General features: G+C 45.8%; 1 long non-coding RNA gene across 22 annotated transcripts; it reads left to right on the forward strand.

Annotated features, from left to right (window-relative positions):
• The first annotated feature begins 11,448 nt into the window (after positions 1 to 11,448).
• LOC116664044 lies at positions 11,449 to 54,011 on the forward strand. 22 transcript variants are annotated; one of them, XR_004320329.1, is made up of 12 exons: positions 11,449 to 11,771; positions 14,538 to 14,670; positions 34,635 to 35,031; positions 37,475 to 37,557; positions 39,280 to 39,404; positions 39,808 to 39,977; positions 40,513 to 40,617; positions 40,699 to 40,897; positions 43,621 to 43,755; positions 46,044 to 46,257; positions 47,796 to 48,204; positions 50,826 to 54,011. It is a non-coding gene; the product is annotated as an uncharacterized LOC116664044 (long non-coding RNA). The 22 variants fall into 22 exon arrangements; XR_004320320.1 differs by lacking the exon at positions 40,513 to 40,617 and having other exon boundaries at positions 50,826 to 51,094; positions 51,615 to 54,011; XR_004320339.1 differs by lacking the exon at positions 40,513 to 40,617 and having other exon boundaries at positions 50,826 to 51,094; positions 52,086 to 54,011.
• The last annotated feature ends 17,857 nt before the right edge of the window (positions 54,012 to 71,868 follow it).

Raw genomic sequence — 71,868 nt, forward strand, 5'->3', positions numbered from 1 at the left:
GTGACTTGCTGTTTCTTCATCTCTTCCAGGCTGTTCCATCAACAGTCAGGCCAACACTCAGTCACCTTCTCATGTACCCTAACCTTGTTCTGAAAAGTCTCTTTGTGTGATAAAAGAAAATGAAAACATCCTGATTAAATTGGTTTAGTAATGTCTAGCATGATGGACCAAAGGATGCACAGTTTGTCTGTAAGGGTTTAAGATCTGTGAGATGATTGGCCTTCCCACCATGTATTACTTGAATGTGTTGTTTCTTATGTCAGAAATTGAATTTTTTTTATCTATCTCAGGAGATTGTGAATGTTAGAGAGACTCTTTCCTGCTAGTCACGACATAGTCGAACTGGACATTTCTGGCTGTTTTACAATTCACACATCTAGTGGCCTTAAGAGCAGGACTGACCGCTGGGTTTGAGTGTGAGGGGGGCAGCAGGTGTCCATCAGAGTGGGTGGAGTTCTGATGTGCTTAAGCACAAGCGCTAACTTAGACCTGGTGCCTGGCCTGAGGGACAGGCTGGAGGTGGGGGCAGGGCGCCCTCTGCGCCTCACCCCTAGCGGTCAGTTCTCCCGGGCTGCGAGCTCGGATTAATAGATGTACTGGTGTGACAGGGAACAGATCCAAGTGTCCATCAGGGAAATTCTATTGTTTACTCTCCCACTGAGAATCCACCAGCCAGTGCCCTCTGTGCCTGGATGGCTGGTCACATGAGACTGGATCCTGGCTCCATCTCGTTCACGTGGACTGGGGCATCCGGGTTGGTAGAGGGTGGCTCTCTGTGTCCCACTTGCCATCTGGGAAGTGGGCCCTTTGGGGCTCTTCCTCGAGGTCCCACATCCACCTGGCCCAAAGCTGAGCACTCCCAGCTCACACTGTCCAGTTCTGCCCGCTTCCCCCACCTTCTCCCGCGGATGCTAGCACTGCCTGCCCAGGCTTTGGGGAATCGACTAGGCCAGTATCTGAAATGTTATTAACACGCTTGGCTGAGCTCAGAAAAATCAATGCCTGAGGACAGAATCAGAAGATATGACCTGGAGTCGGCCCAGACACAGCTGGGGCACCCGGGCCTGTGTCACTCCCCAGGCCGGGTGGACCCCGAATCACATAAAGAGAAGGGGGCCTCTGCTCTCCTTCAGAGCATCCTGAAATACTTCGTTCTGGGCCCCACACCCGGAGGAGCCGAGGGATCCCACCCAGGGAAACAGTCAGGAGCTACTGTCCTTTCTGAAAGAGGGAGCTGGGGTGGGAGGGACACACACTGTGGCTCTACAGACTGAAAGGTCAGCCGCCTTAGCAGCAGGACTTGGCCTGAGGATGCTGTTCCAGGAAATGGGACTTTTTCTGGGGATCAGGACTGCATCCTGGCGATGTGGGGTGCAAGCAGGGGCTGGGAGCAGCTGCTCAGTGATGCTGTGGGGTCCCTGCTTTAGGGAGGTGTTTGCACTTAGTGACCCCAGTTATCCATGGCCTCCCCTCCAAAACCTCCACACTAACACCACACCGGGGCTGTTTTCCAGGCATCAACGTTGGCCCCGTGGTGGCCGGAGTGATTGGAGCTCGCAGGCCCCAGTACGACATTTGGGGAAACACAGTCAATGTGGCCAGTCAGATGGACAGCACCGGTGTCCAGGGCAGGATCCAGGTCAGTGCATTCAGAGTCCCCAAGGCACAGGTGCCCATTCCTGCAGGCGGGAGACTGAGGCAGGAGAGGCAAGGGTCAGGCGCGGGCCAGCCACCCAGCTCTGCAGCCTGCATCCTCCCTTCCTCGTTTGCCTCTTCTGGGTGGGGACACGAAGCTGCATGAAGGTACGCTGATGGGGGCTCATTGTTTCTGCGGCCTTGGGGATTGGTCCCTGTGTGGCCATGCGGAGAGTCAGGGTGGTGAGTGACCGGGACAGTTGGGGACAGTGAGTGACCACTCCTAGAAGGAAAGGGGCTTCTTCGCCATTCGAAGGGCAGAGGGCTGTGGGGCCACCTGACCTGGGATGAGACCCTGGTGCTATGACCCCAGCTGGGAGCCATCTGAAGGTTTCGAGGACAGTGGCCCCTGCTCTTCATGGGTAGGTGGGAGTGTGGATCCACTCTCTGAATTTCCTTTAGAACAAGCAAGTGTGAGTCAGCTCAAGCCTGGATACTGCAGGCCTCTGGGAGCCTCAGAGGGAAGGAGCCTGTCCCCTGGGTGTGGCTGTGGCTGTTCTCTGGGGACCCCGGGGGACAGGGCAGAGAGTGCAGCACTTGACAAGCAGGGCTGCTGCCTTCCTGCTGTGGCCTGGCCTTGGGGCAGTGACAGAGAACTGTGCGCCCAATGGCTGTCACCACGTTGCAGCCAGTTAGCGCTGGTCTTTTTGCTGTATCACAGAGTTGCACTTGGTCCTCTGCAAACCCTGTGAGATGTGCATTCATTCCGGGTTTTGACAAAGACACTGGGGTGCAGCCCCCTGCAGGATGTGGTTCCAATGAGAAGGTTGCGAGCCTGGGGCTCTCCCACCTTGTGCCTGTACGATTCCGGTGGCCCCGCCTGGCATTTGCTGGGCACTAACTCTTGGTCAGGTACCTTGGTGGGTCCCTTGGATCCATCAGCTTGAACGACCAGCAGACCAAAATCCTTATGGCGCTCTCTTGCTGCTCAGAACATAGGTGGGATCTCCGTGCAGCATCTGTGGTTCTTTTTCTTAAGCTTCCCTTAAGGTGGTGAAACACACATAACATAAAATTGACCATCTTGGGCAGTTTTAAGTGCCCGGCTCGGTAGTGCTAAGGGCATGCATGTTGTTGTATGGCTGTCGATCCCAGGTCACCGTGTTCCTTTCCTAACAGGATCTTTCACCCCTGTTCCTTGCAGCCTTCCCTAAGAGCTGGTCATGTCCCAGGGGAGACCTGGCGGGAGCCCCACCCACTCTCCAGCCTGGCCACGTCCAGAGCCAATGTCACGTTTCTAAGTTTCAGGAGTCAGATTGAGTCGGCCACTCCTCTGCTCAGAACCGCCCCTGTTCCCTCAGCCTCTTTTGAGGGCTGTTTGCCATCACATGGCCTCCCTCACACCATCCAGCCTCCCCCAGCTGCTGCCTGGCGATGTCCGCGTCTGGGCTCCCACAGGGCAGTGCTGTGTCTTGGCTCCGTGGTCCCTCTGCATGGACCTCCCGGGAGGGCCTGCATCAAGCAAGATTTTTGCAGACCAGGCCCCTCGCCTTCCTCCATTTGGTTTGAGTGTCAGCACCCATGCACCTGGGACAGGGCAGGACAAGAGCGGGGCTCTGCTGACATTTGTCAGCCTGGGTGAGACCAGCAGTCCCTGCTCCCGGCCTGGCCACATGACCGCCCTCTTCGCTGAAGGCGCTTTCGGCCCATCGGGCTCCTGCCTGCTGTTTTAAGGGAGAAACACTTATGCTCCCCTGTTGTGTGGTTCTTTTAGGGGTTCCTGGTCATAGTACAGGAGAGAGCCCCTTCCCTGTGCTGGCCCACATTAAACCTTTGCTTCTTCCCTTGAAAAAGGGAGTGAGAGACTGGGATTTTAATGTTAAAGGTTTGTAAAGAGGCATCTTACTTTTTCCTGAAAATAATGTCAATTATACATCGCCTGCCGGAATTCTCATTCCTCAGCCCTCTGGTGGAAGCTTCTTTCTTCTGTGTCAAAAATCCAAAAAAGGAGACTCCCTCCCACCCGTGTCTCCTCTCTCAGGAGAGGCAGGCGAGGGTTCTGTGCAGACTGAAGTCCCAGGGACATCTCGGGGCCCCACTTTCCAAGGAGTAAGGCAGCCAAGGGAAGGCTGACCACGACGATGCCCAGATTCCACCTCGGCCGTCCGCTTGGGGACCAAGCAGATGCTTCCCTGGAAATGCCTCCAGGGGGCCCAGCATGTGTTCTCACACAGAGTGAGCTTGATATGGCTGTGGGGTGGGTCCTCCCCTGCCGGCCAGGCCTCATAGGGAACTCTAGGGAGCGTTCCCAGCTTGACTCTGCCTTGACGCAGGGACCCTCACGCAGATGGCTAAGAATCGGACATTCTGAGGGATGCCTTTGTGGCCTCTTGAGGCCCTTGTGTCTCTGAGCTCCTGACCTAGGCACTCGCCAGGACCCACCCTGGTAACAGCACGCACTGTCCTGATTCACAGCCTGGGACTTCCTGGCTGGAATCTCAAGGCTGAGGGGCATACGGGGACAGCTTGCAGCCCGAGCTCCCAGGCGGCCCGGAAGGACCCCCTGGCCCGTCCCCACCTGCTGTCAGACCTCGGCTTTACTGTGTGTGGCAGTGGGTCATCCTCACCTCCAGCATTTCTTTGCACAATGTTTTGGATTCTTTATTACCTTTCTTCATAAAACAAGTGAAAACAGTGAAAGAAAAAGCTCAGGGTCAGGATCAGACTCAGAGGTTTTGTCGGCTTGTCAGTGTGTATCGGGGCTCAAGCAGGACAGCGGGGTCTCCGGAGCACAAGTCTCTGAACAGATGGATGTGGGTTCGGTTGTGAAAGGAAAGAGCAAAACGGAGCCTTTGATCACGATCCATTTTTCCACCTTGAATCTTAAGAGGCCACATCTGAGTGGTGACCTCGGTGACCTCGGTGTCTCCCCCGGGAACCAGCCAGCCATGGTTCCATGGCTGAGTTCCATGAAGGACTTTAGGGTGCACTGAGCGTGCCCTGCGGGGGACCTGAGTGAGGCTCTCACCGTCGTGTGGCTTTAGACCGGGGCCTTTGGGGCCACCCGCCAGCCAGCGCCCTGGGGAGTTTAAGCACTCCCCCTTTTTCTTGACCATCTGAGTCTCCGTGACTGTGATAGCCACCGTCAGGCTGACCAAGTTACTCTTCTTGTCAGCGGACAGCATCCTTCTCATTTACCAGGTGTGGGATGGACCACCTGACCAGCTCCCAAGGCTAAGAGATGGAGCCCATCCGGCAAGGGTCCAGGCCTCAGGCGTCCACCTCCTCTTCTCTGTCTGGGTGGGTGGATGGCGGCATCTGGTTCCTCCCCAGGGGACTTTCTGCAGACGCCAGGCAGCCCCCAGCCCCTCCGTGCCAGCACCAGCCAGGGCCTCGCTGAGGAGCAGCTGCAGAAATTGGCAGAGGTCGTTAATTAAGGGCACTGGTAGCACCCTGGGCCGCCTCCTATAGGTCAAGCAGACACAGTTGCATCCCCTCCTGTCAACACTGGATCAGCCAGTTTTGTTTGTTTCTCCCCAGGGGCTTTTAGAGCTGTCGACGGATTTCACTGTCCAGGGAGCTGGGCAGGTTCTGATTTTCTGTGGTCATGTGTGATTTCTGTGCTTCCCTGGATAAACACTTTTGTGCAGGCCTTGGTTGCCCGCCCGCCTTCCTTCCTTCCTTCCTTCCTTCCTTCCTTCCTTCTTTCATTCAACAAGCACTTATGAATACGGAGCCCTGGTAAGACGTGGTGAGACAGACCAGACCCCTTGTGTGGGGCACTCATTGTCCAGAGAGGGAATTAGATGCTGTGCATGCCAGAAGCAGGCCGATGGTTAGTGAGTGCGAGAGCCACGCGGGAGAAAGGCCAGGTTCCAGCCCATCGGGCAGGGGAGAGAGCAGTCCTCTGCCCAGCTCTGCCAGGGACTGACCGTGGGAACCTGAGACCCTGGGCCCTGGATGGGCTGAGTCATTTTAACTAAAGATCCCAGAGATGACATGGGGTGGGGGAGGCTGGGGGGGTTTCAGAGCAGCACCCAGGGGGATCAGGAGGGAGGTGGTCTCCTTCTTCAGTGTAAGGTGAGGAGGAACCAAGTTACTTGTCCTCTTCTGCTTAAAGAACCTTATTAGAAAGCGCTTTCTCCTCTATCATCTTTTTTTCTTTTTTCTAACTTTGTGAGGCAGGAATTCTAGCTAACATTGTGCGGGAACCCAAGAATTGAGGGAGTTAAGTCATGTCCCGTTGTCACTAGGGGAATGTGCCTACTGCCCTGTCTGTGCTGGTGGCCCCACTTTTGGGCCCACAGAAGCCCCAGGAGCCTGGGCACCCCACCTGGGTCCTGAGGGCTCTGTGCCAGCCACAGGGATACCAGCCTGGTGCTGGCCCCTTCCTGCCAGTCCCCGACCCTCGAAGTTGTCCGAGGTTACTGCAGGTGCTGAGAGCCCTGCAGAGAGCCGGGCCTGCTCCTGTCTGTCCACAGCTGGAGCTCGATGTCTGCACATCTGGCTGGAGCATGGGGTGACCACGGAACTCACACCCTGTCCCCTTCCAGCCCACCCATCATCCATGGGGAACACTATCCTCGCCTGCTTGTCTGGGGCTGGTTAGGCCCCTCTTGAGTCCCCTGCTCTCTTTGTGGGATAACGCCCTTCTCACAGAGTGAGCAGAGTCACCACAGGAGGAGCAGAGAACCCGGCTCCCAGGCCGGGCTAGGGAGGCCAGGGGCTGGGTCATCAGGGTGGGCCGTGCAGGTGGAGGAGGGACCCCTCTGTGGGCTCCCCACTGACCAAGAGTGATGCCCGCATGTCTCTGCTGCAGGTGACTGAGGAAGTTCACCGGCTGCTGCGGCGGGGCGCGTACCACTTCGTGTGCCAAGGCAAAGCCAGCGTCAAGGGCAAGGGCGAGATGCTGACATACTTCCTGGAAGGCAGGACCGACGGAAACGGCTCCCAAACCAGGTCCATGAACTCAGAGCAGAAAATGTGTCTTTATGGAAGAGGTGGCTTCCAGAGCAGACTGGCCATGGCCCACCCCCCAGTGCCCCCTGCGGCCAGCCTCTCAGTCAGAGCCGGGATGGGGGCTCTGCAGGGCTCGGGGTTCACCCCCTGTTCCCCAGGTCAGCACTTGCCCCCTGGAGCAGTTGGGAAGGAGGCTTAGTGGAGCCCAGACAGGCTACTGGGGACACAGGGCACAAATGCTCAGGGCTTCAGGGGCCTCAGGCTCCTGCAGGGACCAGCCCGGGCAGCAGAGCAGGGCCAGGGGCCAGCGGCCAGGCTGGAGAAGAGTCACTGTCCAGGCACGGCCCCAAGCAGCTGGGCAGCGACTCCAGTGAGGGGACAGCCCTGGCCGCACGGACGCCAAGGCTTTCCTGGCGGCTGCCTGTTCCATCCTCTCCTCGGTGCCAGAGGGAGGTTGGCCGGGTCAGTACTGGGCATCGGGACCTTCAGAACATCCACCAGGGCTGCAGGCTGCGGGGAGAGCCCTGGAGGTCAGACTGGCAGGTTGACAGGGGGACCCACCTTGAGTGTGCCCCGAGATGGGTCAGCATCAGCCCAGCTGTGTCCCTGGGGGCAGCTCCAGCCCTGGGAAGCGGCCTGCAGAGCCCAGAGTGGGAGTCAGGGCTATCTCAGCTGGGCCAGAGCTGGACAGACCTAGACGGACAGCTTGGGGAGAATTGAGAAGCCCTGTACCACTGCACGGAGGGTGGTGCCCTCTGGCTTTCTTCAAGGTTGGTTTTTCACTAAGAGCCAGACTTGGGTCTCCTGGAATTCTTGGGGGCCCTGCAGCCACATCTCTGTACGGTGACCAGCACACTTCCTGTTCCGCCTGTGCGTTCTCCACCTGCCCCTCCTGAGCGCATCAGCTCCCGTCAAATCCGGACATTCCCTTTTCTGCCCACGTCACTGTGTTTGTTCAAAGGAGAGAAGGTGGTCGGTGTCATTTCTTACCTCTCTGCAGTGGCGTCTTGGGTTTCTGTTCGCTGAACAACAGCGCAGGACTTTGTTGATTTTGAAAACAAGTGAACCTCACGACCATGGGAAATCTTCCTGGATGGAAGGCATTTCTCTGGCAGAACCAGGCCCTGGACATGGTATTTTGGAGTTCGCTGATGGTTGTAAATACAGAGGTCCCTGCTCTAATTTACAGGGAAAGTGACTGCAAGTAATTCTGTGTGAGTCTGGGAATCTCCTACCTGCGCTTCGCTGCAGTCACCATGGAGATGAAGAATGAGGCTGTGCTAGGATGTGCTGTTGGGGGCAGGGGTCTGGGGGGGCAAATGGGAAGGCACTGGCCAGAAATAGCTGGACATGGGGACCTCAGCTCTCGACTGCAGGAAGAGAGGACAGCTTGAAACCAGACTGAAGGCTCTGGACAGGCAAGTCAGTGGGGGAATGGCCGTCCAGAGACCCTCAGCTCTGAGCGACAGGGAGGGGTCTGTGGCTTGCAGGGGAGCCCTGCTCGGTAGAGCCAGTGGGCCTGGGGGTCCCACATCTCACTCCTCCTCAAGGGCCGACTTTTCAGTATTGGAACAGGAGTTCACTCTGCACGGAGCCCCATGGGGGTGGCTAGCAGTGTCCCCTGGGCTGCCCCCATCGTGGGCATGTGACTTTTTGCTGTGTAGAGGCAGCCAGCAGGGTCAGCCACCCTGCCGTGTGTGGGCAGGCGAGTGACAGAGGGTTCTTTTCTCAGATGTTCCCTGGATGGGTGGCCGGATTTCCCTACCCTCCTTACAGACAGGGCCCAGTTCCTTCAGGGAAAACCAAGCCGTCTCTGGAGCCCAGTGAGCGCTGGCCCGTGGAGGTGTGCGCACTTGCACCTGCCGGCACCTCATGGCCGAGCCTCCACCTCAGGCAGGGTGAGGGGACAGCCCAGTGGCTCACAACCCTATGAATATGCTCTGTCACATGGCAAAGGGGACTGTGCAAAGGGAACCAGGGCTCAGGCCACAAGCTGGGGAGGGGATCCTGGGCCATCTGGGTTGGCTTGGTGTGTCCACGTGGCCCCTTAGAAGTGGACAAGGCAGGCGGGGCGGTCAGGAAGATTCAAAGCATGAGGTTGCTGTTTAAAGCTGAGGGGCCACAGGCAGTCTAAGGTTAGGGCGCCCCAGACATCAGCCAGTGAGGAAGCGATCGGCACTCCCACATCCCACTCCCACGGGCGCTGAATTTGCGTCGACATGAGTGAGATGGACCCTGAGCCTCTGGGCGAGAGCCCAGCCTGGCCGTGTCGGGACCTCAGGTCCGCAGAGCCGTGGGACCCCCTATGAGTGTTGGCAAAGCCATGGAACTGTGTGGCCAGCTGTCACCGCGGCCGCGGGAAGCCACCGGGGCCTCGGCTGTGCTGAGACAGTGAGGTTCCCCTTTGTGAGCAGCACCTCCTCCATCATCAGCAGTTCCAAACCCTACCTGCTTCCTGCGGGCACAGGGGCCCCGTTCAGCCATAACGTTCCTTGGGGTTTGATCAACAACTTCCTTTTTATTTGTGATTACACTGTATGATACTGCCTCAGTTATTTTTAACCTTGTACAATACTCGTGTACAAATGTTAGCGCCTTCTAAGTAGGAGTCTCTCTAAATTATTTAAGATGCTCTGTAAATAGTGCATCGCTTACAGGTGCTGCCTGTTTCCTTCTGACCAAAACGAAGACAGGCACGACCGCCTGTGTGCACAGCCCACCGTAGCCGGTGTGTGAGGTTCCCAACGCATCACACCCTGCTTGCCGAGGCTGCTGCCCTTTGGAACGACCCCTTCCGTGTGTCCCCTCGAGACCCTTGCATGCCTCTTGTGCTCCAGCCTCAGTAGAGTAGAGGACAGCCTCGAACTTCTAAATGCTTCCATGGACCCTGACCCTGGGCCGGTCCACTCCGGGGCCTGTGTCCTGCAGGGTGGACCCCCAGACCCAGCCACCCTGAGCCTGCCATGTTTATCTGACTCCAAAGCCACCAGGGCTTCCAATATCTTCTGTCACTAGAAGCAATAACTAATTCTAAACTGTAGAGACAGGTCTGGACCAAAGCAGATTAGGTGATTCAGAGACAAGCCACACGTACAAGTTTCCCCAGATTGCAGGGTACCGTGGGGGCTGACACCCCCAAACCCTGGCTGATGGGTGGGCTCTGGGCTCAGGCAGGATCGGGCCAGCCTTCAGAGACGCGATGCTCTGTCTGCAGCTGATAGAAATCCTGCACCATCGTCCCAGGAATGTATTACAGTGTCTACATATGTAGAAGGGAAAAAGGAACCTCTACTTGTCTGGTTAAGAGACCCAGGCTCACGGAGACTCAGAAAACACCCAGGACCCTCTGGTTGGGGGAAGTGGTGAGGAGTCCTGAGCCAGCTGGTGCCACTGGAGCCAAAGCACAGGGCTATGAACATCAGGTTTTGAACTTCACCTGGGGCCTGTTTTGTCACTCTATAGCACGGCTCTTCATTTCCCATCTGAAGCAGGGAGTCAGATGGGTACCCCCTGCATCTGGCTCTGGGCCACTGGTTCCCTTGGCCTCCTGGCTTTCTCCAGAAGGGCTGAGACCCAGGACAGAGGCCTCAGCTGACAAGTGGGTGTGGAAGGGACCAGAAAATGGACAGAGTGTCAGGTGTCCGGGCAGCAGAACAAGGGAATCCCCCTGGTGTCCCTGGGACGGTGCACTGGGTCTGGTGTCCCAGCCAGCGGGGCCTCTGAGCACAGGTCGCTGGCGGGGAAGAAAAGTGGGCAGGGGGATCCAGATGAGGGGAGCTGTGTAGCAACTTGGGGCAAGGATGCAGATGCCAAAGCTGGGCCTGTCCGACAGGGAGCTCAGGAGGGACTCAGCTGCTGCTTTGGGAGGTGGCAGGAGGTGAGGGGATGGGGTACCCCGACCCTGGCTCCTGAAGCACCCCTCCCCTCCCTTCCTACTTGGGTACCACAGAGCGCCCCTCACTCCATCCTGTCTTGGCCTACCTGTGCCCCACATACACCCCGATGCTTCCCTCCCCATTGCCCGACCTCGAGCCTCCCTGCCTGCCTTCGACCATCCCCAGCACCCCCATCCTGCCGTGACCTACCTGCACCTGGGGCTCCATCCTGCTTCCCTCCTGGGGACTGGCCTTCTTGGACATGTGCATCCCCTGGCAAGCTCTGGAGCCCTGAAGTACCTGAAGTAACCGTAAGTTAAGGAAAAGAATAAAGTTCAATGATAAAGAAAATTTCTATAATTTTATTCATTGAATAATGTTTTTTACGTTTAGATATAAAATATGCATATCTGTGAATGCATGAATGTATTTTGGGTTTTTATGTAATAAAATTACATATTAACATTTTATTTCTTTAAAAAACTTAAGCATTGTGGCAAAATGTTAGCATTTAAAAATCTTTCTTTTAAGAAATCAAATAATATACAAATGCTTTAAGTTTCTTTTTCACCTTTCCTTTATCCCATTCCCTTCCTCCCATCCAAAGAGGTAACTGTTACCTGAAGTCAGCGTTGTTCTACTTTCCCAGCTGTTTCTTTTTCGCCAGTCCCGCGGCCTGGCGAGGGTGGGGCTCCGGCGAAAGGATGAGGGGAGGGTTCCCCTCCCGATCTCAGAAAACTCCCAAAACAGCAGCGGCCTGCCCAGCTGCCGCTGCCTCAGGCGGCCGCGAACCATTCAAAGGGCCCGCGAACCATTCAAAGCGCCCGCGCTGAGGTACCCGGCGCTCGCGATTGGCTGAGCCGGACTAGCGCCCCTGGGCGGGGCCGACCCCCACGCAGCGGCCGCGGGTCCCGCCCCCACGCAGCGGCCGCGGGTCCCGCCCCGCTGGTGCGCATGCGCGCAGTCCACAGGAAAAGAGTCTGCGCACACTCCGTCAGGCCTCCGACCCGCGCGGCGGCTCGCTCCTCTGTCCGCGGAGGCTTGTCGGCTCGGTGAGACAGCAAGAGCTGCGGCCGGCAGGAGGCTGTGCGGACCCAAGGCGGCTGCGGTGTCGCCGGCCTGTGGAAAATGCCACGAGGCGGCGCTTCGGTTCGTTGCTGAAGTGACGGCCGTTCCCCGCCCCCCCCACCCCTGAACCCCCTGCGACCGCCGGGGAACAGCCCGCCCACGCAGGGAGTACCGCACCGAGACGCTTCGGCGGGAACGAGGCCGACGGCCGGCTGTGCCGGTTGCGCCCCTGAGGTGAGTGCGGGCGGCGGCGGCGGCGGGGCGCGGGGCGCGGGGCGCGGGAAGGACGGGGGTTGCGGCGGCTGCCGCCCCGGGTCCCCGCGGGGGAGGGAGGCCGCGCGGGCCTCTGCGGGGCGGGGAGGGCCGGCGCCGGCAGTCTGGGCGCCGGGGGCCACGGCTGTGGGCGCGGTGAGCACCCCGGAGCCCTTGTCGCTCCCCACCCTGAGCACCCCGGAGCCCTTGTCGCTCCCCACCCCTCCCGCGGCCCCAAAGTTGTGCCCCCGCCGCTTGGGCGCTCCGGCGACGGGCGCGGAAGCCTCCGTGGCGCTCGGGCCGCCGCCGAGCCCGCCCCGCGCCCGGACTCTCGGAGTCGCCCGCGCCCTGCGGGGCCGGAGCGGGCTGGTGCCCGTGCCTCCCGCCGTTCCCCCCGGTGATCTGACTCCTTTATAATTTGGAAAAACTCCCATTCTCACAAGGTGGGTTCTTTTTTCCATTGTAGGAAATTATAACTCTCCTTTGACAATTTTGTTTTCTAGTAGTTTCTTTGACGTGACAAAGGGATTTTATGTTTTGGAAAGGCTAAGCCAACCAAATGCATAGTGACATTTAGGTCCAAGGCCAAAAAAATCAGTTTCTTCCTAGCACCGATTATGCTGTGGACATGAAAAGCGTAAAAGTAGCAAAGAGAGGCACCCTTCGTTACAGATCTTTAGGGTGCTTAGTGGCTCGTTTGGCTAGCATAGGAGTTACAGAGAGACAGGAAAGACATCGCCTAATGTGTTCTGAAAGGTGGCTTTTTGTACAACTGTATACTCTGTCCTTCAGATTCTTTGAGGTTGCTTTTATGGAATGTAAAATTGAGTGTGTAAATACGTGTATTTATGTGTAATGTATATTTTGTAGCCTATAAATATGTGTATGTTGAATGGAATATATTCCATTCAGTATATCACAGTAACTAATGACCATGGAGAGAATTAGTTTTCTCAAATAAAGATAGCCTATGAGTAGCTTTCTTTCTGGAATAAATAAAATAAGCTTTTCATCCTCAGTATCTTTGCTTTACCTTTGAAAATACTTCACCTTATTTACACCACTAAGTGCAGGTTGATTGAAGATGACACAGATCTTACCAGCAGTGATAAAGACAGATACCAGGAAGTCTAACTGCCTTGTATTCATTCTAGGTTAGACAGTTTGGTCCTTTTACAGCTTATCAGTTCCAACCGTCTTTTCTAAAAAGTAGTAAGTTGACTTTCTCAATGATGTGCTTGAGTATCCTGAGGGTGAAACGAACATTTCTTAGCCATTTTCCCATGGCAAGAATGTCCTGTAGGCGTTGCATTGGACAAATTAGGGGAATTTCAGCTTTTCTGTATCTGCTGTTCTATCTCCTTCTCAAATTTGAGGGACTTTTGCATGTCTTGGCTCAACAACTGACAGGTGCGTTGTCCAGCCATGTTTTTTGTGAAGGCTCTTAAAAAAGAAATCTTCCTGAAAAAAAAAAAAAAAAAAACCCTAAAGATCCATGGAAACTCACTGAAGGTTTTTGAGCAGGTGAGTGAAAGAGTAAACTCCATGACTTAAGATAAATTGAGAGCAGTGTTTACTACTATGTGTTCCCAGGACCATTCATCAACAGAGCTTCTTCAAAAGAATCTCCCAGGTCAAATCAACGGGGAAAGTACTGGGTTTCTTTACTGTGATTCTTTAAGACATTAGTATATTAATGGGCATTTTGATGTCCAAAAGGAAAATAGCATTTCTCAAACCTATTTGACCATGGAACCCTTTCTAGGAAAATAAGGCATGGATCACGAATTCCATATACTTGGGCCAGTCTGTCTACAAACTGATATATGTAAGATGGGTACTGGTGTATAATTTTAAATAACTTACGTGATTTACAGCCTAATTCTTTGTTCCCAAATTGGTAGCAGTGCAAGGTCTCTCTCCATTTTCCCCATGAGTGTGTCTGTGTTTTGCAGTCTTCTACTGCCAAGGAGTTCGATGGTGGTGGAACGTGGAATGACGCTTCCCTGGCCCTCTGTGTCATCTGCGTACACTGGGCACCTGCTGAGCTGTGCTAGTTGCTGTGTGGTCCTGGGGAGCCGGCCTGCACAGCTGTTGCTGAGAGCTGTCTCATCAGATCCAGTGACTTTATTCCTTCCCTACTATACTCAGAGTGATGGAATCATTTCACTGATCTGTTCCCTGCTGAGGCGCAAGAAGTTCTGTGTGACTCTACCAGGCTGGGTCTTAGAGATGCGATTTAGCAGTTCTGTGAGGGCTTCCTGATTCCTCTTGTTTTCTATGCAGGAAACGGTGCACATGTCCTATACATCTCATTGTTTTGGGCTTTCCCCATGAGATTTCCCCCTAAATCTTTATGCCGTGGATTGTTTTTGTTTCCTACAAAACTGAATGTTTAAAACTCATAGGCAACAAACAGCTCTGTTATTCCTCATATTCTTCTGTAGCTTCTGTTCTCTGAGGAAATGATGTGTCTCTTAAGACAGCTTAAGACGGAGAAAGATAGAGGCAAGAAATATGTGGGGGTAAAAAATCAATGATTATTTCAAAGATACTCCCTACCAAACTTCTTAATATCCTATGGAAAATGCTGATCTAAAGAACAGAGGGTTAACAACTCATGAAGAAGAGTAGGTGTGTGATAGGAATGCTGTCTCAAGTTTTGAGTATCATGTGTGTTTGATGACAGTCATAGCCCTCAGTAAGTAAGTGATGAGTAACTCATTGTCTTTGTGGTCCTTTGTGCAGTCCTCCCGTACATGGACTCATGAAAAGCGTCTTGCTGTTGGGAAGTCTTCCTCCCTCCTATGAAGAAGGCCGGGCTCGCTTGCTGAAGAGATGGGGATCCACCTAGAGCCAGCGCCAAGCAACAGACACGTGCGTGAGTCAGCCCCAGCTGCGCCGCCCGCTGGCTGCAGGCGCAGAAGTGACCTTAGTTGAGACCGCAGACTGCCCCGATGCGCCTCCACCAAGGGGTTAACATGGGCCATAAGCAAATAAAGTGGTTCTCTAACACATTTTTAATAACTCCTGGTAAACATGCAGAGTAGAGGAGGAAGAAAGGTGAAACAATATGTGCGGAATAAAGATAGAAGAGAGGAAGGGTGAAATGTGATTAGGGCCATTTCTGTTCTTCAGGGACCTCCAAAATCATGGCCAGGCATGTGCGCAGACCCGTGGTAGATGGGCACTTGGCCTCATACCGTCCTTGTGGATTTTTGAGAATGACTGCCACTGTCGTTCTCATTGATTCGCGGGGTTGTCCTGTTGTCACTGATGAATTCAAAAACAGTTATCTTAGTAAAGCACATTCTCAGGTACTAGACTCAACTAAATTCCTGATTAGATAGATTTTCGTAAAGATTTCCTGAAAGCAGTGAGATAAATGTCTTAAAACCAAAAAATGTCAAAACTGCAAAGGGATTGGGAGAGGCTTATAGCTCAGTGGTTCAGTGCGTGCTTACTGCCCGTGAGGTCCTGGGTTCAAGCCCAAGTACCTCCGTTAACGTAAAAAACAAACAAACATACAAACAAACCAACCTACTTACCTGCCCCACCAAATTCAGAGTCTCATGACCCGTGTCCCCAGGTTCTGAATCTAATCTCATCCTTATGAAATGCACTGCTGCCAATTAGCTGATGACCTAGGCTCAGACAGCCCTAGCTCAGAGTTCTCAGAGGAACTTCTGCTGGCTGCAGTAACTGGTTTTTTACATATTTAGTTTACATCCATGATTAATTTTGACAGTAGTCCTAAAATTTAGATGTTGTTCTTATTCTCATTTTAGAGATGAGGGAACTGAAAGCAAGCTAAAATAGCTGGCCAGAGGTAACACAGCTGGTGCACCGGGGCCCAGGAGCTGGCAGTCTGGAAAGGTGGTTTCACATCAAACCAAGTCCTGTTTCTCCTCCCTGATGCAGGTTCTTTTCAACCTGTTTCAAAGGCACTGGAAACCTGTGGTACCTTAGGTACCATTAAGCAGGAAAACAGGGGATGGGGAACAAAAGGCAGTGCTCTGGGCCCCTCACTCTAGTTTCAGCCTGAGCACATCTCACATATATGAGTCCCACTTAAAGTTTTGTTTGAAACAATTTCCAAACACTGTATTATACCCTAACGTCTCCTAATGCTGTACTAGCAACTTCCTGCAGTCAGAGCTGCCTTGTCCTTTCTTTGGTCTCAGGACAGTATGAAAGCTGCCCTGACGTGGAGCAGGTGGAGATCACTGCTCTTGGGATGTGATTTGGGCTCCAGAACTGCACTGTCCGAGCATCTCCCATGAGCCCTGGCAGCCCTGCTGCCTTTCCCACCAAAGCCAGTTACATGGTTCCCACACCCTGCAGCCCCCTCCCTGTCAGTAGTGATGTCACCTTCATCAGGAGTGGCCGCGCGCTTCCCAGAGGGAAGGGGTGTCTTCTCCCCGGAGCTGGAGGTGGTTCTCAAGGAGAGAAACCTGAAACACATGAGGGCGCAGTGGGGTGTTCTTTTCCGAATGGCACAGTTAGAAATCATTTCATATGTAAGTCTTGGATCTAAAACCTGTAAGAGAATTCTGAGAAAAATTCAGAGTTGATTAAAAAAATGAGTCTACAAATCAGTTTTCTCTAAGAAATAGTGATACTTTCATGAGTACTTTGGGTACAGATTTTAAAATTCTTTTTCATCAGTGGGTTAAAATTATAATTTGTGACCTTGTTCAATAGCTAATGTTTTTGTAACGATGGTTACGTGTTTAAAACTAGGACAATTTTCAAGTGATCTATGAAGGATTCTTGAGATGAATCTATATTCTCTTACTAAATTTCATTTGTTTGTTTTTGTTTCATTTTCTTCAGTTTTATTGAGATAAATTGACATACAGCATTTACGAAAATTCATAAAGCATCCAATAGACAAAAACCTGAGAAATTTACTTCTTAAGTGAGGAAATATGTGAAAGTTCAGAAGCGGAGATTTCTGTGATTTTTCTTGTGAAGGAAGGAAGCAGCTGGAGAGGAGACGTGTCTGCACTGCCTCATCTCATGCTGGCTGTCGGGTTGAGCTTGGGGCAGAGCTGTGATCTGATTAGGCCTGTTGTGTCTCTGTTTGGATGTTCTGGAATCTTTTCCTAGCCCCCCTCACCCTGCAGCGGGGGTGACATAGGAGCCGAGTGTCCTTGTGAGGGACCACAGCTGGCAGAGGAAGGCCAGTGTATGTAGAGCCGTGGGTGCTCATCTTGCCCGAGCCACCGCAATGTGCCAGCAGTGACCAGAGGAGCTGGGTGGTGGTGTCATTCTGTGATGATGAAATGATGGGACCTCCGCCGCAGTTCACACTCCCTCAGTGATTAGGCTGAGAGTTGAGCCTCGGCTGTCAGACCCCCAAAGCTCAGGTTCTGTTCTGTCCCATCAACCTACTCTTAGCTCTCTGTGGTTCAGTCTCCTGGATGGGAAAGGAGAAATGCCTCTACTGCTCTCAGTTTCCCACTTAACGACCCACCACCTCCCCTCACCCCACCAGGTCAGTGACTCTGCCACACCAGGGGAGCGTGTTTAAGATGTGCACTTGAAAAACCTGGACCATCATGGCTAGTACCTCAGGTTTCAGGTTCAAAGTGGGGACCGTGCCCCACAAGGCATGACGATGAGAGGTCTCATTACCTGTTTTGTGAAGTCCTCTTCTGATTGTGAGCTGGTGGCATTAGGTGGGCCAAGAAGGCTTGGGGCTAGACAGCGTGATAAGTTATAAGCCGTCATCTGATTGAATGAGGAGTGTTGCTCAGTGTTGTGGAGCACTCGAAAAAGGTGTCTCAGGAGGTCAACATTGGCTCTTGGCAGCTGGTCCCAAAGCGTACAGACAGGAAAATGCACTTTTAAGCAAAGCACGTCGTTTTGCTTAGAAAATGGAAATACAGAGACAGAGAACAGAGTACGTGATTGTAAACCACGCACACAGTCCTCTCTCGCAGAGTTCTAAGCATGAATGCACACAGAAATGTTTCATTGATTTCAATTTCTGGACCAGATACTGACTTCTGTGGTTAAGTATTTGAAAAATTAAGATTATAACACTGGCAGATTCGTTCTCTGGCATCTCTGTTTTGACCAGTGGATTTCATCTGCAGCAGTTCCGTGTCTTCAGCAGGTGTTAACTGGTCTGGAGTCCATATTAATAAGATTAGGATAAAAACAGGAATTGAGTAACAGCAGGAGTGCATGCATCTGTTTTCCAGGTGGCTTCTGTGGGTAGCAGATGCAGCCCTTTGACACTGGTCATTGCTTTAGTAGACAAAGCTGTGAACTATGAGCTGATATTTTCCTAAGAGGATGTTGGTTGTGTTTTCGGGGTGTGACCGTCATTACCTCCGGGTTGCAGTTATTTTTCCCTCCGCATTCCGTTTATCAAGGACTGGCTGTAAAAATACTTCCTTCGATGTTCTGAAAAAAATCCTTCCGTAGATTAAAAAAAAAGATATATGTTATTATTATAAATACATACTGGAGAAGTAACAGAGAAAACATTAAGTTGAAAAATTCCGTTCAGGCCTCGCTTCCTTCGCAACTGCCAGTCTGTGACCCAGGCAGAGCTGGGCTTTGATTCTACAGACTTGCACACCCTTCTGGAAGGAGGGGCTTGGACTCTCTCCGTCTAAAACTAGAAGCATCACAGTAGAGTCTGGATGGCAGTGACGATGATGAGAAAGCCCCCACCACCAGCTGGGCCTTGCTCTCTGTGTCCGTGTTAGCACTAGTCCCGGCTGACAGGGTCTGGTGGCCACCCATCCCGAATCTTGCGAGTGCCTGAGAAGCAGTGCGCACACCCATGTTACTTGTTTACTTCAGACAGTGCTTGCTCTTAATTCAAGGGAGAAAGGTTCTCACACTCTTGCACACGTATTACGAGAGAACTGGGCTTTTTGACGTGAGGTGTGCATGCTTCGTGGGGAAAGACTACTCGTAATAGCTTCAGTCTTCTTTTTTAAACTGTATGAAAGTTCAGTTTGCAGCCTTTTAGGCAGCAGGTGCTAAAAACATACAAAAATCCCCGGTGGGTACCTACATGTTACCCCTTACAGCTCCTTGAATGGAACATATTTTTCCAAATAGGATACTTAAAATTTAGATGTATTGGAACTTCAGGCCTCTGAGTGTCAGGGCTAGAGGTACGCAAATGTAAGCTTCCTAAGTGGGGGCCTGGAAAATGTGTCACTTTAGAGGGCCGATGAATAATTTTTAAAGTATAGTCAGAGACAATAGGTCAATTTCTGGTGTACAAGCCTTTCTATCACAGAAATGGGCCTATTAAAATTTAAGAAGTAGTAATTTTTTTCCCCTGGTGGGTAAGGTGGTAATTGCGTTTATTTATGTATTTACTGATGGAGATTCTGAGGAATGAACCCAGGACCTCGTGCATGCTAAGCATTCACTCTACTGCTGAGCTATACTCTCCCCACCCCTGAAGTTGTCATGTTTTGTGCCAGACTGGGGACAGTTTTGCATCACCTTGCACCAGCCCCGCCCACCACGCCCCAGAGGAGCCTCGGACACTGGGGTGTATATCCGTGCGCTGCTCGGGATCCCTGTCTGGTGGCTGTGAGCATGATGACGTGAGCGCAGACCGCCCCACCCCCAGTGGGGTGAGGAGTGAGGGGGTCAGCTCGGGTTAGGGGTGCAGTGAGGGGGGGGCTCCCCCGGGGAGTCAGGTTGAGGAGTGAGGGGCTGCCCAGAGTGGAAGTCACCTGGCTGAAGTGTGAGGGGGCCATCCCGGGGTAAGGGGCGCTCGGAATAGGGGAACCCGGTTGAGGGATGGGGGCTCATCCTGGGGTGAGGGGTGAGGGGACCATCTCAGGATGATGGGTGGACCCAGGGTGAAGCATGAGGGGTCAGCTTGTTTGCAGGGGCTGTAAGTTAGAAGCTAGTGGGGTGGAGTGTGGGGTGGGGACCTCAATATGAGGAGGAGCCTTGTCCTGGGGATCATGTCAGGGATGAGGCCTGGCTGGGGGGTGTGGGGGCCGTGACAGGGCTGGAGGTGTTGTGTGGCGGCCAGCAGGGGGGATTGGAACTGTGGGGTGTGGCCTGGCCCAGGGCCAGTGGTGGTTCTGATTGGGTGCTGGGGTGGAGGGGACCCTGTCGGTGTCTGGGTTGGGGGGGCATTTGGGGTGGGAACTTGGCTGGCCAGTCCTGGGCCACGGGGTGGAGCAGCCCCACCGCCCCACGGCCTGGCCTCGCATGGCCGGGCTCGGCCCCACTGGCCACGTCCCGTAGTGCGGGAGCCCCAGCCCGATTGTCACTGCTACTGGCAGAGGGCGGGGGAGGGGCGTGGACGAGGACGCGCACGCGCGAGGGCGCGGGAGCCCGCCCAGAGCCTGTGGGAGCTGGGCCGGAGCCGGGTGCTCCTGGACCAGCTTCCCGAGGAGGAACACGGCCCGGGGTCTGGGCCGCCAGGTGCCTTCGCCTCGGCTGCTGTCGCCTGGCAGGTAAGGGGGCGCTGGTGGGGGCGCGCAGGTCGGGGAGCCGGTGGTTGAGGCCTGGGCTGCGCTGGGGAGGCGCACAGGGAGGGCTGCGCAGGTGAGGCCCGGGCCACGCAGCCCGTCGGGACCCTGACGCGGGTCCGGGCTGCCGCCCTGGTTCATGGTGCATCGCCCCCGCCATTAGTAGTCACTGAACCCCGGTGTCTTCATCGCCGCTCACACGTGGGTTTGGGAAAGTGGGAGCAGCCCCGGGAGGTGGGAGGGCGCTGGGCTGGCCTTGGAGCATCTCCGACTGGCCCTCAGGCCATGGCCTTCCTGCTCAGGTGGACCTGCCTGGCGACTGCGGGCCGCCTTGGACCCTCCAGGTTGGAATGAGAGACGAGGCGCGGGGCTTTGGGAACTTGTCGGCCTGCCGCCGAGATCAAAATCTTTTGGCAAGTCCAGTTTTGTTTAGTCTCCAAATGTTTTCACAGTGGCTGCGCCAAACTACATTGCCACCAGCAGTGTAGGAGGGTCCCCTTCTCTCCACAGCCTCTCCAGCACTTCTCCTTTGTGGACTTTTGTTGAATGATGGCCTTTCTGACTGTGTGTGTGAGGTGATAGTTACCTCACTGTAGTTTTGACTTGCATTTCTCTGATAAAGGTATTGAGCATTTTTTTTCATGTGCCTGTTGGCCATTTGTGTCTTCATTGGAGAAATGTGTGTTCGGGTCTTCTGCCCATGTTTGGATTGGGGTGCTTGTTTTTTGGGTTTTAAGTTGTACGAGCCGATTATGTAGTCTGGAAATTAGCCTTTGTCAGTCGAATCATTTGCAAGTATTTTCTCCCATTCAGTATGTTATCTTTTTGTTTTGCTTACGGTTCCCTTTGCCGTGTGGAAGCTTGTGAGTTCTGCTAGGTCCCACGTGTGTGTTTGCTTGTGGTTTTCTTTCTGGTGCTGGGGCAGACTGCCCTAGGAGAACATTGCTGAGATGTATGTGAGATAATGTGTTGCCTATGTTTTCTTCTTAGAGGTTTATAGATTCTGGTCTTCTGTTTAAGTCTTTAAGCCATTATGAGTTTATTTTTGTGTACGGTGTTAGGCAGTCATCTAACTTCATTGATTTCCATGCAGCGGTCCAGTTTTCCCTACAGCCTTTGCTGAAGAGACTGTCTTCCCTCCATGGTATGTTCTTGCCTCTTTCGTCAAAGACTAATTGGCCAAAAGTTTGTGGGTTTATTTCTGGGGTCTCATTTGTGTTCCATTGATCCATATGTCTGTTTTTGTAACAATACCGTGCTGTTTTGATTGTAGGTCTGTAGTACTGTCTGAAGTCTGGGAGGGTTATTCCTCCAGCTTTGTTCTTTTTCTTGAGTAATGCTTCCGTAATGCTGGGTCTTCTCTGATTCCATGTAAATTTTAAGATGATTTTTTCTAGTTCTGTGAAAAATGTCCTGGGTGATTTGGTAGGGATCTGCATTCAGTCTGTTGATGCCTCAGGGCAGGTATGGCCATTTTAACAATACTCTTCCAATTACAAGGACATGGGCTATCTTTCAGTTTCTCTAAGTCCTCTTTAATTCCCTTAAGTGTTTTATGGGTCTCTGCGTGTAAGTCTTTCATGTCCTTGGGTAGATTTATTCCTAATATTTTATTTTTTGGATTTGAAATTTTAAAAGGGAGTATTACATTCATGTGAAGAAATGCCACTGATTTCTGGAGGTTGATGTTGTATTCTGCTACCTTGCCAAATACTTTAATTAGCTTTAGTCATTTTTGTGTGGAGCCTTAAGAATTTTCTGTAGATAGTATCGTGTAATCTGCATAGAATGACAATTTTACCTCTTCTCTTTCAATTTGGACCCCTTTTATTTCTTTTTGTTGTCTAGCTGCTATGGCTAGGACTTCCACTGCTATATTGAATAAAAGGGGTGAGAGTGGGCATCTTTGTCTTGTTCCAGATTTTAGTGGCATATTTTTCAGTTTTTCACTGTTTAGTACTGTGTTAGCTGTAGGTTTTTCATAAATAGCTTTTATTATGTTCAGATATGTTTCCTCTATGCCCACTTTATTATAAGCTTTTATCATAAATGGCTGAATTTTGTTTTGCTTTTTCATCATCCGTTGAGATGACCACGTGGTTTTTGTCCTTTATTTTGTGAAGTGGTATGTCACATTGATTCATTTGTGTATTTTGAACTATCCTTGTGTCCCTGGGATGAATCCAGCTTGATTATGTTGTATGATGTTTTTTATGTGTTGTTGGATTCTGTTTGCTAACATTTTGTGGATGATTTTTAGATGTATGTTCATCAGTGATATTGACCTGAAATTTTCGTTTTTGGTAGTGTCTTTGTTTTGTTTTGGTATATGGGTGATGGTTCATAGAATGAGTTTAGGAGTATTCTTTCCTTTTCAGTCTTTTTAGAATTTGAACAGAATCGGTATGAGTTCTTTGTATGTTTTGTAAAATTCCTGAGTGAAGCCATCTCGTCTGGACTTTTGTTTGCAGGGGGGTTTTTGCTAATTTCTAATTATTGCTAATTGTTTCATTTCTAGTGATCAGTCTGTTCTAGTGGTGTATTTCTTCTTCTATCATGGTGGACTGTATGTTTTCAGAAACTTGTCCATTTCTTCTAGGTTGTCCAATTTGTTTCCATGTAGTTGTTTTAGTATTCTGTTATGATATTTTGTTTCTGTGTGATACTGGTTTTAGGAGCTTAGTTTTTAAATGTTTTTAAGATTGGCCTAGCAAAATTCACATTCAGTAAAGCAATGGTTTATCTCTAGTAAACCGACTAACTTGATTATTTTTACTATCTTGAGCCTTTGCCCAAAAATCTAGTGTGATCCTCACATCCCTTCTGAAAGGTTTTGTTTCAGAGAGGGCTTAGAAGCAAGACAGGAGCTGTGGTTGTTCCTAGGAAAACATGGTGGGTGCAAATGGACATGCTCATTGAGGGGGTTGTACACAATTCATTCACCTAGTAACTGTGATGTGTTAATTTATTCATTGATCTATCTTGACATCATAGCATCTCTCTGGACATTTCTTCCTGTTATACTGATGTACATGTCTCTTTTTTTTTTTTTTTTTTTACCAATACCATACTGTCTTTATTACTTTAGTTGTATAGTAAGTCTTGAAATCAAACAGTGTAAGTCTTCCAACTTAGTTTTTTTCCAAAATTGTTTCAACTGTTCTAGGTCTAGTCTTCTTTAATTTCTTCCAGCAATATTTTATATGTTTCAGAGTAGAGCTCTCTCGCATATTCTGTAGAATTTATTCCTGAGTAGTTACTATTTTCATGCAGTATAGTTGATTTTTATACACTGACCTTCTGTCTTGCAGCTTTGCTAAATTCACATAGTAGTTCTAATACCATTTTTTTGTCGATTTCTTAGAATTTTCTATTTGGAACATATCTGTGAATGAAGAAAGTTTTATATTTTCCTTTTATTCATATATATGATTGTGTGTGTGTGTGTGTGTGTGTATTTTCTTTAAATTTTTTTTTTTGCTTTATTTCACTGGCCACAATCTGTAGTATATTTTGAATAGAAGTAGTGAGAGGCCCTTGCTGTGTTCTCAGTCTTAAGGGCAAACATTCAGTCTTTCACTGTTAAGTATGATGTTAGGTGTAAGTTATTCATGTGTGCCCTTTATTATGTTGAGGAAATTCCTCTTAATCCTAGTTTGTTAAAATTTTTTTTTCTTTTTTAAAGTCATGATTATATATTGAATTTTATCTCATGCTTTTTCCACATTCATTGATAGGATCCTGTGGTTTTTCTTTTAATATGAAATGCATTGATGGATTTTCAGTGTTAAACTTACAACCTTGCATGCTTAAAGTAAAATCTTTGTCTGATTTTGGTATTAGAGTAGTCGTAGTCTCATAAAATGAGTTCGAATTTGTTTCCTTTTCTGCTTTCTGGTAGGATTTGTATTACTTCTTTCTCAAAATTTGGTGAAATTCAACAGTGAATTCAGAGCCTGGAGTTTGTGAAGTTTTTAACCACTAATTTAATTCATTTGATAGACAAAGTGCTGTTACTGGCTTTTTTATTTTTTCTTGAGTGAGTCTTGATATTTTGGGTCTTTCCAGAAACTTGTCCATTTCACCTAAGTTATCAAGTTTATGAGCATAAAGGTGTTTTATTATTCTCTTTTGAATACATGTATGGTCTGTAGTGTTGTTATTTTTATTCCTAATGTTGAGAATTTGTCATTTCTCTTTTTCTCTTTATTAGTCTGGCTATAGCTGTATGATACTACTGATTTCTCAAAAAATTAATGTTTGGTATCAGTGATTTTTCTCTATTGCTTCTATGGTTTTAGTTCCATAATTTCTACTCTTTATCATTTCTTTCTGATCTTGTGGGTTTAATTTGCTCCCCTTCTGATAACTTAAGATGGAAGCTTAGGTCATTTATTTGAGACTTTTTTCTTTCCTAATATAAAAATCAAAAAAGAATAAATTTCCTGCAGACAGCTGTTTTAGCTACATACAACAGTTTGTTTTTTTTTTAACATTTCCATTGAAAATCCTTTTTATTTTATCTTGTGATTTCTTCCTTGACCTTCATAGTTTATTTAGAAGTGAATTACTTAATTTCCAAGTATTTGGAGTACTTTCCAGTTATTGTTTTAACTTAATCCTTTTGTGGTCAGAGAAACGACTTGGTATGATTTCAGTTCTCTTTAAATCCATCGAGAATTGTTGTACGGCCTAGAATATGATCTGTCTTGGTGAATGTTTCAAGTGTACATGAAAAGAATGTTTATATGCTTGCTGTTTTGGGTAGTGTATTCTGTAAATGCCCATTAGATCAAGGTGGTCAGCTTCATTTTCTGACCTCTTGTTCTGTCAGTTATTGTGAAACAGATGTTGAACTGTCCAGCTGTAACTGTGGATTTGTCTCTTCTGTTCTGCTTTTGCTTCCTGTATTTTGAAGTTCACTCCTGACAGACATTTAAGGTTGTCCTGTCCTCTTGGTCCATTGACTCCTTTGTTATTATGTAATGTCTCTCCATCCTCAGTAATTTTTGAGCCGATATTAGTGTAGCTGTCCCAGCTTTCTTTTGGTTAGTGTTTTTGTGTGATGTCTTTTTTCTTTTCTTGTACTTTTAACCTGTCTCTGTCTCTGTGTTGAATCTGTGTCTGTGTGTGTGTAGACAGCATGGAGTTGGGTCTTGTTTTTGTTGTTGTTGCTGTTGTTTTGATCCAGTCTGCCCATCTCTGCCTTTTATTTGGAGTGTTTTTTTGAAAAAGACCATTTTATATAATGTAATTATGATTTGTTCGGGTTTCAAGCTACCCTTAGTGTGACTAGTTTTCTATTCGTCCTGTGTGTTCTTTATGTCCTTTTCCCACTTCCCTGCCCTGTTTTGAGTTAAGTTGTTGTTATTGTTGTTTAAATGAACCCCTTTTATCTCCAATCCTGGCTTCTTAGCTCTGCTTCTGTTGTTTCACAATGGTTACTCTAGACTTTGCACATCTTTAACCGACGATAGCCAATCTTCAAATAATACACCAGTTAGGTAGAGTGTATGATCCTTGAAACAATAAACTTCCATTTCTCCCTTCCTGTTTAGTCCTCCTTTACTTCTTCATGTTATGACACCCCATAATACATTATTGTTAGTGTGCTTTAAATCATCTTTTAAATTTATTAAAAGTGAGAAAAAAATCTTTATATTTACTCAAGTTATTGATACTTCCAGCTCACCATTCTTTAAATTCACACGTCCATCTAGATGATGTCATTTTCTTTTGGTTTGATGAACGTTCTTTTAACGTGTCTCACGGTGCAGCCCTGCTGGCGGTGAATCCTCTAGCTTGTGTTTGCCTGGTATTATATCATCTTCGTTTTCACCTGGTGTGGAGTTCTAGGATGCTAGCCTTCCCCTCTGTAGGTCCCCATCTGAGGGCTCTAGAGAATAAGACATGGGCTGAACTGATAACAAGCTGTAGGGAAAGTCATGCATCCAGGCTGGATAAGAAATGGCCTATTTAATGTATCCAGTATGGACGGCTGGGTGGCCAGAGACGGGTAAGATCCTCAGAGGAGGACAACCTAAGACAGGCACGGCCGGCTGGATAAGAAATGGCCTATTTAATGTGTCCAGTATGGACGGCTGGCTGGCCAGAGACGGGTAAGATCCTCAGAGGAGGACAACCTAAGACAGGCACGGCCGGCTGGATAAGACATGGGCTAATGTGTCCAGTATGGACGGCTGGAGGGCCAGTGACAGGTAAGATCCTCAGAGGAGGACAACCTAAGACAGGCACGGCCGGCTGGATAAGACATGGGCTAATGTGTCCAGTATGGACGGCTGGCTGGCCAGAGACGGGTAAGATCCTCAGAGGAGGACAACCTAAGACAGGCACAGCCGGCTGGATAAGAAATGGCCTATTTAATGTGTCCAGTATGGACGGCTGGCTGGCCAGAGACGGGTAAGATCCTCAGAGGAGGACAACCTAAGACAGGCACGGCCGGCTGGATAAGACATGGGCTAATGTGTCCAGTATGGACGGCTGGAGGGCCAGTGACGGGTAAGATCCTCAGAGGAGGACAACCTAAGACAGGCACGGCCGGCTGGATAAGACATGGGCTAATGTGTCCAGTATGGACGGCTGGCTGGCCAGAGACGGGTAAGATCCTCAGAGGAGGACAACCTAAGACAGGCACAGCCGGCTGGATAAGAAATGGCCTATTTAATGTGTCCAGTATGGACGGCTGGCTGGCCAGAGACGGGTAAGATCCTCAGAGGAGGACAACCTAAGACAGGCACAGCCGGCTGGATAAGAAATTGCCTATTTAATGTGTCCAGTATGGACGGCTGGCTGGCCAGAGACGGGTAAGATCCTCAGAGGAGGACAACCTAAGACAGGCACAGCCGGCTGGATAAGAAATGGCCTATTTAATGTGTCCAATATGGACGGCTGGCTGGCCAGAGACGGGTAAGATCCTCAGAGGAGGACAACCTAAGACAGGCACAGCCGGCTGGATAAGAAATGGCCTATTTAATGTGTCCAGTATGGACGGACTGGCTGGCCAGAGACGGGTAAGATCCTCAGAGGAGGACAACCTAAGACAGGCACGGCCGGCTGGATAAGACATGGCGCTAATGTGTCCAGTATGGACGGCTGGAGGGCCAGTGACGGGTAAGATCCTCAGAGGAGGACAACCTAAGACAGGCACGGCCGGCTGGATAAGACATGGGCTAATGTGTCCAGTATGGATGGCTGGCTGGCCAGAGACGGGTAAGATCCTCAGAGGAGGACAACCTAAGACAGGCACAGCCGGCTGGATAAGAAATGGCCTATTTAATGTGTCCAGTATGGACGGCTGGCTGGCCAGAGACGGGTAAGATCCTCAGAGGAGGACAACCTAAGACAGGCACGGCCGGCTGGATAAGAAATGGCCTATTTAATGTGTCCAGTATGGACGGCTGGCTGGCCAGAGACGGGTAAGATCCTCAGAGGAGGACAACCTAAGACAGGCACGGCCGGCTGGATAAGACATGGGCTAATGTGTCCAGTATGGACGGCTGGAGGGCCAGTGACGGGTAAGATCCTCAGAGGAGGACAACCTAAGACAGGCACGGCCGGCTGAATAAGAGATGGCCTACTTAATGAAGTTTCGTGAGGAACTTTAAAACAATTTGTCCTTGATTACGTAAACATCCTGTGCTTACTGCAGGAGCTTTGGGACCTAAATAGCTTAAGATTATTAACATTGTTATAACTGGTGGGTGTGCAGGCCTGAAATTGGAGGGGCAGCTTACCATGGCAGTGAGTGGCCTAACACACTGTGAAGGATAATTTGGCATCGGGGGGATGTCGGATCTGGAGGCCAGCTGTCCAGGGAGCAAGGTGGGTGGATGGGGGTGGCATAGGGGTGGAAGGAGGTTGCTGGCTATATTCTTGAATGACCATGGAATCCGAGGGCTGGGGAGCGGCAGAGGAAACTCAGGTCCCAGGTCAGGGTCAGGCCCTGTGGTGCTGACTTAGGGCAGAAGAGGAGCTCAGAAGTGGAGCGAAAGGGCAGGTGGTTGTCCCTGGGGTTTGGGGTTTGGTGACATGGGGGCTTTGGCCTGAGCAGGGTGTGAGGAGCCTGTGGTGAGGAACCTGGTGGCCTGTAGAGGAGTGGGCAGTGGCTGGGCCCCCTTGGAAACCCTGGTCTGATGGGGGAGGCATCAGCCTCTTCTCTGGGAGCCTCTGATTTGAAGTGCCCGGGGACCTTTGCATCCTTCCCTCAACTCAGGCAGGGAGGGGCTCCTTGGTTCTGGTGCTGTGTGGGGCCCCTGCCCCAGCTCCTTCTGTCACCCTGGACCTGGGGATTGGGGAGGAGCAGATGTCACTGACCTAGATTCCTTCAGGTTTGAGCCCAAGAGTGAGGGCCTGGATCCATGACCCAGGTATTCCAAGTTTCTGAAGTTCAGACAAGAGGCAGCAAATGGTCTCTCACATGTGGGAGCGGTCACTGTGTGCTCAAGGAAGGAAGGACCTGCTTGTGTTGCAGAGATGGTAACAGGTGTCCCCTGCAGCAGGAAGGATTTCAGTCAGACATGGGGAAGAACTTCCAGATGTTGTGGGTATATGAGGATGTATCCTAGAGGTGTAACTGAAAGAAGGAGAGCCAAGGATCCCCTGATGTTTGCCCGGGCAGGATGTGCCTAAGATGCAAGTGAGGGTCCTCTGGTCAGAGACCACAACCCACATGTCCTGCTTGGGGCCAGTCCTTCGGCTGATGTGCAGGGCAGCCTGGAAAGCTCTGCAAATGGCCTGGGAAACCTCTGTTGATGGGGGCTCTGCCCTGGTGTTGAATGGGCCTTAGGGAGGCCCCCCTCCACCTGGTCTGGGTGTTAGACCATCCTTGAGGGTCCCTTTCAGGTCTGTGATTCCCAGTCCTGATTGCACAGCTCAGGTGTTGTAGGCTTTTGCGAGGTGGAGGGGATGTGAGGTGGTGAGACAAACAGAAACTGGAATCCTGGCCCTCCTGTGTTTTGCTGTGTGGCGTTTGGCAATCCTCCCACCTCTTTGAGCCTCAGTTTCTTCACAGAGCTGAGCTGTGAATTATTTCCAAGATTAAATGAGAAAATGGACAGGAAGCTGTTAATATTGAGATGGGGGAGGGGGCAAGGAGAAGCTTCCTGTCCCTGTGCTGTGGAGGTCAGGAGCCGGTGCATGCTTCCCTGATCGTCTCCACCAGGGACTGCAGAGCCAGGGGACACTTGATGGGGGAGAGGCCGAGGCCAAAGAGCCCGCGTTGCAATCCTCCAAGTTTTGAGTGAGCCCAGCAGGTGCCCGCCTTCTGGGCTGCCAGCCTGAGTAGCTGGTTCTCTGGAGGGACCAGGGTTGCAGGCTGCGGGACCACGGGAGACAGCAGTGCAGACCTAGCCCCTCGGAAGGCAAGGAGGCCACAAACCCTCGGGGACCAGCCCCTGGGGACCCCCATTCGTGGGGACCACAGCCCATAGGGGGAAGGGTGGTATCCTGCAGTTAGGTGCAGGCAGGATGGAAACCCAGGGCAGCCACCCCGAGCCTGGGAAGTGGTCAACAGGTGCAAGTGCAAGGTCACTTCTGTGTTGCCGTGGGTCCGGGCTAGGAGCGGTCCTTGCTGGGGTCGGCCATTCAAACATCTAAACGAGTGAGAGTGGAGGTCGGGGTAGGACGGCGCCTTCTCCACTGCTGGGCGGGGACCAGTGTTTGTGTCTGGGACGTGCCTTAGTGCGGGTGGGGAAGGGGCACCTGTGAGAAAGCATCACTGTTGCCCACACCTGCTCCCTTCACAGCTGCTAATGCCCAGGATGACGTCAGCCACGTGCACGCACTTGGCTCCCTAAGGACTTGGAGCTGAATGTCCCCTAAGCTTAGGGTGGACTGTGGCCTGATTGCAGGGGACTAGGTCGAATGTGACAGCAGTGTGGCCAGGAGGGGTGTTCCCAGGAGAGGAGGTGCCGGCTCTGTGCATCCTGCAGCTCAGCCTCTCCTGACGCATAACCTTTGTCATCGCTCTCTTGGGGCCTGTCCTACCACCTGCAGGTCACCCCTCTGCAAGGACCTGCTCTCCGGCCCTCTGCCCAGCGTCCATCAGCCCCAGCTCTTACATGGTTTGAAAATGTGTGTTACTCAGTTGTCCTTGTCCCAGTGGCCTCCGTGAAGGATCCCAGGCACCATTTGTTGGGTGGGTGGGCTAGCGGCAGGTGGAGGGGCAGACAGGGGTCAGGGTGCTGTGGTTGTGTGAGAGGTAACCGGGCTGGGAGTCAGGACTGTGGTATCAAGTGGGTAGGTTTCTTTTCTGCATCAGCTGATACAATCATATGGTTTTGATTTTTTCTTAGTCCAGGGATCAGCATACTGTGACCCACAGACCAAATCCTGCCCACTGGCTGTTTGTGTAGAGGCAGCAAGCTAAAACACATTTTTTACATTTTTTAACGGATTGTAAAAAGAAGAATAATATTCTGTAAAAAGTGTATGTCACCCACAAAGCTTTAAATATTTGCTGTTTGGTCCTTTACTGAAAAAAATTGCTGCATCATCCTTTAGTCAGTTAATACAATGAGCTACATCAGTGATGTCTCTTTAACTAGGTTTGCATCACGAGAAACCGCCCCCCCCCCACCACTTGTTTGTGATGTAGTATTCCTTTTATAAATTTCTGGATTTAATTTGCTATAATTGTAGTAGAAAATTGTATGTCTATTTTCATGAGATACTGATTTGTAATTTTCTTACAAGGTCTTTTAAGGCTAATACTAGCCTCAAAAACAAGTAGGGGATTGTCCCTTTTTTCTATTTTTTATTTAAAAATATTTTCTTAAGAGGCTGTGTTTATTTTATGTTTATTTTATGTTCATAGCAAAATTGAGCAGAAAATACAGAAGTTACCCCTTGCTCCCAGACATGCACAGCCTCCCCCACTACCAACGCTTGTACCAGAGAGTACATTTGTATGTTATTGGATAATCAATCTAAATTGATACATCATTGATACACTACACCAAAAGTCCATTAGGGTTCACTCTGTGGGTTTTGACAAATGTATAGTGACATGTATCGCTATTATACTACCATATGGAATAGTTACATGGCCCTAAAAATCCTCTGTGCTCCACAGAGTTATTTCTTCCTCCCTCTTTCTGAACCCCTGGAAATCACTGATCTTTTTACTGTCTGCGTAACTCTACGTGATCTAGAATTTCATATATTGGAATCATACAGTATGCAGCCATTTCAGATTGTCTTCTTCCATTTAGTAACAGGCGTTTAAGTTTCTTCCATGTCTTTCCATGGCTTGAGAGCTCATTTCCTTTTAGTGCTGAATAATGTTACATTGCCAATAATGTTACATTGCCTGGATGTACCATGGTTTACTTATTAATTCACCAAATGAAGGACAAGTTGGTTGCTTCCAAGTTTTTGAAATTGTGAATAAAGCTGCTACAAACTTCCATGTGCAGGTTTTTGTATCCATGTGCAGGTACACAAGTTTTTGATTCCTTTGGGTAAATACCGAGGGGTACAATTGCTGGATCAGTGTGGTAGGAGTATGTTTAGTTTTGTAAGAAACTGTCCAGCTGTCTCCCAAAGTGACTGTTCCATGTTTGCATTCCCACCAGGAAAAGATGACAGTTCTTGTTGCTCCACATCCTTGTCAGCATTTGGTGTTCTCAGTGTTACAGATGTTTGGCCATTCTGATAGGTATGTAGTGGTATCTTACTGTTGTTTTAGTTTACAACTTTCTAACGGTATATAATGTTGAGCATTTTTTCATATGCTAATTTCTCATGTTTATCCTCTTCAGTGAGGTATCTGTTCAGGTCTTTTGCCCATTCTTAAATCAGGTTGTTATTTAATTTTAAACATTCTTTGTATATTGCGAATAACAGTCCTTTATTGAATAAATTTTTTGCAAATACTTTGTCTTAGTTTGTGGCTTGTTTTCTCATTCTCTTGCCAGTGTCTTTCACAGAGAAGAACTTTGTTGTTGTTGTTATGAGTGTACCTTATCAATTCTTTCTTTCATGGACCGTGCCTTTGGTGTTACATCTAAAAAGTCATCACTATACCGAGCACCATCTAGAATTTTTTCTATGTTACCTCCTAGGAATTTTATAATTTTGCATTTTACATTAAGGTCTATCATCCATTTTAAGTTACTTTTTTTTTGAAAGGTATAAGGTCTGTCTCTAGACTCTTAGGTTTTTTAATATGTGGATGTCTGGTTGTTCCACTGCCATTTGTTGAAGAGATTATCTTTTCTCCATTGTCGTACCTTTGTGATTCATCAAGATCAGTTCACTGTAGCTATTCTTTATCAAGTTGAGGGAGTTCCCCTCTATTCCTAACTTGCTGAGAGTTTTTTTTATCAAGAATGAATGTTGAACTTTGTCAAAGATTTTTTTCTGTGTGCATTGATACAATCATGTGTTTTTTTTTTTTTTCTTTAGCTGCTGATGTAATGGATTGCATTAATGGATATCCAAATGTTAACCAACCTTGCATAACTGGGATTAATTTCACATAGTCTTGGTGTATAATTCTTTTCATATATTGTTGGTTTTGATTTGCTAGTATTTTTTTGATGATTGTTGCATTTGTGTTCATGAGAGAGATCGTGGTCTGTAGTTTTCTTGTAAAGACTATCTGGTTTTGGTAATGCTAGCCTCATAGAATGAATTAGGAGGTTTCCCTTATTTCAGTATCTTATGTGTTTTCATACAAATTTTAGAATGATTTGCAATTTTGTGATAAGTGCCATTGGTATTTTGATAGGTGTTGCATTGAGTCTGCAGATTTCCTTTGATTGTATGGTCATTTCAACAATACAGATTCTTCCAATATATGAACACAGTATAGTTTCCCACACAAAAGACCTAAATAGCCAAACAGTCTTGATAAAGAAGAACAAAGCTGGAGGTATCATGCTCCCTGACTTCAAACTATGCTACAAAGCTACACTCATCAAAACAGTATGGTAAAGGCTAAACTTTTCAACAAATGGTGCTGGGTCAGTTGAATATCTATATGAAAGAAATAATGTGACTTGACCCTTAACTTATACCATACATGAAAACTGACTCTATATGGATTGCATACCTAAATGTGAAGAAAAAACAATTTGACTTCTAGGCTAAAACATGAGAACCACTTCATGATACACACCTGATAGTTGAAATCTAGAAGATGGAAAAAGCAAGTGTTGGCATGAATGTGGAGCAATAGCAAATCTCACACACTCTTGATGGGAGCATAAATTGGTCCAACCACTTTGGAACGTTGGTGGAGAGTACTTAAGCCAAACCCGTGCATACCCTATGACCCAGCAATTCTACTCCTAGGTCTATATCTATCACCAATATGCACATATGTTTATTGAAAGACATGTACTAGAATATTCATAGCGTTAATTATAATGGTCCCAAGCTGGAAACTGTAAATATCTGTCAACAGTGGTGTGGGTAAACAAATTGAGACACACTAAACTACTATGCAGCAATGAGAATCAGATACCTATAACTGCATGTGATATGGATGAATCTGACAAAGACAACATGAAGGAAAATGAAACTACAGTTGATCCTTGAACAACACAGGGGTTAACCTGTGTGTAACTTACAGTCGGCCCTCTGTATCCATGGTTACTCTGCTTGTGTAGATTCAACCAGCCACAGACTATGTATAGTCCTGTACTATTTACTGTTGAAATATATCCACATATAAGTGGACCCACAGTCCAAGCCAGTGCATTCTAGGGTCAGCTGTGTGTAGTATACCACATAACACACTATCTGATTTCATGCGTGCAAAGTACAAAACAAAGCAACACTAATCTGTGCTCTCAGATGTCAGGACGATGGCTACCCTGAGAGGTTCAGGCTAGAGGGAAGTTCAGAGGGCTTTGGGGGTCCCAGTATTGTTCTCTTTCTTGATTAGAATGCTGACTTCATGAGTGACTAGATTGTGATACTTTGGGGGGCTTTAGACATGCAATATTGCATTTTTCTGTATGTACAGTATTTTTCAGTAGAATGTTTAAAAATGTTTCTACAGCACAGGTGTGTCATAATTTATTCAAACTTTTCTGTATTTATTGGTCAATCAATTGGTTTCAGCTTTTTACTTCTACAAATATTGTGAAGTAAAGATCTCCATACATATTTGACTCATGGTGGTCCCCTTTAAGAATAAATCATTCATATGTTAAATAGCTGAAGTCTTCATGCTAAAATACATTGTGATATTTCTTCCCCCCAAAACGGGAAACTCAGATTTTCATTTTCACTAGCAATGTTTGTATTTTTCCTCCTATAGCCTCATGAGAATGTCTTGTCTTTTTCATTGTGTTTCATTTCATCTCCTCATTTATGATAGATTCAATCATTTTTGCTTTCATAGATGTTGCAGATACTTTCCCTAATATAGCTGCTCTACATTGAATTTGTTTATAGTAGACTTTCTATAAAACTTATGGTGATTTCAAGTACACAGATACTTTCATACCATTCCTTTGAAGAGATGGAGGTAAATTCCTCTGACTTTCAGCATGGACTGGGCTTTAATGACTTCCTTTTAATGAATAGTATGTGATAAAGTGACATCCCTGTGAAGAGGCTTACATGGAAAGGAGCTGAGGCCTCCAGCCAACAGACGTGTGTGAACTTTCATAGAAGTGGCTCTTTCAGCCTAGTCAAGCCTTCATATGACCACAGCCCTGTTCGATGACTTGACACCAAAGCAAAGCCACCCACTGAAGACACTCCCTAAAGCCTTGCCTTCAGAAATGTGTGAGATAGTAAGTATTTGCTCATTTAAACTGTTAAATTTTGTGATCAATTTCTATACAACAGATAAGTAATACACAATTTTTAAACTTTTTATTTTGAAACAGTGTATGTGCAAAGAAGTAAATGAAACATAGATATACAATTTAGCAAAGTATTATAATGCAAACGCAAATGCAATGGTTATGAAATAGAAAACTGCAGGTCCCCAGAAAGAATATGCATGTTCTTTCAAGTTCAAAACATCTTACTCCAGTTTGTATGCAATCATACTCTTGAATTTCATGGTAATCATTTATTTGCTTTGCCTTATGGTCATATCTCCTATGTTTACACCTCTGAACAGTACAATTTAGTTTTGCTTACTTTTGAGTTGCATATTAATAGGACCTATGGAATCATAGATTCACTTTGTTATACCTTACTTCTTCTGTTCAACCTTCTGTAAGAGTCAGCAGTGTTGCCCGTAGCTCTAGCTTGTTTGTCTGCATTACTGTAGAGTATTTCTGTTGTTTGATTCCACCGCAGCATATTTTTCCATTTTACCTGTTAAATACTTTCTAATTTGGGATGACTCTGCTTGCTTTTACAATCCTGTTCATACTGTAATGGTTCACATGTGCAAGAGCTTCTCAGTGATATATATTCCTAGGAGTGGTGATATCTTTTTAAGATCTTGATTTCATTTTCCTCAAATCTATATCCCCAAGTGGGATTGCTGGATCATTTAGTAACCATATCTTTAATTTTTTAAAGGAAATTCCATACTGTTTTCCATAGTGGTGGCACCAGTTTATAGTCCCACCAACAGTGCGCAAATGTTCCCTTTTCTCCACATTTTCACCAACACTTGCTATTTCTTGGTTTTTTTTTTTGTTGTTGTTGTTGTTCTTTGTTTTCATTGAACTCAAAATAGCTAGTAACAAAAAACATCTAAAAATATCTCCAACATTTGATTCTTCAGTCATTTTTGGTTGATGACATTTGTTTATTTAGTTCCTGCTTGTTTCCATCATGGAGTAACACGTCTATCAAAATATATCTCTGAGAGTTTGCAGCAAGCTTTAAACCTGTATACTTAGATCCTAACCCAAAACCATGATTTAGTTGTTGGTTTTAAATCTAAATTTTTTCTGCCAGACAGAAGCTTATTAAACTAATAATCATAAATAAGCTAGCTATTAGTTTTCAAGAAAATGCCCAAATACAGCACATACATATAGGTCGCATATATCCTTTCATCCTTTACTACTCATATAATATGAATGTAAGATGTACAGTGGAGTTACATCATAAACACATTTAATTTACATTAATTCAATATGTCAGTGAAAAGGAAATAATGAGTAAGGAAAATAACAATAAAGCCATGGCTAGAAGAAGCTGAAACAAGTTTCAAAGGTGCAGTCAGGGAAATCGATACCTACTAAATTAACCCAAACTCTCTGACATACCGCTCTAGCGAGTGGTGAAATTCACAGCCCCAGTTTATTTCTTGTCTTTTTGATAATAGCCATTCTGACAGGTGGAGGTGATATGTCATTGTGGTTTTGATTTGCATTTTCCTGATGATTAGTGATGCCAATTATCTGTTAGTCATTTGTACGTCTTCTTGGGAAAAATATTTACTGAGGTCTTCTGTACAATTTTAAAATCTGACATCATCCGTTCTGGCATGCAACCTCCTAGGTCATTCTGTCATGTCAGATTGAGGCCCAGTGTCCCATCTCGGCCCCTGGGGTGGGCTGCCCCACGGTGGCTCTCTGCTTTTTTGCTGTCTGGTCACACATCCTTGTGTGATTCCCACACACTCCCCTGCAGGGTGGATGGACACTGGGACCAGGTTCTGACATGTAGACTGACTCGTGAAAATGTGCGTGACTTCCACTCATTCCCATCTCCAGTGTTCATTCTCTCTCTCTCTGTCTCTCAGTACCTCTCTGTCTGTCTTCTCTCTCTCTGTCTCTCTGTTTCAGTCTGCCTGTCTCTCCTGTATGTATGTTTGCATATGATTATGTTTACATGTGTGTATTTATGTGTGTGTTTTGTTAGCACCCAGGGCAGGTCACTTCTGAAAATGCCTTGATGACATATTGATTCTTTTCACGTTACTGAAGAAAAAACACCTTTGAAAGCTGTGCGAGCACTTTGGTGGTATCAGCACTAAGGACCAGCACTGCTGGGGAAGGGATGCACCTCTGGCCCTTTGATGCATCCTGCACACTGTTCCCCTGGAGTGTTTGTTCACTCTTCCCTCCAGGGGACCTGTTGGGGCCTCTGCCTCCTCACATTGTCACCAGAGCTGGTTGTCACCAGGCCAAAGACCTGCCAGTGTGATGGTGACCAGTGCTGTCTCCACAGTGTGTCCATCTGCCTGTGTCCTCACCTGACACACACCGGCCACCTGCACTGCCTCTCATTGGAACTGCCTGTGTGTGTTTTGTTTCTTTTCAGAACACTGGGTTTCAAGAGGTTTTTGGACCACAGGAATGTGAAACCTTTCTCCGACCTTGAGTCATGAGGAACGATTTTTCCAGGTTGTGGTTTGTCTTTCCAGCTGTCTTTCTTGCCCTTTGTCTTCTGGTTTTGTTTGGTTTGGTTTTGCCAAAGGAAGAGCTAAGCAGCTCCCTTCTGGCTCTGGTTTCACACTTAGAACAGCAGTGCCTACCCCAAAATTATGCACATAAGTTACTAAAAAGGCTTCATTTAGGACGTCTCATCTTTAATTCATCTGGATTTTCCTCTCAAAATACAAAAATGCTAATTTATGTAAAAACAATCACCAGTCCTTGCTTAAGTTACGTGGGCAGACACAAAAAGCCATCTTGTATATGATTTCATTGATAGGGAACCTCCAAGATAGGTAAAAATCCTGAGAGAGAAAGGGGCTTGTCATGGGCTGGGGGAGGGGGGACTTGCCGTGTGCTTTGTGTACAAGCTTTTACTTTGAGGAAGGAAGTAGTCTGAAACCAGACAGGGGTGCTGATCTCACAGCAATGTGAGTGCACTTAATGCTCCTGAACTGCACAACTTAAACTGTGAAAAGGCTAAACTCTTTTATTATAAAGTTAAAACATAAAAATAGATGATACTCTAATAGAAAAGAACAAATCTGACTCCACATTTGATTTGTTTTTTTGGCTCTAACCCTGTGCTCCACGTTCTAGGCTTAGTCCTGCTGGCTCCCCACCTTTTGTAAAACAATGTTGCCTTTAGCCTGTCTGGTAAACAGGAGAGCCTGTTCTCAGGGCTCTGACCTTTAAGGATATTAACACTTTTGCACTCCTACCAAGAAAAGAAGTTGCAGAGTAGAAAATAACATTTGTCTTGTTGGAGGTTTTGCAGGGGCACCATGACCTGACCCACGTGGACAGCTATAGCCCAAGATAATGGCAGACTGATGTCCTGGAGAACCATCTTCCCCAAGTCAGACTTCAGGCTCCTTTTCTACTGAAAAGAGGAGGGGATGTGGTTGGTTGTTGCAGACTTCTTGGTGTAGGATTTCTTTTTTCTTGGAATCTTTTGTTCTTGTAGATGTCCACATCGGTCAGGTCATGGTGTCCCTGTAAAACCTCCAACAAAAACAAAGGTTATTTTCTATTCTGCAGCTTGTTAACTTTATAGGAGTGCAAAAGTGTTAATATCCTTAAAGGTCAGAGCCTTGAGAACAGGGCTCTCCTGTATATTTCAGGCTAAAAGCAACATTGTTTTACAAAAGGTGCAGAGCTGGCAAGACTAAGCCTAGAAAACAGGGCACAGGGTTAAAACCAAAGGAACAGATCCAATATAGGGCCTGACCTGTTCTCCACTATTGGAAAATCCCTGGGGAGAGTTGGGAAATTCCATACAAGGGTAAGCCAGCCTCGGTGGCATCCAGGCCCCCTGTCGCTGCCCCTGTGCTGAGGGTGGGCTGGGCTTTGGTGGCTGTGAGAATGGGATTCTGTCTGGGGGACTTTCTGAGTCTGAATCAGCACATCACCTTTGGCTGCATGAGGCTGTTACTGTTAAAAGTTAGCTTGATCCTCACCATCCCGGGGGTTGGGGGTTTGTTGGCCAGAAAGGAACTGCTTCCTGGGAGTGGCTGTCCTGAAACTGAGACCAGACATTCTAAGGTGGATTTTCATGCTTGTCCTTTTTATTTTAGTGTTCATCACGTCCTTTTAGATTTTTTTTCCTATTTGAAAATACAGATCACATGTTTAACAAATAACCCTAACTTTGCCGTACAATTATGGTTATGATCTTGTTGTTCCCTTCAGAGTTTTACAGGCAGCGCTCCCACCGCCCTGGTGGAAGGCCTTCCCGAGGCTCTGCAGAAGCAGTTTGAGTGTGAACACCCTGCTGTGTGAGGGGTGAGCAGCTGCTGCACGGCCCGCTCTTCAAGGTGACACGCGACTTGTTTTGAAGCCGTGGGAGAGCCACCCACAGGGCTGTCAAGGGCCGAGCATCCAACATCAGGCATCCCTGGGGATGGGGAGCTGCTGCTGGAGTTGAGCATGAGGACCTCTGGGAGTGACCGAGTGGTCTGAGGAGCAGTGGACTCTCAGATGCCCTGATGGAGGCAGCAGGGGTGGTAGCAGTTGTTGGCACCGAGGTCCTGAGGTCCAGTGCATCCCTAGGAGCTGGGTGGGAACAGCCCCCATCCCTGGTGATGCTCAAATCCTTGCTGTGTGCACGGCAGTCAGCCTGGGGCAGGAGTTCTGAGGGGGGACCCTCAGAGCCTGTGCTGGGGCTGGCTGGTGAATGTCAGCCATGTCGCTGAGTGGCCCTGTGTTGTTAATTTTCAGTGACTACAGATGCTGGCAGCTCTTGCTTGTGACCTAGAACTAGAACTAGACGCTCTCCCTTGCTGCGCAGAGATGCACAGGTGGGCCTCGTTCTAAAGGTACCGCCTGGCCTCCTGTGTTGCCGTGGCCCTGAACTGGAGAGCGCAGCCCCCCGCCTGTTTCTCGACAAGGTACTGCATGTTGTTTGGGAATGGCTTTTGGAATGCAAACCATTTTCTTTTTTCAGCCATAGTATAAAAAAAATACCAGTATTATGAGACACAGTGACATTCCTCTTGCCAGGAAATACCAGAAAGAAGAAAAAGCACATAGGTGAAAATGAGTAAACTGACCCTGTGAATTTTCAGCTTAAGTTTATTTTTAGTAAAGTAAACTAAAGATGTAATGATACTGCCTAGACATTTTATTTTATTTTTATTTTTCCCTTTATTGGAGGCACTGGGGATTGAACTCAGGATCTTGTGCCGGCCAAGCATACGCTCTACCACTGAGCTATACTCCCCACCCCCTGCCTAGACATTTTAAAATAACTTCAGTGGGATATAATCAGATTGGTTTTGCAAATTAACCGTAAAAGTCACAGTGTTGGCATTTCCTCATATTCTTGGGTGGGAATTCCTCCTGTTTTCTTCCCTTAGTATTTGTTTTATTCTTGAGAAATGAGTGTTTGATTTGTAATCTCTTAATATTGTCTGGGTGGCTAAGAAAATTCGTGAGTTGATGGCAGACGGTGAAAACGTGGTCGTCCTCCATGAGAGGCTCGGCGTTTTTAAAAGAACAAGATGAGCAGCTTGTGCAGTGGATGAACAGGTGATTATGTCAGAAACAGGAAATAACGCTGTCTGTGAGAGAACGGTGTTTCACATGCAGTTCATTTCGTGTTTCTTACAGGTGACTGGATGATGGGACTCTTTCTGCTGGAGGCAGTGGGACAATTTATGGTTGGGGTCGTAACCATAGGGGTCAGCGTGGGGGCATCGAAGGTGCCAAAGTGAAAGCCCCCACTCTGTGTGGAGCCCTTGCAGCTCTCAGCCCCGTGCAGCTCATTGGAGGAGAGCAGACGCTCTTCGCAGGGACAGCTGCCGGGAAGGTAAGGCTGCGTGTTCTGGGCCCTCCTGACAGTGGATTGAGAGGCAGCCATGGCCGGTGTGCATCTGGTTCACAGGATGTACGAGTGTTCTGTGCTGAAACATGGTCCCAAGACTAATGGTACTTAGCAGTGTCCTGGAAGCAGTTATTGTTCCAGAGGGTTTCTGTATAATCTTTAGTGCATTCTTTGGCCACAGAAGTTTTCTATTTTGAAATACAGCATGCATACAGAAGTGTATTATACTTGTTTGCATATCGATAATTTGTTAGATGTTCGTGTTCCTTTTTTGTTGCTGTCATGATGCTGTCTTTGGGAAAAGCACTGCCGCTGGTGTGTGGAGATAGTTGATGTTTACATATTGGCTTTACGACGAGCAAGCTTGTACTATTTTCTTTCTTAGTGTCTCAGAACGTTTTCTGTCTTGTTTATAAAGACGCTGTGATCTGTAAATGAATTTTGTTCTTTCCTTTCCAGTCCACCTGTCTTTTTTTCAACTCTCTCCTTCTGTGTGGGAGAAGGGAGCTCGTTGCTGGGTGGGAGTTGCAGTCCAGTGGTGAACAGGGTTGGGTAGTGGGTCTGTTCTTGGCTCGATCCAGGCTGCAAAGGAAGCGCTGTGGCTGAGCCCTCCACACACTTACTGGAGGGGGTTTGGTAGACACTTTTATCAAAGTAAGAAGCTCTTTCTTTTTCTACATATGGATGGATATTGACTTTTGTCAAATGCTCTTCCTACGTTTAAAAAACATTCTTACAGATGCCTTCTCCTTCAGTGGGTTAGTGGAGTGAATTGGATTGTTTTTCTTGTATCAGACAATCTTGCCTTCTTTGGAGACACTCAGCTTGGTCAGGATAATTTTGATCTTTTTTTGCTTTGTGTTTGGGATCTTGGGGAGATGGAGATCATGAGTGCAATCATCATAATTTTCGTCTTATGCACTCTGTGTCTGATTATGGCACTACGTCCGTTATCCGTGTAACTTACAACAATTAATACAATACACATGGATCATCTCAGTTTCTCTGGGGGCCTCCAGCCCAGAATCTCTCATGAGGCTGCAGGTGCTGCCGGGCTGTCCTGAGAAAGGTTCGGTTCCCTGGGGCCCCTGGCTGAGGCTGCCCCCGTCCTCCACCATCTCACGTGGCAGCTGGCCCCATGAGAGCAAGCACGGGGAGGGCGAGGGAGGGAGCGAGCAGGACACAGGTCACAGTCTTGTGTGACCTAATCTAGAAGCGACACCCCATCCCTGTTGCTGTGTTCTGTCTCTTAGAGTCACTAGGTCGGCCCACATGCGGGGAGAAGGGGTTACGTGGGGGCGGGAACCCCTGGATGCAGGGACCCCAGGAACACCTGGGAACAGCGTCGGAGGCTGCCCGCCAGAAGCATCAGGGTCATGCCAACCTCAGAACAAGGGTAGGAGTGGAGCCCTCTTTTTCTGTTTTTGGGAGAATTCTGTCTTTTAGTTGTCTCCTGGCTACTTTAACATGTGTATTAAAAATCGAAAGTGAATTAGTATGTCTGTCATCCTCCCGAGTAAAGGCTGATCCTCTGTCGCCCTGCCCCCAAAGACAGGCAGGGTTATTATTGTCGCTTTATGTAGATCGTGTATTTTCTGGGTTTACGCAAATGTCACACATGCCTTTGCTCACCTTTATTTCTCAGGTCTCAGACCTTATATCTGCAGTCATTTTTCTTCTACTTTAAGCATGTATTTTCAGTTTCCTTTAGTAAGGATCTCTTCCGGTTAATTTTCTGATTTTTTTTTTTTTTTGAAAAATATCTTTATTTTGTCCTTTTTCTAGGCAAGAGTTGCAAATATTTTCCATAAAGGGCAGATACTGTTTTGGGCTGTGGGTGTCCAGTAGTCTGGTCTCTGTTGCAGCCGTGAAGGCAGCCTGTGGGGAAATTGTAAAGGACTGGGTGTGGCTGTGTGCTAATAAAACCTATTTACAAAGACAGGTGGTGGCCTCCAGGCTGTCTGACCACCCTTGTGCTAGGGAATACAATTTTCAGTTCACCATTACTTTCAGTCAGCCCGTTAAAAGTTTTATTATTCTGGTTTTTGGCCTTCACTGTTGCTAATGGGGTGTCAGCAGTCACATTAATTTTCACCCAAATGAAGGTAATAAAATCTTTCCTTTGTGGCTGCTTTCAAGATCTTTCTTTAGTGGTCCTCAGTTTCACTCTGCCGTATTAAATATCTGGGTTTCTTTTTATTTTTCCTGCCCTTTTTTGTACTGCTTTGTTTTTGCCAGGTGGTGAGGATTAAGGGGTGGGCTTCCTGGCTGAGAAGTGTTCTTTCAACAACTCTGGTAAATTCTCAGACATAATTTTTTCAAATATTGCCTCGCCCGTATTCTCTGTGTGTTCTCTACCTACAGCTGGGTTCCGAGTGGTGTTCAGGTGAGAAGGTCTACCCCAAATTACCTCTAACCCTTCTTTACTGTTTCTTCTTCCCTTTGTGCTTCTGGGCCATGTGTTGGGTAATTCCTTCAGGTCCATCGTCTAGTGGTCTAGTCTTTCTTCATCTGTGTTTAATCTGCTATTTGCTACATCTGAGTTTTTCATTTCTACTATTTTTAAAATTAATTTCTGGAAGTTCTGCTTTGGGTTTTCTTATAGTCTCTTATTCCTTGGGGATACTTTTAAGCTTTCATTTCTTTAAACATAATATTGGACTTTTTTCCTTCCTGATTCTCTCTCATGGTGTCTTCTTTCCTTTTAGATAATGTGAATTTTTAAAACTACAAGCTGACCATTTTCTTTGGAAAACTTTGTGTAGAAATTCTTTGAGGCCAAGCCCGAAGTCACTCATCAAAAGAGGATTTAGAACTCGGGGGTACCGCCAACCTGAGCCACCGTAAGTGAAATTCTCTCCCTAAGGAATTTAGATCATAGGTTAGCATTAATTCAGACTGAGAATCATCTCAGAGACCAGCTTCCTTGGTTATGAATCCTGAGGAGAGACTCCCCTTCTCATTCAGCCCTAAGTTTGAGAAGAGCTACTTCTTTGTTCTCTCCTCAGTTCTCACTCACAGCCTGCGTGAGAGGATGCCCTTGGAGCCTCATCTTCCCCCAGAGAGTTTTCTTTTCGGCTTAGCCTCACACCCCCCCCCCCCACACCCTGTGCAGTCAAGACCCTCAAAACTTTCCCGGGGAAGCTGACTTTGGGGTCATTTCCTGTTTGAGTTCTTGGTTTCACTTCCTGTTTGGTCCTTGAGTTTCCCTTACTGTTGCATCAGTGCAGCAGTGCATCAGACACAGTACGAATCAGCGTGTAAGTTTTTGTAGGAGGAAGTATTTAATATGCATTTGAAAGTGGCAGTCCTGATTTTTTTTTTTATGATAAAGATGTTTTACGTCCCAAATCAATTATTTGAGTGAAAGAAAAACAGCAGAGTCTACCACGTGGTTTCTATGCTGCCTTGCTGAAATAGTAAATATATTTATAATTTTTCTGTGGGTGTTTCTGTGAGTATCACTTATCTGAGATTTGCATAAAGTAGATAGTTAAATCTTTTGTTTTCCTTGGTATTAACCCTGATTGGTATTCTAAACAAAAATAGGAATGCTTCTAGGGAAAAGACGATTTCTAAGTACATTTTCTGAATTTGGGATTTCTATCAGTTAAATTTTTTTCTTCCATCTTTAAAGATTTTATAAAGGAAAAATGAAGTCAGACATTCCTGTGATTTTTTTAATACTAACTTTTCTCTGCAGTAAAAATGTTTAGAGCATTGATTGGGTTTATTAATCACTAAAATACAGTCCTCAGCCTCAGCACCAACTTAGCAAATGCCTGAATGCAGATACAAATGGAAACTAGAATTGTTTGCTGACTCACATGAAGAAAGATGTCAGTTTGTTATTTCTTTTTATTATTTCCAGCTTTATTGAGATATAACTGAAACATAACACCGTGTAGTTTAATATACCACTCCAGCCCCTGGCAACCATTATTCCACTCGCTGTCTGTATGAGTTTAACTTTTTTTGGATTCCACACATGAGTGATCTAATTCAGCTTCTGTCTTCTTCCGTCTGTCCGTTTCACTTAGCATGATACCCTCAGTCAGGGTCATCCGTGTGGTCACCAGTGGCAAGACTGCTGTCTCCATCATGGCTGAATGATATTCTGTTGTGTGGGAGAGGTACCTGTACCTGTCTGGGTCTCACATCTTCCTTACCCATTCATCCACCAGTGGACACAGGTGGTGTCCACGTCTTGGCTCTGCGATGAACACGGGAGTGTAGATGTCTCTGAGAGATCCTGGCTTCAGAGCCTTTGACTATTAACTCAGCAGTATGATCACTTGGATCATAAAGTATACCTATTTTTAATTTTTTGAGCAACTTCCATGCTGTTTTCCACAGAGGCTGCACCATTCACATTCCCACCAACAGTGCACAAGGATTCCAATTCTATATTGTTACCAACACTTACCTTTGGGGACTTTTTGTTTTATAATAAACACCCTAACAGGTGTGAGGGGATGTCTCCTTGTGCTTTTGATTTGCATCCCCCTGATGATTATGATGGTGAGCATCTTTTCCTGTACCCGTTGGCCACCTGTACATCTTCTGTGGGTCATTTCCCTCAGTGGTTTTGTCTGGTGTTTCTTTCTAATCTGATTCAGATCATGGCTCTGTGACAAGTATATCACAGGAGCAAAGCTTATGTGCCCCTCAGTGCACCCTACGGGATGGCACATGATTTCAGTGTGTCCACTGTGGATTACATTAACTTTGCTTATTGAATGTCATGTTTGCTAAACTTCTGCATCACAAAGTTGCTATTTTTTCCTTTAAGGGCAATAAGTATAAAATAATTGGCCTGTAATCTTCAAAGATGTCATGTTTTTAAAAACCAGATTATAAAAGAGAAGGAAAGGCTGAAATTCTTAAATGTGAGAGTAAAATAATATCTGTTTCTGCCCCCCACTATATATATATATATATGCAAACCTAGTTCCAATGAGTACAGTGGTTTTACTAAGCAATCTATTGGGATTTTATTTGAGAATAGAAAATAGCAATACAGGTGCATCTTTAATGAGTACTTCAGAGTCAAGCCTTGGAAAAGGATTTTTTTAATTCTTTTTCATACAACTATAGTTTTTTCCCCTGAAGGTGTGATCATTGTTCACAGGTATTCGCAGAGGGACGTCTTCATCCTGTGCATGTGGAAAGTAACCTGAGAAGTCTAAGCTTCCTGCTCAACGAACCCCCAGAGCACCAGCCACTTGGCCTTCTGAAGAACTGTTTTATCACTAATCAAAGAAGTGAGGGCTAAAAATATTTTTAACAATATACATGTGCGTGCCTTTTCTGAAAAGCAGCAGCTGTCAATATCATTTAACAACGTAAGAGCTTTCAAATTGTTTTGGCATCAGATAAAGAATGTGAATTGCTATTTTCTGTTTTAACCCTCCCCAGGTTCTGGGAGATTTCACTGCAGTTCTGTTTACAGTTTCTTGCTTCACAGCTCCCACAGAATTAGTATCCTTGGATTTCAGGGTCCTCCCTAGTGAAATCCTTCGGAGACGTGCACAGCTCTTAGACATTCTCTGACACTGCTCATTCATCTCCTCACCGTGACCTTTAGTCCTCCCCCTTCATTGGTGAAAAGTGGCTAAAGTTAAAGGAGATTTGGGTGCAAAAGACCAACAGACCCCAGCCTGGACTCTCCCCACCTGAACTTTCTTGGGCCCAGGCTCCCTGAATGCCGATGCTCCACTCCCCTCACACACCTGCTCCTGTGGGCTTGTGCCTTCTGTGGTTCCCCACAGCAGCCATTCTGCCTGCCTCTGGCTTTGGCCCCCTGACACTTTCTCCAAGTCTGGTTTTGGCTTGCACTTTGCCGGTGACCGTTCCACCTGCACTTTGTCATCAATCACCTCAAGCTAATTCTGTTCACGAACTTAACCATTAGCCTCAGCAATGCTCTCTGCCCCAAACCCTGCCCTCCTTGGTCATCCAAACGCTGCAGGCTGGGACGGGAGCTATTTAATCTCACACTGTTTAATCTGTTTCCCTGCTTGTCAGCCTGGAATACTAGCATTTAGTACCTAGTGCCTGGTTTTTATCAGGCACCCAATTATCATTTGATAAATAATACATAAATATTTTGCAGGTGGTCTTAAACTGAGGGGTCTGCGTGTTTGCCGGGTAAAGCGTCATTAGCTAAATCAAAAAACCTAAAATGCAGAAGGTGGTGGTGCCCGGAGCCTGGAAACTTTCTAGCTTTATGTGATCTTAGGATGTGAAGTAGGTCTCTGAGAATGGGAAAGGCAAAGGGCCATACATGTTCTCAGTTTTAGAGTTAGGAGGATAATATAAGCAATTCTTAAATTAGTCCTTTTCTTTTATAGATAAAGTTTACTGCCCATGTTGGTCAGGGACAAGTAAAAGAAAACTTACAGAGGTCCTGACCACAAAGTTTATAATAGTTGACCCCCATGACCACCCTGGGAGTTGGTACAGCAGATATTAAATCACCATGTGTGGATGAGAAATAAGCACTTTGGGGAGTTAAATATTTAGCCCGAATTCTCATCTAGGAGATTCAGGGATGGTCTCAGTCTTAGTTCTTTGGCGTGGAGATCCATTGCTCTTTCTAGAGTTATTCATTTTTAAATCCAGAAACATTAGTTACTTTCAGCCATGGCAATAATTCTAGGTCATTAGAGTTGTCATATATCTATTGTTATCTGTTATTTTGCCTCATTCTTCCTACTTAGATGATAATATTCATGATAACATCTACCTTTAGATCAGATAAGAAGAAAGAAAAATGCACTACTTCGCGTATGTGCCAGGAGGAGGCTCTGAGGGTCTGCAGACAATGTTTTCTGAAGGCAATGGTTAGAATACAGGCATATTTTTCTCTTATTTTGATTAGTGCCTAATGGTTCACCAGCTCAGCTTTCCTCAGACTGTCCCACAACACTGATGACCAGTAACAGGAGAATGGGCGGCACCCCTCACGGGAGCGCTGGGAGGGCTGCCGTGATGTGTGCGCGGTGACTACCAGCCCCCGTGCGCGGACTCAGGACACAGGTGCCAGGAAGCAGCCACGTGTGGATCCGGAAGGTCTGCTCAGTTAATGACCTCACTGTCCAAACCGCAGTAACTATTGAACTGAAACCCACAGCCTTCATGCTAACAGGGATCCATGCCTTTGTTTTTCACACCTTTTTATTGTAGTGCTTTCCCTGCATGCAAATGAGATTCTTAAGGAAAACTTCGCATGATTTTCTTGAGGAGAAAAGCCTTGAGCTGTCACGCTGTAAAAGTGCAGTGGAAGAGCGGTAAGACTATAAGTGTTCAGGGTTGAAAAAAAGAAGGAAAGGCTTGGTTTCTGGCTTTAACAGAAACTAAATGAAATCAGGCAAATTGCTAAGCCACTCGGAATATTCTCAGTTAAAATGATAACTGTCACACACAAGAGTATGGCGTAGGTGCCATCTGCAGTGCGGGTCAGAGGAGCTCTGTAAAGCACTCATGGTGAGTTCTCTGGGAGCCCCTTGTCACCCCCATGTCACAGATGGGGAGATCCCCCAGTGTCCCACAGCACATCCCATCCAAGTTAGAAGAACAACGCAACCCCAAGAGGGTTATAAATTAGTGTCCAACGTGCTCAAAGAAAATATGTTTTATATGGTTTTGAAGCAAATTTCCTGCTGAAAATTAGCTGAGTATTGGAATCATCCTTTACATGTCATTTCTCTTTACATCTTCACAGATGAGATTCCATTAGGATGGAACTGAGGGCAGAGAAAGGTTAAAGACTCAACATAATCACACACCAAGTTGTAGGCAGGCCTTTTAAAAATCACATGTAAGGAATTACTAAGAAAATAAAGACATATATCCTGGAGAAGTTGTCATAATCCATCTCATTGCTTTTTTTCAGTCTCTAAATGCTTGCTTCTAGAGGTAATTTAAAAATTGAAGAAAATGACATGTTTCAACAGTACTTGGAGAAGAAAAAAAAACTCAATTTGAATGCAAACTCCAAAAATGCACCCATTACTGTCTAGCAGATGAGACCAATACCTAAATTTCTAGCATTATAAAGGGGACCTTTAAATGACACAGTGGAATGGGGGTGTGAGCTCCAAGGGACACTCCCCTCACGTCCTGGAGCAGCCAGTGAGGATGAAGATAAAAACAAGAGACCACAGGAATCACTTCTGAACAGACAGAACATGAACGTGTCCAAGCTACAAAATAGCAAATGCCCTCTTCCCCATAGTGTGAGTGACAGCTGCAGGTCCACCCCAGCTCACCCCTCCCTCCTCCTCCCAAGGCTCCTTGAGATACCCAGTCATAGAGCTGCCAGCCCCCTCAGAGCCTCCAGCCTAGAGCAGAGCCATTTCTTCAACCTCTCCCCCAGTTCACTGAGCACCAGCCAAATCCAATGGGTTCTTCCTAACAGCCTCTTACGAGAAGCCCCAAGGCTTTCCCATGGTGTGTCTCCTCCTTAATGAGTAATAACTTGTGCCCTAGGGATGCTTGGCTGCAAGACATTAAGTCAGGATGTTGCCAAGTCCAAACTCATTCTGCTAGCCGTGTGACAGGCCAATAAATTGGGAGACAATGTGTTGGGGCAAACAAAAGTGACTTTATTTGGAAAGCCAGCTGATCGAGGGGATGGCAGACTAGTGTCTTGGGGAACCATCCTGCTCCAGTCAGAATACAGGCTCCTTTTATAAAAAAAAAAAAGGGGGGGGGTGTGGTTGGTTGGTGCAAACTTCTTGCTGCAGGGATTCTCTGTTCTTGCAGCCATCCTCGTGGGTCAAGCCATGGTGTCCCTGTAAACCGCCAACAAAACAAAAGTTATTCTCTATTTTGCAACTTCCCATCTCTGTAATGAGGGCAGAAGTGCTGACATCCTTAAAGGTCAGAGCCTGGAGAACAGGCTCTCTTTTCAGGCTATAGGCAACATTGTTTCCCAAAAGGTGCTGCACTGGCAAGACTGAGCTTGGAAAACAGGGCACAGTGGTTAAAATTAAAGGAACAGATCCAGTACAGGGCCTGACCTGTTGTCTATTACAAGGACAAGTCACACAGGAGAGCCTGATGACACTTCATGTCTTGTCCAAGTGGCGGTCACATTCGTGTTCTTGTAATAATTCATTAAACCACACATTTATGGTTGCTGAACTATCTCCCCTGCAGGTAATAGTTTACGATTAAATTTTTAATTCTGCACTGGATACAGAGATACGTTTCTTTGCCCAGGAATAAAATATTCCCTTCTATCAACTTACTGGGCAAGATCATATACAAATATCAATAATTAAAATATTTTTACACCCTAGAAACATGCCCCCATGTTTAAGAGAATGGGATTAAAAAGAGGAGCAATATGCCAATATTCCAAGATGCAGTAATAGTTTACATCAGCACAAACATCCGTCTCTTTGTTTTCTCTGGTCAAATGCATTTGAATGCACACTCCCAAGTCATCAGAATGAATGGAGTAAAGACATGAGCCCACACACGTTTCACTCAGTGTGGGAGACACTAAGGGCTTCTCACACCGGAGGAACAGCCTAGAATGTCCAAGATTGGGTGTTTCCACCAGCAATAGGACCTCAGTGTCAGGCAGACTTGCAAGGACCCAGCCTGAAGGAGACTCTGCCATCCTCCATGTGTGTCATCAAAGTTTCACTGAAGGCAGATCCATCAGCACTGGAGGCCGACGGGGTCAGGGCCAGAGTGAAGACCAACAGGGATGCATTTGTGGGTCAGCCCTAGAATTCTACACATCTCCTCACAGGCAGCAGCTCCTCAGCAAAATATTTGCACTACGGAAGGGGGGAAAAAAAATTTTTAGTGGAGAGCCATCCACCTACCATCCGTCCCCATGTGAGTGAAAAAACGTGACTTCTGTTATGTGAAGTGCCTGAAATGTCTTTTCCAGGATCGCAGCCGGTGTTCAGCAGCACCGGGTCCACCCCTGACTGGCACTGTGGGCACTCCTCCAGCTTGCAGAAGGTGATGTTCATGATGTTTTCCTGCAGCGTGAGCACGTCCACGGCGCCCACCGCCTTGTCCACATAGAAGGCGCTCAGCCGCCGCCAGTCCACGCTCTCCAGCCGCGGTCGGAACAGGAAGAAGGGCAGGGGGCCTGAAGCTGCGCTGGGCGGGACACAGGCCATGGCGGCCCCACCTGCCGCGGTGGCTGCCAAGGTATCGGGACCTCCCAGGCCCCTGGCGAGCGGTTAATAGACATGCTTCTGACAGGGCATGCTTGGAAGCAAATCTGCCGCCTCTGCTGGCATCAGAGGAGGGGACGGTCCCATCTACCCACCCTGGCCACCTCCCAGGCCGCCGCCGCCGCCCCACCCTCTGGAGCGGGAGAAGACTGGGTCCCGGGTGGTCGCGGCCTAAGGTCTGGGGGTCCAGACTGTTGCTATAGCAGCGCCCGGGGCAGGGACGCGGAGCAAAGGGCTCGCCCGCCTGCGCGCAGTCAGCGTGCACCCAGGGCTCTTCTAAACGTGTGTGGCAGCTCCACTCTGTTTTCTGGAGAGGCTGAAATGTTTCTAGCAGCAACTTGTAGATCTCAGGCCTCTCATTCTTGAGGTCTTCTGGGGGCTGCTTGTAGCTACCACAGAGATGGATGAACTAAGGAAAAGCCAGACATTCCTCAGTTCACCAGGGAGTCCTTGCTTGGACCAACCATCAGGAAAAATTTTGTCTTTCCTGGCAGGTCTATGTGCTGTGGTCTCCATCCACTGGGCTGCAGGATCCGCAGGAACAAGGGCCGTGGTTTCTCTTGCTCACTGTTCCACCCCCACACACCCCCAGCACCCCAGCTGCGCGCTCCTGGGCGGGCGCCCGGCGCTGCAGGCAAATGGGGGCGAGGCTGGGGACGCAGATCCCGGGGCGCTGCTTGGAGGCCGAAGAACAGTCGAGGGGGAAGCGGCGGGCCAGCTCTCCTTTCAGGGCACAGGATGAGGACTGTCTGTTTTGGGCAAGTTGTGAGGAGGAGAGCCGCCAGGTGCTTCTCTGGGCCGTCCCAGATTTTAGGCTGCGGCGCCTCGGGATCCCCCTCTCCGCTCCCGCCTGCCTCCCCTCCGCGATCTCGCTCCCACCTCTTCTCTCTGCTTCCCAGCTCCTCTGGATTTTTCTAATGTCAAAAAGGCTTTTTGTACTGAATTTTCTTGTTCTTTCTGGGCAGGGCCTATGCATCAGAGTTCCACAGAACACAGACTGAAATGCCGTGACATGCACGTGGGAGCACAGATCTTGCTCTTGAATAAGTTTGGGATGTTACACAGCAACCAAATTTCAATGGGCTTCTGTAGTGCAGAAGTTCTTTAAAACGTTCTTGTGCAACCTCGGCCGCAAAAGCATCATTTAAGAGGCAATTTCCCTAACTTACCTCATGATGAAACCTGTTTCGCTGGGCATCCCTAAAAGATCTCCTTCAGCAGCTCGGTAGACCACTTGGGAAAACACTTCTCTTCCTGGAGTCATGGACTTAAATAAAAGGTCCCTTTAAAAATATGACTTTAATTTAAGGCCCAAGAAAATGAGACTACTCTATTTAGGACCGCATGATTTTGTCACTCTCCTAACCAGAAACATTGGGGGCGCCCTGACCCCCAGCACTTCCAGCCTCACCCCCGCCTGGCAGCTCTCCCCAAACCTGCCCAGGGCTTCTTTCTGCCTGGTCAGATTTATTCTATAAGAAACACTGACCTCTGCAATTAGCAAAGCAGGCACCAGCAAACTTCATAGCAAATCAGATGGAAACCAATTTTTAAAATATGCATAGAGTGACTGCATCTTGAGAAATGCATTAGTAAAATCCAAGAACTCTCTGTAATTAGTAGTAAAAACCCTAGACAGCTGAAAAGCAGAGTTGTCAATAATTGACCAAGAAATTACAAATACAAATCAACTGAAAACTTCTATTGATTACCTACTGAATGCAGATTCAAATATGGAAAAATTAAGGTTCTGCTCTTGAGGAACCTACAGACTGTGATTAGAAAAGTATTGCACAAAGTTTTAAAGACAGCACACCTATAGCGCCAGGGCAGACTATGGACTCCCATCAAATTCCCAGTGAGTAGGGCTGCTGGGTAATTTCAGGCGGAGAGCAAGAACAGACAGAGGGCAGGAAGGATGCAGTGGGCTGCGGGGCCATGGCCGGGCGCAGAGGTCACTGGGAGATTCAGTGGAGCTGGGGGGGCCCGAGTATCTGCTTGCCAGGCTTAGGCTGCAGCAGGGGCTGGGCTGGATCCGGTGTATTCCTGCCCTGTAAGCTTGTGCATAGTGGGAACCATGAGCAGTATTCTTTTATTTTGTTTCATTTTTTCATTTCTGTGTTACATTTAGAATGAGAAAAAATAAACTTTAAAAATAATAGAGAGATGCAAATAACTCCAGTCTCTCCTACCAGGTAGATATTAAATCATCTCCCCCAAATAGGTGTTATCCTTTCAGCATAATCTTTGTGAAACATTTACAGAAGCACCATGTCAAAACTTCCCTAATGGGATGAGCTTCTGGCATCAATGGTTTTTTGACTACAGGAAGGCATTTTCGGTAATTTTTATCCGACATTCTGTCTGTTAGAATAAAAGCCAATAGTTTTATTTTAGCATAAGTGTATGCACTCAGCTGAGGATATTTAATTTTAAAGCTACAATCTGGCCATGGGTAGGCAGCAGAGAGAGCTCACCTGTACAGCATCATTCATGACTCAGTTTCTGGTGTCAACACATTACTTCGCCTACAGAGCATTCAGCAATGTGTTCCACAGTTTGAAGCAGCTTACCTTCCTGGTTTGGGGATAGCTTTACAATAATAGTTACATGGTTACACCCCAGGATGCTCCCTGCAAATTCAATGTTTTTCCTGTTAAAAGAATTTCCTAAGATCACTTCCAGAGTATTGTGACCAAGTTAAGGCGATAAGATCAGATCCCTTCTGCTATTTTGGTTGTGGGTTTGGTGTAACAAACTAGTAAGACATGTACTGTTCATTGTTTCTGAGAACAGTTTAGAGCTTTAGCTTTTTAAACTTACATAGTTATCAGAGGAATAAAGCCAACCACAATGTAAGGATCAACAGAATGCAGTAATCCACTCATAAAGGACAGTCAAGTGTGCTTACACATATTCAAGAAATCAATCATCTAGGTTATAAATAATATGTAGTTCATTTGTGTCCTTCTTTTTTAGATTCCACGTATAAATGATACCATATGGCATTTTTCTTTCTCTATCTGACTTACTTCACTTAGAATGATGATCTCCAGGTCCATCCATCTTGCTGTAAATGGCATTATTTAATTATTTTTATGGCTGAGTAGTAGTCCATTGTGTGTGTGTGTGTGTGTATATATACACACACACCTCACACCTTCTTTATCCAGCCACCTGTTGATGGATATTTGGGCTGTTTCCACACCTTGGTTATTGTAAAGAGTGCTGCTGTGAACATTGAGGTGCAGGTGTCTTTTTGAATTTTTTTCCCCGAATATATGCCCAGGAGTGGGATTGCTGAATCACATAGTAAGTCTATTTTTAGTTTTTTAAGGAACTTCCATACTGTCCTCCATAGAGGCCGCACTAAAATTTTAATTCTGTGGTGGCTTTTTCTTTTGCTTAATTGACTTGATTACTGAGTTTAGAAAATAATTTGATCCAATCTTATGCTTCAAAATGTAGTTTAATCTTAATTATTTATGTATGTATTTATTTATAATGTTTATAAAATAAATAAATGTATAATATATTTATTAAAATAAATAAATGTGTAATATATTTATTAAAATAAATAAAAGTAAAAAAATAATCTGTATTTTTTTTTGCAGGGTCTACAAATAATTTTATTGAATAAATAACACAACAGCCTTCTTAGATTTGGGGCTACCTTCCCCAAGCCATTTCTTACACTCTTAAAGCACAGAGTTTGCACAGTAACTTTATTTTTAATCATTTCTATGTAGAAGTCAAACTGTCCCAACAACATCACGGACTAGACTGTTTACAAGCGTTCACACTTTAAGTCTTCCTTTTCTGGTGGTTCTCTCCTTTCTGCCCCTACCCAGGGGGCTCCCGTACTACTCTCTCTTGACTGATCCTGAAGGGACGGGTAGACTGTAGGGGAGGGGCTGGGGGGCTCCTCAGAGCTCCTGGCGCCACCCCTAGGGTGCTGCCCCTCATCGCAGGGTTGGGGATGTGTAAGGACAAGGAGGGTTAGACAGAGTAGGTGGGATGGGACGACTCATAGGCACAGGCATCCAGGTCCCTTCCTGATCCCTGGCGTATGTCCCCACGACCTGGCGGTGGGGTGGGGCAACAGCTAGTCGCAGTGGGGAGGGCTCAGCCCAGCCCTGGGTAGAGGGGGAAGCCTCCCGCCTCAGTCCCTACTCCTGTTACCAGCCAGCAAACTGTCCATCACTCTGGGGTGGGAACAGACGGGCCAGTCGGCAGGAAGAAGCAGGCTTGCGCTGTCCCCAGCCACTGTCCGACACAGGAGGAATGGAGGTAGCAAAGGGCTGAAATGCCCCAACGAGAGGGTAAAGGAAGTGAGGGAAGGGAGTTCCAAACTGTGTGCAGCTCCCACAGCGCTGGGGCTGGAAAAAGGCAGAGCTTGCTTGTAAAGTGCTGGATCCTCTAGCAGGGCCGCGCCCTGGGCAAGCTGGGGAGAAAGCCGGCCAGACAAGGGCGCAGGACCCAGGCATTCCTGACCAGGGTGTGCCCTGCCACGCTCCTGGTAGGGACTGCGGGGGAAGGTGGGCTGGTGACTCTGCCATCAGCCCTGCCAGCCACCAGCCCTGTCCTGTCCACACACAAACCAACACCCAACCAGCATTGCAGGACCGCCCCCGCTTCCAGCTGAAGGTTCCAGGCCAGCGGAGTTTGCTCAGGGCTGTGGCCCCAGCCTATAGGTCCCTCAGTGGAAGCCGCACCTTGAGCCCGGGGCTTTCTTGCTGAGGCAGGTGTTTCTCCCTGCCACCCCAGGCTCACACCTCACAGAGGATCACAGGGAAATCCACGTGGATGTGGCGGGAGGCTGGGGGCATCCAGCTTCACGATGCCTGAGGAATCAGGTGCTTCTGCAGCCGCCTCAGCTTGGCCCGCTTCTGCCCGTTCTTTGTGACGATTGTGTCCTCACAGAATTCGCAATCCAGATACCCATCCCTGCACGTGAATACAAAGAGGGGCACCACTCGGCCTCGCGGTTGCACCAAAGCTTGCTGGCGACCACCGCCTCCGGCCCCGCCCCGAGCTCGGAGCCGCTGCCGCCCGTGTCGGGGTCCCCTGGCGCGGGAGCCCCGCGGCCGCTCGGCCGTCACAGGGCATCGCGCGCCGCCGCCGCCGCCTGCCTTCCGCGGGCCCGCTGTCCCAATCACTGTAGTTAGCTGTACTGTATCAGTCACTCCTCGTCCTAAAAAGAGACCAGGACCCAATAGCTTTTTTTTTTTTTTTTTTTTTTTTTTTTTTTTTTTTTTTTTAGTATTCTGCTTTGAACATCTCCGTGGATTCTGTCAACACAACCCTCAACAGGAAGGAGGGTAGACTGTGTTGAGGGTGGGGAGAAGATTGTTTTATGGTTTGCTTTTTTTTGGTTTGGAGACAAGTGAGTTTGCCCTTTATTTGACGATTTTTCTCTCTGGGGTTAATAGCCCTCTTCCAGGTTGCGCTCTCATCACTCTCGCCTCCGCAGGTGCCCCGGCCGCCGGGCCTCTCCCCTTCCCCCGCGCCCTCCCGGAGGCGCTGCCCCGCGTTCACAGGCGCTCACCTCTAACCAGCCAGGGGGCGGCTTTCTCTCCGCCGTGTTTCCAAGCTTTTGTCTTTCGCTTTGCCCCACCACCATATTTCCCATCTTCCACTTTTTCACCACCTGTTCTCCCATTAACTTAGCATAAGCCAGCGTCAGGACCTGCCACTCAGTGACAACCACGTCCTGGCAGAGCCTCCGGCGGCTGCTCACCCTCATTCCCTGCAGTGCTTGTCACGGCCGAGCCCTCTCCCCGGGGAACCGTCTCCTTCCCGGATGCCACACCGCTCATCTCTCCTGCGCCGTCAACCCCACTAGACGAGGCTGCTCTTTTGGTTTCAGAACCCCTACCCAATGCACACACAGCCGGTCGTATTGGTCTTGGTTTAAGAATCTCTCTCTCTCTCTTTCTAGTTTTAAAAATTCTCTTTTATCTCTTTGGTCTATCTTCCATTGCCGTGGTTTCAGATGTTACTTCTATTAAGCTGGCTCCTATATTGTATTATCTACTCAGGCATCTCCACTAAGCTTCATGTCCACAGCTACAGCTGGTTACTGGCTATTTCCATTTGAATGGACAACTGAAACTGAAACTAAAGATGTCCCAAACTGAGTTAGTTATCTTCTCTCGACTTTCTAATTTGAGGCAGTTCCATTCTCCCAATCAAATAAACTAGAACTTATCAAGTTCTTTTCTTTCTCTTTCCTTCCATGTCCAAGTAATTGCCAGCCTCTGTAGATTTATCCATCCCAATATATTTTCTATCCAACCTTCTTCAAATTATCCTCCTGTACTGGTCAGGGGTCTCCAGAGAAACTGAACAAATAAGATATGTGTGTGTGTGTGTTTGTGTGTGTGTGTGTGTGTATAAAGACATTTATCTTGAGGGATTGGCTTATGTGATTATGGAGGTTGGCAAGTCCAAAAGCTTCAGGGTATGCTGGAGTCAGACTGGAGACCTAAGAAGAACCAATACTGCAGTTCAAATCCAAAAGCTGTCTGCTCCCAGAATTCTTTCTTGTTTGGGAGAAGTCAGTCTCTGTTTTATTCAGGCCTTCAACTGATTGGATGAGACCCACCCACATTTTGGAGAGTGGTCTGCTTTACTCAAAAAGTCCACTAATTTAGATGTTAATCTCATCCAAAACATCCTCACAGAAACATCTAGAATAATGTTTGAGCATATATCTGGGCACTCCATGGCCCAGCCAAATTGACACATAAATTTAATCATCACATCCACTCTCACGCCACTACCTAAGCTATTCCTATAAACTTATAAAACTCTCCAATTAACCTCTGTCCCTTGATCCCTCCCTACTGCAGACCAGCCTCTACAACACTGCTGACCCAGGGCTCGTATGTCTGTCAGCACCACACCGTCACTCAGCTTCTCACTTCCCTTATGATCAAATCACATGATGATCAAATCATATCCCAGGCCCTCCCTGATTTGGAGTCAATGAATCTTTCAAGACTTATCAATCATGCTTGTGAGTTGCTGCAGCCAATTTGCTATTTCCCACACATGGGACTGTTCCAAGCTGAAGACTTTCTCTCAGGTCCCTGTAGCTGGAAACTCTCATTCCCACCCCCCATCTCCTCATGCTGAAATTCGATTTATAACATCCAGCTCCGCTACCACCACCTCAACTTCACAGCAATAGCTACGTGCCAACACGTTGCTTCAGACGCTTGAACTGCCCTGTCACCATCAGGACCACTGCAGCTGGGGAAAAAGAAAACTGCTAGATGACACGTGGGCATTTTATACTAAAGGCTTGTCCTGCAAGCAAGAAAAAGCGAGAGAGAGTGAGATTCATGTTTTTATTTTTGTCTGAAATTTTTTTTCCTAAAAACAAATATTGCAGCTATACTTGAAGTCCCTGTCTCATTCTCCTCCTCCTCAGAGGAAACTTTCATGATAGATTTGGTATATATTCATACCGCATTTTATATTTTATATTATTTTTATAGTTATATATGTAAAATAACAGTTTCCTATTTTTTAAAATTTATTTAGATATCAAAATGTACATAATATTCTGTAGTTTACTTTCTATTCAAATAAGATATTCATATAAAAAATTAATATAATCTCTAACTTTAAACATGTATTTTAATGCAAAATAAATTACTTGTAAGTTTATGGTTTAGAACCAAAATACTCTTTCTTAAGAGGAGCGTTGGAATGTTTATGATGACAACCTTGCTCACAAATGTCCTCTTAGCTCCTAATGTTTGCAGGAAAAACTCTCCAGCTCTCTTTTCACTCACTCAGTTTAGGTTTTCTGCCCTCTTATTTGCTCAGGACCCCACCTAGATTCCCGGAGGCTACATCAGGCAAAGGTGTGATCTGTGGCAGGCATGGATTTCCAGTTGTCACCTATCCAGACTAAACCCACTGAACTGTCCTTTCTCCCTCTGGCCTCTAGTCATCCCTCCATGCAGGTCTTTGCTGAGTCCTTTGTCCACCCCTGGGGCCCAGGTCCAGCTCTGAGGCACGTGTGTCCCCTTCCAAGAGATGGTCTGTAGGGCCACAGACACCCTCTGCTTTCAGAGCCCAGGCCTGTCATGACGTCTGTCTGGTCCCTTCCCTACCACACAATTTCCAGAGCTCAGCTGGAGGGAGGGGCAGGGCGATGATACCCACCATTATTACTATCTACTCACTTCTAATTTCCTTTCTTTTTCTTTTTTTTTTTTTTTTTAGGTACTTAAAATGCTTTATTATCATCGTCATTATTATTATTTATTTTATTAGCCCCGACTTCACCATTGACATTGTATGTATATATTTTTATTGACATATAATCAGTTCACAATGTTGTTTCAATTTCTGGCATACAGCATAATAGTTCAGTCATACATGGACATATATATATATATATTTGTTCTCATATTCTTTTTCACCATAGGTTACTAAAAGATATTGAATATAGTTCCCTGTGCTATACAGTATGAATTTGTTTATCTATTTTATGTACATTAGTTAGTATCTGCAAATCTCAAACTCTCAATTTATCCCTTCCCAACCCCTTCCCCCACTGGTAACCATAAGTTTTTTTTCTACGTCTGTGAGTCTGTTTTGTAAATAAACGTGTCTTTTTTTTAAGATTCCACATATAAGTGATATCATATGGTATTTTTCTTTCTCCTTCTGGCTTACTTCACTTAGATTGACAATCTCCAGGTCCAACCATGTTGCTGCAAATGGTATTATGTTATTATTTTTTATGGCTGAGTAGTCTTCCATTGTATAAATATACCACAGCTTCTTTATCCAGTAATCTGTCAATGGACATTTAGGTTGTTTCTATTTCTTGGCTATTGTAAATAGTGATGCTATGTACATTGGGGTTCATGTATCTTTTTGAATTAAGGTTCCTGGATATATGTCCAGGAGTGGGATTGCTGGGTCATATGGTAAGTCTATTCCTAGTCTTTTGAGGAATGTCCCTACTGTTTTCCACAGTGGCTGCACCAGACTGCATTCCCACCAGCAGTGTAGGAGGGTTCCCTTTTCTCCACAGCCTCTCCAGCATTTGTCATTTGTGGACTTTTGAATGATGGCCATTCTGGCTAGTGTGAGGTGATACCTCATTGTAGTTTTGATTTGCATTTCTCTGATAATTAGTGATACTGAGCATTTTTTCATATGCCTATTGATCATTTGTATTTCTTCCTTGGAGAATTGCTTGTTTAGGTCTTCTGCCCATTTTTGACTTGGGTTGTTTGTTTTCCTCGTATTAAGATGCATGAGCTAATTTCCTTTCCGATACTTCTTCCAATCTGGGTCCAGGGGACTTTGGTCTTGTCTTGAGGTAGGAAGGAATCAGGAAGGTCTGGCTCTTACAACATTGTGTGCTGCCCTAAATCAGGTTTATTGCCTTTGAACTGAGTTCATTTCACTTCCTCCCCATCCATCACTTTCTCCAGGGCCAAGCTGCTGATCACCAAATGCCAGGAAATACCTTCTTGAATCTTCCTTTTGCCATCTGCCTTCTTCTGAAGCATGGAGCAGAGAAAGACCTAGATGCCCCTAAATAAGGAAAAGAAATACTGGAAAATCATTCTGTAATGTTTTCAAATATTATCATGTCATACGTAGTTAAATGCAGTGCGTTTGCAATAAAAGTACAGTCAGAGCAATATTATTACAATGAGAGCATAGGCATATTACAAATGGATATGTTTCCAAAGTCCATTTATAAATAAATTGAAGGAAACTCCAAATATACCTTCTTATAGAAACAGTAGTATAAATGGTTGCGATCATTAAAGTTATCAGATCTACTTCCCTCTTTTTATCTACTGTGTTCAAAAATATATTGAACACATTACTGAACATTTTGAATGACACACGCAGGATGTTGTGCTGGTGATCAGAAGATTAAGGGGACTGTTCATGCTCCTGTGTTATATAGTAAGTTCTCATTGTTTATCTGTTTTATACATAGTAGCGTGTCTCTGTTAATCCCAAACTCCTAATTTATCCATACAGTCTTTTAATTAATTGTCCACAGTTTCCAATTGCATTTCCTTTACCTGTTTGAGTCTAAATATTCTTTTACAACTAGATATGTGCTTTGCACCTTTCATCTGAAATCCACACCAGCTGAGTTTAAACCAGTGTGTATTTTATGAAAATATTCACCAATCTGCATGTATCATTTCTCAAGCAAGAAAGTGAACATTGGAAAAGACTACATTAGTCAAGACGAGGTGTGTGCAACATTTATGTGCAAGATATTACTCATAGAAATATTCTATAAGTTCCCACATCACCTCACAGGGTATAAAAGAGGAGCTAAAAGGGTGGGGAATGACAGCTCATATGTGACCTGAAACATAACTACACTGATAGAAATAATTTGGGAACACTGAACTCATTTCATTTCTGCCTTAGTAAAATTCTTTATCAATGGGATATGCTGTAGGTAAGTTAGCTAAGCCAGAAACCCCTGGGATCTAGTCTTTATTCTGAGACAAAGCAATACACTTAGCATTTTTCTCTAGACAAAGAAAATGTTCATTTAAAAAGATCTGTAATTTTGGATTCTTATAATTTCAGCCTGACTTGTTCTCAGTTAAAATGAAAATGTGATTTTCTGTTAAATGTATATGTCTAAGTTTGACAAAGAAACGCTTACTTTCTAGGAAAATTGTAAAATGTGATAAGAATATCAAATAGGTTAAATATCCTTTGACCTTATGTATATCGGTTTTCTTGTGGTGAGCGTACACAAAATGAGATGGGTATTTTAGATCACGGTAACCTCTGTTTCTACAAACAGATAATTAACTATTATTTGATTTTCAGCATACTGCCTTTCTTTCAAGGAACTTACAGAAATGTGTTCACATATAACCTGTGTGAAATAGGAACAATTTATGTTCTTTCAACTGTGAACACCAATCACCATAGGCATTTGGAAATTTGCATGAGATGTAAAACAATTTCAAGGCAATCAACTAAACCAATAAAAATTACAATTGCATCACAGCACTGGGAGAGGGATAAAAGTGTGGCTTGACAAAAGGGAACCACTCTGTACATCCCTCTGGCTGACTGATGGTGGTGCCCTGGACCCAAAGATCTGACTGTAGGCAAATGACAGTGTAGACGGATTCGCTAATTCAGCTTTCAATAGGAAATGCAGGTGTCCAGGGATGCAGTGCTATAAAGAAATGCTCTGAGTCTGGGAAATAGGTCACCTGCATGCTGCTTTGTGCCACATCATAACTGCTAACTGGACATAATTTGGCCTGCTTTCAACAGTTGATTTCATGGTAGCAGAAACTGTGTTCATGTGTACGTTTTTTTCCCAAATGTAAAAGGCTTCTAAAATACCTATTGCTTTTGAAATCTAATCAAGCAGCCATTCAGGTTTAAAATAAAATGACCAATTTCAAGGCAGGAAAATAAAAGACTAAATACTTTTAGGGGAGTGGCCAAGGTGAGCTGAGTAAGAAGGCCCTGAGCTGACCTGCTTCCACTGGCACAACAAAGTAACAACTAATTACAGAGCAACTATTGATGAAAATGATCTGCAGAATAGCAGGAAAGATTTTCCATCCTTAAAGATATAAGTAAGGAACCACAACAAGGCAGGTAAGAGGAACAGAAATGTGATATAGTTAAGACTCACAGCGGCAGGTAGTCGCCCCACAAACAGGAGGATAATCAGTTTCAGAGGTTCGACCCCAGGAGAAAGGGGTCCAAACCCCACACCTGGCAGCCTAGCCCAGGGATCCTGAGCTGGGGAGACGAGCCCCCAGATGCCTGGCTTTGAAGGACAGCAAAACCTACAGATGTATACAGTATATAAGGACAGCAGAGCTTGCACACAGGAGAACTAGAGCCTTATAGGAGAGAGACATCACTCTTAAAGGGCGCCTGCAAACTCTCACATACCACATTTGAAAGGAGCCTGGGTCAGACACATGTGCTGATCTTGGAGAGACTCGAGAAAGGTAGGAGGTACCTGAGACTCCCCCTGGGGACACAGATGCTGGCAGGAGCCATTTCTGAGAGCTTATTCTGCCACTGAGAACACTGGTGCTGAGAAGCTCTATTTTGGAGCCATTATCTGGCTTTGGTATCAGGGTGATGGTGGCTTCATAGACTGAGTTTGGGAGTATTCCCTTCAATTCAATCTTTTGGAAGAGTTTGAGAAGGACTGGTAAGAGCTCTTCTTTGTATGTTTAATAGAACTCCCCAGCGAAGCCATCTGGCCCTGGACTTTTGTTTGCAGGAAGGTTTTTTATTACTGATTCTATTTCACATCCAGTGATTGATCTGTTCAACTGATATTTTCCTTCTTCATTCAATTTCGGTGGACTGTATGTTTCTAGAAAATTGTCCATTTCTTTTAAGTTATCCAACTTATTGCCATATAGTTGTTCATGCTTTTCTCTTATGATTTTTTGTACTTCTGTGGTGGTGTTTGTAATTTCTCCATTTTTCTTTTCTTATTTTGTTTATTTGTGTCCTTTTCCTTTTCTTCTTGGTAAGCCTGGCCAGAGATTTGTCAATTTTGTTTAGTCTTTCAAAAAAACAGCTTTTGGTTTGATTGCTTTTTTTCTGTTCTTTTAAACTTTTTTTTCATGAGTTATAGTCATTTTACAATGTTGTTTCAAGTTCCAGTGTAGAGTACAATTTTTCAGTTATACATGAACATATGTATATTCATTGTCACATTTTTTTCACTGTGAGCTACCACAAGATGTTGTATATATTTCCCTGTGCTGTACAGTATAATCTTGTTCATCTATTCTGCATATGCCTGTCAGTATCTACAAATTTTGAACTCCCAGTCTGTCCCTTCCCATGCCCCTCCCCCTTGGCAACCACAAGCTTGTATTCTATGTCTATGAGTCTGTTTCTGTTTTGTATTTATGTTCTTTTTTTTTTTTCTTTTTTTAGATTCCACTACTTCAAAAAGTTGCCTGCATCCCAATGTTCATAGCAGCACTGTTTACAACAGCCAAGACATGGAAACAGCCTAAATGTCCATCAACAGATGACTGGAAAAAGAAGACGTGGTATATTTATACAATGGAATACTAGTTTTCTGTTGTTTTAAAGCTCTAATTACGTGAGCTGGAGCAGCAGAGGCAGGTTGACTGGGACCTCATGGGCCAGAGTGAACAGCGTGGATGTAAGTCCAGGGAAACTGACAAGCCACTGGAGACTTTTATGCTAAGGAAGTATAATAATCTGACTTCTGTATTTAGAGCATTGACTGTTTTTGGAAAATTGGTTTTGGTGGAGAGGGAATAGCAAGAATGGAAGCAAGACTACCATTCTGGGAAATTATTTCATCAGTCATGCAGGAGACCTGGTGGTGTAGATTACAAGTGAGCTGTGAAGATAGAAAGAAGTGAGTGAATCTGAGATCCATGTTGCCAGTAGATCTGACTGGACTGGCTGCCTGTGAATATGACAGGGGGTGATGGGCCGAGGCATCAGAGATGTCTCCTCGGTGTTCAGACTGAGTGATGTAGGAAAAGGGAAATGTTTTTTAACTGAAGCAGAAAGGAGGGGAAGGCGTAAATTAGGAGTTCAGGATTAACAGATACAAACTATTTTACATAAAAGACTTAAACAGCAATGTCCTCCTGTATAGCACAGGGAACTATATTCAGTATCTTGTAATAACCTGTAATAAAAAGAGGGAGATCTATTAATTAAGATGAGCAGACAGGTTTTAGTAACTGGGGATGATGTGAATGGAGCGTTACTTCTCTTTCGGGTTTGGTAGATTAGAACTGTGAGACATCCAGATAGTTATATCAAGCAGACAGGCAAGCAACCCTCTTAATCTAACTTATTCCCAAAGAACATTTAAGGTCTACCTCAGTGCAATACTTTCATTTTATTGCTGCTAAAAAACAAAACAAAACAAAAATATTGCCTTTATCATAATCCCTAGTTTCTATCAATTTCCTATCTTAGCACTGATCTAAAATATTTCAGTAGTGATATTTTAAATCTGAGAGCAGGACTGGAGACTAAGGAGCTGACTATAGACTTGACAATTAAGGTTTCAGTGTGGGTTGTTGGACTAGAGTAGGTTCTACTCTCATACTCAGACCCCGTAACTAGAATTTCATGACACTGGCCTGATCCAAAGTGACCATTCCCCTGGGACCTCTCTCTAACAGAAGTTTGAGAATTTATTCTCTAAAAAGAAAGCAAAGTTTTCCCTCTCAGTTGGTAGAACATATTTTTTTAAGCTTCCAACATTTAACTCATGTGCTTCCAATGCAGGAAAATTAATGTAATGTATTAAAAACTAAGCAAGGTGTTAGCCTTTAAAGAAGCCTAGAATTTAGTTGTGATGGAGATCACTAAATGCTGCAGAGCATCTACCATAGCAAACACTATGTGGGTGTTATGTAAACGGAGCACAGATGTGGCAGCATTTCTCCTCCCACTTGTCCAAGAGTGTTAGTCAGTAAAGGACGAAGCATCTGAGCTGTATCTTGAAGTGAGAATAGAAGTTTCTAAGGAAGGAGAAGCAGAGGAATGGTAAGCTGAGTAACAGGAATGAAGTACGAGCAAAAGCAAGTGCAAGTGAAAATAAATTGACTTTTGCATTGTGGAGAGTCATTGTTGGAAAGGCGCAAATGCTGCTTGAAAGAGTACGTGGAGAGGAGATTGAAACAATAAGTAGGCTACCTTGTGGAAGAGATTTGGATTGTGGATAATAAGAATAATATGAGAGTAACACAATCATATTTGGGTTTTACAAAGTAAACTTTGTTTCTTCATTTACAATGCAATAAAGTAGAGGAAAAGGCAAGATTTCAAAAGGAGTTGAATGAAATGTCTCAAGACAGTAACAGTACACACCATGGACTGAATATTTGTTCTCCATGAAAACAAATTCATACATTGAAATCCTAACACCCAAGGCCTTTGGGAAGTGATTAGACCATGATGGTGGATTCCTCAAAAATGGGATTAAGTGCCATTATAGTGGGACCCCCAGGGCGGTCCACACCCCTTCCTTCGCATGAGGAGACAGCCAGAAGGCACTCTGAACCAGAAAGCAGGCTCTTGCAGACACTGTATCTGCTGCCACCTTGATCTTGAACTTCCTAGTCCCTAGAATCGTGAAAAATAAATATCTGTTATTTATAAGCCACTCAGTCCATGGTATTTTGTCGCTAGCAGCCCAAATGGACTAAGGCAGAGAGACTGAAGAGACCAGGACAGAATTGCTAGAAAGTCCACAAAACTAGAATTTCCACAATAATGTGATTTCTTTTTGTGAATGTTTTGGTGAAGGAGAGAGAAGTGTCTGAGATGATTCTGAGTCTCTCCTCTTGTGTGGCTGAGCGAATAGTGGTGTTTCTTAACTGAAGAAGGAAAGTCAGTTTGATGAGGGGTTAGTGGTATTACAGGGAGAATTCAGTATTTGGAAAACCAGTAAGCAGATAGGAACACAGCAGATAAATAAGGAGTAAAACCAAAGCTCACTTCAGATCACGGAAAGTCATCAGCAAATCCCAGAAGGTGGCAATGCTGGGCTCAAAGAAGTCACCGTGAATATGTCATATTGAGAAGGAACCCACGCATAAACTCTGGGGACCCTGGACTTTCTAGGGATGGGCAGAGGAAGCCGGAGCGAAACAAAGAGAAGGGCTTGTCAGAGACACCATGGAGAAAAGACAAGGCCAGCCAAGAGGAGAGGGGGTGAAAACAAGAAAAGAGCTAGGAACTGACCACAAAGTAAAGCTCCTGAGAGTAAATTCACTAGATCTACTTTTCTTTTCTCATTTTAATGCATTTTCATTTGAGAATTTCCATTTATCCCTGTGTTCTTTCTTTTGCTATAATTCCATGTGTATTTTTCAAAATCCTGAAAAAAAATCAATCTCCTTTCTATTCTTGTTACGTGTAAAATAAAACTCCAATAGTAATAAAGTCAATGAAACCACATAAAAGAAAAAATAGGACTGAAAATAGAACAGAATAAAAACACCTATAATTTATTTTTTATAATACTGAGAAAAAATACACATATATATTCCAAAGGCTTCATGTCATACTTTTTACGTCTAAATGACACTTTTTAACCTTCTCTGGGAGGCTCCACATATAAGTTAGACATTAAAATATAGTGATGGTTTATTTGGAGAGCAGTATTATGTGTAGGGTAATTCAGTCATTTCTACATATTTATTGATCAGGGATGGTTTGCTATAAGAGCGAAAAGACAACCTGAGCCTAGAGGAAATTCTCCATTTCCTGGGAATCGGCTAACTATAGCACATGACTAGGTGGTCTGTTGCTGAGAGCATTACAGCTAAGGATCTGGAGTTTTCTGGAAAGGAAGAAATATTGCAATAGGCTACAGGGAGGAAAATTTTATGTAACATGTAAATTTGAAGGTGTTGAATTGTTGTGTTTGTCTGTTGAAATAAACTAAACTAAAGAAATGGAGTAAATGATTGTGTTGGTTAGATTCCTAACTTTTAAATAACTGATTGATGCCGTTCCCAGGCCCTGGGTGAGTAATTAGCAATCCTTCTGCAGTGAGAAACAAACAAAAAAATACGACTATGTACTCATGAATTTGTGCAACCTCCCATGGTGCAGATAAATGATTTGTAACATCCCAGAAAAGCAGGACTTAAAGTAAAACATGAGCCCCAACAAGTTGGGGATATTTACAAATAAGGTAACTACCCACAGTTAAGTTGGTGTTATTGCAACGCTTTACTGAAGGGCATCAGGGCTTCTGGAATGACGCCTTGCCTTTTTTTTCCTTAGGCACCTGGTTTAATGTCAGATTGCACTTTTAGCTGTAAAATAGGAATGATAATTTTGATATGTTCACAAGATTTTTGTAAGAAATAAATCAGAGAGTAATTTGAAGGCTGTCATAAACAGCAAAGCACGTAGGTGGAGAGTGTTTTAATGTTTACTTCCTTTGTTCCCGATATTACTTGACTCTCAGTAAATAGAGCTAAGCCTAATCCTCAAAAATATCTGAAAATTTCACTGCATCTTAAAAGATAAGACATATGAAACTGAAACAGACATTGATCCTTTTACTATTATTTAGGTTTTGTTCATACCACCCCCCTCCCCTTCCTCATAACAGCCACCACCCCACCCCACCCCCGCCCCCGCCAGTGATTGCTGCTTTTCTAATACAAGGGAGAGGTACAGGAGAGTACAGAAAAATTCTCATTGATTTTTATATCCACGAGTCCTCAGCTTAATTTCCTGGCCCAATTACATGCTGTGTATTCATTTGTCCAAACATACTCATTTACATAATTTCCATTAAATGTCAGGCACTATCCAGTCACTACTGGGGATGCAGTAGTGATTGGACAGAAAAAGTTCCAAATCCTAACGGAGTATACATGCTGGTGGGGATACCAGGGAATCCAAAAATACAGCATATGCTGCATCCTGGTCAGGTACGTGCAAGGAAGTGTTTGGAGGCTCACAGACATTTGTTTAGGGATCACCTCTCTGGGGGTGTAGTAACTTGAGCAGAGACCCGAATAAAGTTGAAGGAAGTAGCCACAAGAAGATGTAGGGAAATTGCATCTCAGACAGAAGGACCAGTATATGCAACACGCCTCAGGCATGAAATGGAGTGTTGAATTTGAGGAAAAGCAAGAAAGCCCGTAAGATTTGAGAAAGATGAGCAGGGGAATGGTAGAAGAGGAGTGAGTGAGGAACGTGGACCATTGTGGACCTTAGTATAGACTTTGAATCTGAGAGACCAAATGCTAAATGAATAGAGGGAAGAATGAAAGTAATGACTGCTGAGAAGAAAAACCAGAGTAAGAGAGGTTACCGAACAATAAATGTCCCCAAAATGGGACATACACGCAGGCATGGGCTTGAATTCTTAACCTGTGTAAGTGCTTAAGGACTGACGGACCACATAGTAATTGCGTGCACAGTCTCTTGCCTGGTCTCATGATAGATTCGCCGACACACAGTTTCAGTCTGGGTCTTTGTGGAACAGAGTGTTTGGAGTGATGACATGCTAACTTTCCTATTGGAACCCTATTTGTCTCTTCTCATGTTGGGATTTGAAATAATGAGAGAGTACGGCGAAGCCTGCATAGTGGTTAAATTATCTCCCTACTTACCTTCAATGACATAATCATATCTGGCATAATTGGTCCTGTTTAATGATCCTATTTAATAATTCCACTTAAAATCTTGAGAATAATTTCTAAATAATATAAAATAAAGAGAAACAGCATTACTAAGCACACTGGAGGCCACGCTCACATTATAAAATCAATTGGCTTGATCTCAAATGTAGGAACATGGGATGAAGGAGGCAGCTTTGTAAGTGTGTGGCCACAAAGAGAACATATATAACTGTTTGATAGAAGAAAACACATGAGAGGAAGCAAGAACAAAAAGATAACAGTGGATATAAATTTAAATGTAACTCTGACAGCTGTGAAAATGAACAATGAGTTGTAGCAGGAAGAACATGGATTTTGCCAGATAATATTCTAACATAGTTCAAAGAGCTTTTGAATTTATCAAGGGAAGCCCCTAAGTATAAACTTTTTAAAGAAACAGTTTGTTCTTCTGAATCACAATGGTATCTTCCCAACAGCCCTCCATGTAGTCTCTCCCGTGTTCTACTAATTTACCTATGAAGGCAAACACACACACACACACACACACACACACACACACATGACAAAGGATACAGAATGCCTGGAAACTGAGCGATAACTATACTAGCCACTGTCTAGTTAGAAACACAGAAACTACACTAGGGAATTCTAAGTGAATTTAAAATGGGGAACTGACTACAAAGATACTAGAGGGATCAGTGGATAATAAGGGAACTCCAAGGAAACCAGAGATAATGCCTTCACAAATATTCCTATTCTTAAGGATGGGGACCCAGGGCAGAGGAGTCATTACGAAGCTTAAAGCACAGAGGAGCCCCACAGAGTAAGTAGTCAGACCTCCCAGGATAGGGTGTGTGTAGTTACCACTGGTACCTCTGAGGACTCCTGTTTTCATATATAAATAGGAAAGCAGTTGGTAAGAAATCTGCAAAATGCAATTTGCAAAGCCCCAAAACTACTATCCTAGAGAAAAGTCTAGAAAACTGACTTTGTATCTGAGAAGGACCAGACAAAAAATTGGAAAACAATCTATTGGCATAATCTAAGAGAAATTTTAATGGAATAAAATGGTTAGAAACTATAGGTCTTAATTTATGAATAAGAACAATAAAATAAATGTCCTGTCTGACTGTCCCAGTATGCCTAGTTACAAGACATTTATAGACAGACAAGGCTATCTTTATATATTTTATAACTTTAAATCTCACCAAAATATTCTTACATTTAACCACATCCATCTAGGTGCAGAAACTACCAGGAATCAGAGGGACAGGAAAAAAGACTGTGGTTTGCTGTTAAGAACTGTGTCCTGGAAAACACAGACACGCATGTCTGTTAGAAAAGGAGACAAGAATAGCCCCAATAGCGATTCGAATTCAGGGTTGTGATCTTCTTGTATGTGTTCCAAGACACAAAACCATAGGGTCTGGAAGAAGACAGGTCCTATTCAATATACCAGAATTACACTTAGAGTGCTTGGCTTCCCAGAAACCTGGACTGGGAGCACTGAATGTTAATTCTCCCTCTAGTCTGTATGGCAATAGGCCCAGGGATCCCTCATTGGAAACTCAGAGTAGGTTAAAATACCATCCCAAGTGCAGGCTTGGGCTAAGGTCAAGCCATGATGGATCTTCGTGTCTAATTTATGGACAAGTAGTAAATCAAACACCATGTTTATTAAAAAGCAACCTGGTTTATTAAAAGGTAACCTGGTCATGACGACTCACAGAGGGATAATTTTCCACGACAGATGAAGAATAAAAATATCAATAAACATTTGGGATGAAACAGATATAAAGAGAGAAAGGCTGGAGATGAAGTTACATTATGATGACATTAAAATGGAGATGGGCTATTTTAAGAGGCATGTGAGTAATTTGAGCAGTATACTAAGATTCAGCTTACATGGTGTGTAATAGGACGATGATTGGAAAAGAAAGAACATGGATGTAGAAGGCAAGAATCACAGGTGTTTTTCAGGAATAAGCAAAAATAATTGAAAGGAAAGAAATGTTTAAATAACACTTTTCTTTACGAAGAAAATGGAAGGCCCCTGGGATCTATATAACCCAATTCAAAATTTTACTTACAGCTAAAGAAATCTTAGAACCTTTTGGCCTACTCTTTTGTATTTTATGAAATTTCTTATGGAATAATCCCTTATAACATGTGACTATTTAAATTTTAATTAACTATAATTAAATAAAGTTAAAAGTTCACTTCTTCAGTCTGGGAAGCCACATTTCAAGTGCTCAGCAACCACCTGCGGCTAGTTAGCCCTGAACTTTACAGCATAGATGTCGAGCATTGCCAAAAGTTCTATCTGCCAGTGTTGTCCCAGAAAGTCACTGTTAGGAAATAAGTGCTGGTCTTGAAGATTGATGCAAAATGAGTGTTATCTTAGTAATACATGAAGAGGAAACTAACTCATACTATATTCAATCAAATTGTGCAGCTTAAATGGATGATACCACACCCAGAAGCATTCGGAACCATTTAAAACTGTGATTTAGAAGAAACTTCCATTGAATTACAAAATACTCCTACAATAACATGTAAAATTTAAATACTTGGGATC

Source organism: Camelus ferus, chromosome 6 (assembly GCF_009834535.1).
Source record: "Camelus ferus isolate YT-003-E chromosome 6, BCGSAC_Cfer_1.0, whole genome shotgun sequence".
NCBI classification, from domain to species: domain Eukaryota; kingdom Metazoa; phylum Chordata; class Mammalia; order Artiodactyla; family Camelidae; genus Camelus; species Camelus ferus.